The sequence below is a fragment of the Lactuca saligna genome, chromosome 8 (genome assembly GCF_052625555.1).
Source record: "Lactuca saligna cultivar CGN05327 chromosome 8, ASM5262555v1, whole genome shotgun sequence".
NCBI classification, from domain to species: Eukaryota; Viridiplantae; Streptophyta; class Magnoliopsida; order Asterales; family Asteraceae; genus Lactuca; species Lactuca saligna.
Window position 1 is genome coordinate 178,454,759 of NC_136424.1, and position 72,089 is coordinate 178,526,847.

The window sequence follows — 72,089 nt, forward strand, 5'->3', positions numbered from 1 at the left end:
GTAGAAGGCTTTGATTTGGATGATGTTCAAGGAGGAGAAGCCGACCTAGATCCATATTCTCTACAATATGATCACGGGTCAAATACTGATAGTAATTGGGCTAATGACGATGAGCACACAAGTTCCCCATTGGGTTCCCAAGGAAGCCCACATAGCCCAACTCCCATAAGTCAGTCGGATACGCAAAGCTCACCCACTTCACCAATCACACTCGATTCAACGACGGCATCTCCCACCACCGCCTCTAGCTCCACAGGTGGCGGTGCACCACGATGATATCGTCTTCTCACAGATCTGTATGATAATACGGATGAAATTCATATTCCCATGGAAGAGCTTATGATGATTCAGAATGAAGATGAGCCCAGTACGTACCAGGAAGCGAAAAACAAAATCGAATGGATCACTGCGATGAAAGAAGAAATGTCATCAATCGAGAAGAATAAGACCTGGACCCTAGTTGAACTCCCAAAAGGCCGGAAAGCAATTGGGTTAAAATGGGTTTACAAGGTAAAGAGGGGTCCAGATGGAGGAATCTCAAAATATAAAGCAAGAGTTGTGGCGAAAGGGTACGTGCAAAAACAAGGGATCGACTATGAGGAAGTTTTCGCTCCGGTGGCAAGGATTGAAACCGTTCGTGTAATTCTAGCTCTTGCAAGGTCAAGTGGATGGAGGGTGCACCATCTTGATGTAAAAACAGCCTTTCTGAATGGAAGACTGGAAGAGGAAGTATACGTCTCACAACCCGAAGGATTCGAGAAGCAAAATGCAGCTGGGAAGGTCTAAAAACTATCCAAGGCCCTGTATGGATTGAAGTAGGCACCCAGGGCCTGGAACACGTGTCTTGACAAATACCTAAAGAGTTTGGGATTCGCGAGATGTCATCACGAATATTCTGTGTACACAAGAAAGAAAGAAGGAAGAATCCTAATAGTAGGTGTCTATGTCGATGACCTGTTGGTCACTGGTAACTGTCCAAAGGATGTAAGCGATTTCAAGATGGAGATGAAGGCCAAGTTCGAAATGAGTGATCTTGGTCTGCTAACCTACTATTTGGGAATCGAAGTCAGCCAACAAGATACTGGAATAACTCTAAAACAAGAATCATATGCCAAGAACATCCTAAACAAGAATCATATGCCAAGAACATCCTAAACAAGACACATATGATGAATTGCAATGCCACAAGAATCCCAATGGAACACAAACTAAGGCTGACAAAAGATGAAGATGGAGAACCCGTGGACCCCACTGAATACAGGAGTATCGTTGGATCACTCAAGTACCTTACACACACACGCCCTGATCTCTCATACGTAGTTGGTGCTGTCAGTCGTTATATGGAAAAACCAACTGTGAAACATCTTCAAGCTAGTGAAGGGGATACTCAGATACATAAAGGGTACTCTAAACTATGGCCTGTCATATGCAAAAGGAGATTATAAAGTCAACCTCACAGGGTATTCTGATAGTGACTTTGGTAAAGATTTGGAAGATGGGAAGAGCACAGGGGGGATAGCATTCTACATGAATGGGAATCTGGTAACTTGGACCTCACAGAAGCAAAGAAGCGTAGCCCTGTCATCATGTGAAGCTGAATTCATGGCTGCCACTATAGCAGCTTGTCAAGGAATTTGGCTTCGTCGGTTGCTCACAGAAATAACTAGGCAAAAGGTGCCACCAGTAACATTACTTGTTGACAATAGATCAGCCCTTGACCTGATGAAAAACCCAGTCTTCCATGGGCGTAGTAAGCACATTAATGTAAGGTACCACTTTATTAGAGAGTGTGTTTAAACAGGGGAGATTGTAGTAAGTCATGTGTGTGGCACGAGGCAGAAGGCAGATATCCTCACAAAGTCAATGTCAAGAGTAAAACATGAAGAAATGCGAGAACTAATTGGAATGAAGCCAATTCAGAATTAAGGGGAGAATGTTGAAGTAATTCAGAAGTTGTTAAGCACGTTTTTTTTGGAAGAATAAATCAAGGCCACGTTAGAATGTCTTACCTGGTCTCTAGCTAGTAGTTAGTATTCCCTATTTTTCTGCATTTCCATTGGTTTAAATACCTAGGCATTGTGTACGTTGTAATCATCTCCTCCACTTGAAATAATACATTACAAAACCTTTGCCTAAACTACCCCTCTGTAAAACTTTCTTTTTGTCCCCTGTTACTTCTCTTCTGCAGGAACCTTGTGAAGAGCCTGTCAACACCAACAGAAGAAGGATGAGCCTTCAAAAGTATATAGATTATCCAAGGCGCTTTATGGTCTTTGCCAGGCCCTAAGAGCATGGAACACTCATGTGGACAAGAGTTTAAAAACTCTTGGTTTTACCCTTTGTCCTCAGGAACATGCAATATACTTAAAGCACACAGGTGATGAAACGTTAATTATTGGAGTCTACATGGATGACTTGATAATCACAGGTACAAACATGGGGGTGATCTGTGAATTTAAGAAGCAAATGCAACAACAGTTCGAGATGAGCGATCTGAGTCCACTTTCTTGCTATTTAGGCATCGAAGTAAAGCAAAGGAAAGACTGTATCATGCCAAGTGGGTTACGCGAAAAAGATTCTTGACAAAACGGGAATGACAAATTGCAATCCCACCAAAATCCCGATGGAGCCAAAGTTGTAGATTAGCAAAACCGGTGAAGGAGAACATGTAAACCATAGCGAGTATAAAAGCATTGTTGGAAGCCTACAGTATCTTCTCCACACTCGATCCGATATAGCTCATTATGTTGGAATTGTTAGCAGGTATATGGAGCAACCAACGACTCAACATTACAAAGCCGTAAAGCAAATTCAACGATACATAAAGGGGACTCTCAATTTTGGGCTAGTTTATACCAAGCAGGATACAGTGGAGACCTTGGCGGGGTTTACCAATAGTAATTTACAAGGAGACATTGACGACAGAAGGAGAACGACTGGAATGGCGTTTTATTCCAACAACAACTTGGTCTCCTGGTGTTCACAAAAATAGAAAAGTGTTGCACTTTCTTCATGTGAAGCGGAGTTTATCGCAGCTACGAGTGCAGCATGTTAGGGTGTTTGGTTACGAGCTCTACTTAGCCATCTAACCACACGTCAACTTGATCCCGTTGTTTTCTATGTAGACAACAAGTCTGCAATTTCTTTGATGAAAAACCCCGTTTTTCACGGGAGAAGCAAAGATATAGATAGCCGGTTGCACTTCATACGTGACCGTGTAGAGAAAGTAGAGATTGTGGTCAAATATATACGAAGCAAAGAACAACGAGCAGATGTCTTAACGAAATCATTGGCAAGAGTCAAGTTCAATGGAATGAGGGAGCTTCTAGGAGTCAAAGATGTCGAACATGCAACCTTGGATTAGGGGAGCATGTTGGAAGTTAATCCAAAGTTGCAGCTAAGACTTGGTCATTTTTGCTTTCCTGTTTTGTTGGACATATTTGAATGTGTTTTCAGTATTTTTAGGAGTCAAAATAAGTAGTGGTTAGTTGCAACAAAGTGGTAGATAATGGTCCTAGTTTTATGGAGTTTTTTAGTATTTTATTTGCTCTTGTATTCCGTTTTTTAAGTCAAGAAATACAGCAGAAAATTTGGCCCAAAGTATCCTTGCAGTTGATCCCTGTTCTACTCTGTTCTAGTTTTTCTTCTTCACAGAAATCACAGCACCTGTTTGCTTTCACGTTATAGGTTACGATGGAGGGTTTGCCAAACATGGCTATCTCTAAATTGTAATCTTGAACTGTGTAATTGTTGTGTTTTTTTCCTCGGCTTTTGCTACTTTAATTGCTAGCCTTTAATTATTGTTGTTCAAACAAAAACCCTAGCTAATGGTACATCTCAAGCTGACTTTTTTTTTGTCGAACTGAGGGAGTAAGTTTTCAGAACCTTTATTCCCCGAACAATGCTTGTTACGTAACATTTGTTTTAAATTAAAGCTCATAGAATCCTACTTCGTGGTAGATATATGTTGTTGAATCACGATAAAATTTAGGCTCTGAAATAGCTGTTAAGTGTTAAGCTACTTCTTCAGATCCTATATTCTATAAGAGAGATCCTTGCCCTCTTAGTTTCTTTATTTAGCTATCTATCAATCTACCTCTCGATCTATCTGTCTGTCCATGCCTCTCTTTCATAGATGGCTTTCAGCATCTTCCATTGAACTTGAGTTTATATTGCTTATGCTTACACCTGAACTCTAGGGAAAAAAATTCAGAAAAAGGAAGAATTGAAATCTATGTTAGTACGGATATTGTATCAACATCCTGAACATTGAACCACATTGCCACTACCAACAACGATTGATTCTTGTTTTGCCAACTTCTCTCCTCATTCCAAAAATAAACGTGATTTTTTGGTGCAAGTTGTAAAATGAATCCCTATGTAATATGACATTAATTAAGCAAAAGGCAATATATTTCTGAATCATTGGAACAGCTTATTAATTCCTTGTTAACTATGGTTTGGAAAGTGTCTTCTCTACATGGGATTGTGAGACCACCCATACGATGATCAAAACCATACTCTTCTTCTGCCAGCATTAGCAAGTTCAAAAACGAAGGATGCTTCAGGTATGACAATGGGACAATGAAACGCTTCTTTTTCTTATCTTCACCAACATAAATGACAAAACACCCTTTTGGTACATCGGCCTTGTGAGTCGAACTTGAAAGCATACGTCTGAAAATCTTCTTAGCTTGAATAATTCTAGTTAATCTAAAAATACGGTAAATACCCATATGTAGTTGGAGTTGATCTTTTTAGAAAATCTGAAGAGTAATGTAGAGTTTGCAAGGATGTTTGAGAAGTTACGAATAGGTCATTTTAGCAATTACACATATGGTATATATACATGGATCTATATAATATATGGAGAACTTTTCAATATGATTCAATAGCGATCCCTACAAGGAAAAGTGTAGATCTTGTAATAGTACTTCGATAATTACGGTCTTGTAAAGATGCCAGTGAGATAAAAAAATTAAAAATTAAAAATTTTAAAAAATGTCGAAGTATCATCCGTTGTAAGTAGGAGATACGTATCTGTACGAAAATCTGTTTATAGTTATATCAAACTTCGTATACTTCTTTGATATATGGATACTTTGTACTCCTACAGTACTACGTACGTACCTCAGCAATAGCCTTTTTTCAAACAATGACTGAAACTTCGTACATAGTTGATGTAACCGAACAAGCAATGCTTAGTTGGTACTTGGCATTAACGACTTCTAAATCTATGTTAGGAGACAACAATGATCTCACCGCCAAGTTAAAATAAAATAAAGTAAATTACTGAAGTGGTCACTTGTCACTATGGTTTGGTCGTAATAATAGGATACAACTTTTGAAAAATTAATAGATCATGTCCATATGTCCATATAGTTTCAAAACATTACAACACTAGTCGTTTGTGTATATAAAATGATTGTTTTACCTTTTTAAATACATTTTTCTTCTTTTCCTTAATTATAGTTTTAAATAAAAAAAATTTAAAAGAAGGCCCATTTCTCCACTCCCTCTTAAAGATAAGCTTTTTAACTGAAAATCCTAAACCAGAACAGTCTGGAAACGATTAATTGTATTCGGTCCGGTTTTCATTTTCTCAAATTCATTATTTTTGGTTTTTAATTATTTCAGTTTTGTTAGGGTTAGGTTTGGGTCAGTTCCATTTCCGAATACCTTCTTAGATAGGACACTTCCTAGTAGAACCGTACTTAAACCAAAACCGAACCGAAACTGGTTAGTGGTGTTATGTCCGATTCTCGGCTCTCCGCTCACTCGTTAATCGATCTTCTGTTATCGATTCATCTAGTTCCAGAATCGGTTACACCCCTACTCCCTCCCCCTCTTGTCCTCAAGAATTTCATCAATTACCATATCTGTTAACCATCTTTGGGTACTCTAGAGAGAGTGAAACAATAGAAACACAGAGAGAAGTCAATAAGAGAGGAACAGAAAGAGACAGAGATCAACGTTAGAGAGAGAGAGAGAGAGAGAGAGAGAGAGAGAGAGAGAGAGAGAGAGAGAGAGAGAGAACCTTCAGTAGTGACCATCTCATTGTCGCGATCAAAACGGTGTGCATCGTCCTTTTAAAATTGATTTTTTCTTACCATTCTTTCTCAATTATCTTATATCGTAAACGTCATTAATTTCTCTCTTCTTCTATCCAATTGTCGACAAAAAAACCATCGTAGCCAAGTACGATTAATATCGAAAATAGTAGAAACACCCTTAATATTGGAATTTACGTGCGGAAAACAAAGACATAAATTTTGTTAATATTAGTGTATGAATCAATGCAATCACATATTTAAGAGTATACAAAGAATAAATAAATAATAATATGAATACTATCGGTACAAGAAAAAGACCCTATGCCGACGACAAAAATCGTCGCTACAAATTAAGCTATGCAGACGACTTGTTGTTGGTATATAGTTGACCAGAAATTTTTGACCTTGGTATCTATGCCGACGACTTGTCATCGCCATAGTTTAGGTGGGAAACGAAAAGGGTTTACGCGGTTTTCTAAAAATTTATCCCGACGACATGTCGTCGATATAGGTTACAAAAATATATTAATTTTCTATTTATTTATAATTCATGTTGCATAAAAAGGAAAGCGACGTCGTTTCTTAAAAGCAATCCAGATGACATGTCGTTGGCATAGAGTTTTATGTATAATAAGAAATAGATATGTCTCTCATTTGCAGCACCACACAATACCCGATTCTCTCAAGTCACAGGCTATTTCAGCCACCATTTTAACTGTTATGCCACCCTTTTCACTGCCGGTCTTTGGTAAATAGTTTTCTCACTAGTACAAAAATGAGTTATGGTCACACCAAAAAATTGTGACCATATGCCTATAGTCACACTTTTTTTTTCATTGAAAGTGTCACCGAAGGCCGTGCCATTTTAGACACCATACGACCACTTTTAAGTTTAGTGGCTATATCATATGAAAAACTATGACCATAGCATAAAAGTGTGGCTATAGGGTGAAGTTTTTTGTTGTTGTAATCTATCATTTTATCCAATATTGTGACTATAAACCCTTTATAGACACACCTTCTAGTTATTTTAGTGACGATCTTTCATGGAATGGTCACATGAAGTTTTTTTTCACTGTGGCGTATTGATAATAATTCGTCACACAAAATAATGTTCATTATGACTATTGACTATCGTTTAGAGACACAAAATTAAGCGAAACATGACCATATTCAACAAATGGCAACATGAATTTATTTGCACTATGACGTTTTGCTAATAATTTGTCACACACAAAAAAAATATGACTATTAACAATCTTTTAGACACGCTCATAATAAAATAAATCATGACCATGTTCCCAAATTGGTCACATAAATTTATAATTTCAATGACCAAAAGTATTTTAAAGACACATACTATTTTTTAACTATGTTCATCCAATAACTTTCAGCCACATATGTATAATTTATCATGACCATTGCTATGATTCAAACATATAAAAAAGTTGTAGTGTGGCTATTTTATATCTTTTCTACATAGAAAATCAATTAAACATGACTGTAATTGATTTATAGACACAAAAGTATATATAACAGTGGCGAATATTCATCTTATGAACATAACAATTTGTTTGAAGTCACTACAAGAAAAAAGCCCTTTAATGACGCGCAAACAATGACACTCGCTAATAGAGGACGCGCATTTGTAAGTGCCCTAAAAAATACTGTCAGTTTTGCAAAATTTGAAGAATAGAGGGCACGCATTTGTGCGCGCCCTAAAATTAGTGTTAGAAAAGAAAAATAAATAAATGCGGAGGGCGCCTTTCATAAATTGTGCGTCATGTAAGTGTGTCGCTTTAGAATTTTTAAGTGAAACACGCGTTTTAGGCGGGAAATGAAATCGACTAAAATTATTGGCGCCTATTGTATCCCAAAAATTAATCCCCCGCCTCTTCTACTTAGCAAGAAAAAGCCCTAGGTCCTTCATCTTCATCTTCAGCGGTGGGAATACCTAGGTCGATTATTCAGGGTTCAACAACAGATTTGTAAACAACAATCGTATACGATTCTGGATCTCGGCATGATTATGGCGCTTTGGAGCCGACGACGTGAACATCATTCATGAGAAAAGTTCATACAAAATTCAAGAATTTCAATGGTTTCGATTATTGAGTGGGGTACAGGGAGGTGTAATCGTTTTGGAATCTTTACTAATTGAGTTGAAATTGAACCCGAAAAACTCAATCCACACTTCGAACATCTCTGATTCTTTCTTCTTTCGCTCCCCAATCTCCTTGGCGGCGCTCTTTCCATTTCCATTTCCAACCTCAAACCACTGTTAAATGGAACCCAACAATTCAATCAATCAAATCGGCAATCACATCGATGATGATGGTGATCAGAACTCATTTCCAAGCCACCGTTATCAGATCATCACCTATTCAAGAAAGAGAAAACACTCTCAATCTCAGGTAATCACACTAATCGATTCAACACAAGTAAACCCTCTTTCGGAATCATCAGCTCTAGGGCTTGTTCTCCTTGCTCATACGTTCTCATATGATATTCAAAACCTCACTAAGTCTCTCCTTCTCGAAATCCTCGCAAGATTGCCCCTGAAATCAATTTTTAGGTTCAAATGTGTTTGCAAACACTAGCTAGATTTAATTTCTCAGCCTTCATTTTCCTGTTTCTATTGCTCGCATATGCTCACAGCCAGCGCATCGTCATCATCCTTACCTCAAAATTCTCGATCCTTTGCTCTTTCAAAAAAAGTAAGTAGGTATTTTTGTATGTTCTTGTGGACTCTTTACTTTCTGCTTGTATTGATAATATTGAACATATGTTTTGAGAATAGAATATTAAACCCTAGATTCTGGAAACTTGCAGAAAAGGAGGGAGATGAGCTATGCACTCCAAGTGTTTGAAGAAATGCTTAAAAGAAGAATCTTACCTAATTCATACCTTATAACATTACCTGATGTACACAAGACCAAGTGATATGGTACCTAATCACACCTTGCACTCGAATGCATACAGTGCAAGCCTGTATTTATTCTTTTTCTTAATTTGTTGGAGATGGTAACTAAGGATCGTTCTTGTGAACATTCCTTCTTTTCAGGCTGTAGATTATCACAACTAAGAAATAGTTAAACTAAATTTTGTTAGGTGAAACTAGGTATGTAAATATTTTCTTCTCTTGTTTCAATTTCAGTGGAGAATTAATATCATATGTTTGTTGGGGTTACATTGAGCAAAACAGTAGGCGGTAGGCTAATCGCATCCACCCTAGTCCAAGTATCTTTACCACACACACACACACACACCCTAAACTTTAAAGATGACTAGAATTAATATTTCATGTAGATGACTTTTTTTTGTTAAATTTCCTTTTCTCAGGAAAGATCCCATCTCTCCAACGGATCAATGGATGACCACAATCATGGTTCGGGGCAGGTTGTGCTTTTTACTTGTTTTTTTGGAAAGTTGATTACCCTTTCTATTTTTTCATTAATTTTCTGCTTTTGTTTTCTGTTGCTTGCAGATGATGGATGGAACCCAGATCAATATAGATGTAACTGCAGTTGGGGCTATAATTGCTTTGGGTCTAATGTACTTAAAGGTAACTCTTTGGCAGGAAGGATGACTATATATATTTGTTTATGATTTTATGTCAGCTCTGTTCTCAAGATTTACAACTTTGAAAAAATATTCTAATGACAGACTAAATTGAAAGCGATTCTATCCAGGCTTTGTATCCCATAAACACATTTCGAATTGCAATATTTGAGGCCCCACTTCATAATGCTCCATGTCATTTCCAGTAATTTAATAATGTGGAGCAGGTACTGCTATTTAAAATTCATATGCTACATTAATATTCATGTTGGCTATATGTAAAGAGTAAGAGATCTCTTTAAACACCTTGCATGTGTTTTTAGGATTCATCCATCAGAAGATTAGATTCAGGGTTAGATACCCAAAGTAGTCTTGAATGGCATCAAAGGATTCATCCATCAGAAGATTGTGAGTACATCTCATCAAGAGACTAGTGATTACTTTTCTGATGAATCAAGACGTATACATTGCACAAAATGTGACCTAATGCATATATGGAAGTTGAAAAGCTGCTGACTATGGCATACACTGTTGGCCTCCTTGGAATTGTAAAGCTGCTAACTGTGGCATAGACTGCTGAACACTTAGACTTTTAAAAGCTGACTGGTGGTCACATGGAAGTTGAAAAGCTGACTGTGGCAACTACTACTACTGCTGCACACCTGGAAGTTGAGAAGCTGATTGTGGCATAGATTGGTGTCCACCTAGAAGTTGAAAAGCTAACTGTGGCATAGGTTGCTGCTGCTGGACACCTTGAGGTGGAAAAGCTAACTGTGGCATAGGCTGCTTCTGCTGAAAGACTAGATGCTTGACCATTTTGAGAAGGAAAAGCAATTTGCGAGGGTCCAGGTGGAGGCAATATATCAGCTAAAAATGTCAACAGTTGAATCAAAATCAAAAGTATCCCCAAATCCCCCTGACCCTGACATTGGGTCAACTGAAAATGATGGTGGTTCAGCAACAGTTGTAGTGAAGGGTGATGTTGGTGGTTAAGCCGGAAATCCATCAGTAGAAGGAACAGCTTTGAAAGGACCATCACCAAACGGATCATCAAATGCCTGCAATCAATGCATAAAGAGTGTAAATTTACAACATAAACAAACTATCAATATGTGTGTGTAGAATCCAGCTTTTAAGACACTCACGCACACGACTTGTCGATGAGGTATCGAAGGTGAGATAAGGATTAGTATTTGCTGGAGGATGAACTTCAGTGGTTATAGATGAAGTAGATGTTACAACAGCCAAAGCATTTGAAGAAGAGAAAGACTCTGATAGAGAACCAAACAAATCCTCCATCTCTCCACCACCTGATCCTTGCAGGGCAAACGCAAAGGCAGGAGCAGGAATAACACCATGGGGATCAAAAAAGTCAAACCCATCGTTTTCATTATTGACCGTCACTGCAGGTGGTGGCGGCGTAGTGGTAACTGGAGGTGGTGGCGGCGTAGTGGTAACTGGAGGTGGTGTGGCGGCGGCAGCTGGTGGTGGTGGAGCAGTTGCTGCCGGAATTTCTTGATGGTTAATGTTCACCAGTCCTTAAAATGCTTACAAGTTAGACTAGATTTCATTACTTTATATATATATATTACAATTTACAAGTAAATAAATCTTTTGACTTATTAATTAATTAATTTACCTCTTGGTATCAACAGGGCTATGACCGTCACTCACAGCATCTTAATAACTAGGAGGCCCACCAACATTTTGTCCAGATGACCTTGGTTCAAGCCCCCTGCCCTCACCACTAAAAAAGAAAATTTTAGTTCAATGTATTGTGTGTATATATATATATATATATATATATATATATATATATATATATATATATATATATATAACGAGGGTATTTTGGTCTTTTAATCAAAAAGCAGATTCCTTCGACCCTCTAAATTACCTTCCATCTGGAGAAGCATCCTTCAACTGTAGCACCCAGATAACCATTTCTTGCTATAACAGTAGCATAGTTATGATTCAATTCACAAGAATTTAATCTAATTAAACTTTTATCAGATCAGAAGTTCCTGTAAGTTCAGGAGTGTAATGCAAACAATTGTCACACTTGGAAATGCTTTGAACCAAGGAACAACAAGAGGTCAATATTTTCATTTGTTTATTTTATGTTATTAAATATAATAATATTTTGTTATAGTTGATTTTGACTTAGACTTTGACTTTGATTAATTTGGTGTCATTTTAGGCGCTGCTATTTGGTTCAGATTTGATTAATATGTTGTATGGAAAATAATTAAATTTTAAAATAACAAGATAATGTTGTGGATAATTAATTAATTTTTGGTGCGTGTTGACAAACTACCTGAACTCCTTGATTTCTCCAAGGATCTTGACAGTTTGGAACCTACATCAAGGGTGGTGATCACAATTAATCTTATTCAAATATTTAGAAATTTAAAACATGTGTAAATGTAATTAAGAATTTATTGATTATTTATTATTTTTCAGGTACAATTAAAATATTTGGCAGAGGAAATGCAAGCTATTAGCAAAGGACTTGAAAAAGTTGTCCAGGAATTGTCAATGGCTAAAAATGATGGACTTGTCTTTGAAAAATTTCTCAAATTAAGAGTTATCAGTACACAACCGTTTATGTAGGCAACCTTAGCCCTGAAGAAGTACTTTTTCTACAAATATTGCTTAAGGTAGTGGAGGGCCTTTATGTAATGTGATGGATCAACCTCTTTTAAAGTTTCATCTACATCTAGTTTTATTCTTCTGACATGCTTTTTGTATTTGGTTTAACAGCTGAGGATCATAATCAAACAAAAGCCTTGTGTCGGTGTAGGGCCTTTATGTAATTCACAACAGGTTTCCATGATGGCATGAAAGTGGTATTAAGTATTTGCATTTTTATTATATTATACCCCTCACATTTTCCCGAATTACCCCTTCCTCTACAATGTTTTTTTTTTGTTTCTATGTATTTTGTGCATTAGGTAAAGTTGATAGAAGAAAGGAATATGAAGCCACTTGATTTAAATCTTGCAGCATTATCAGCAAGATGCAGTAAAGACTTGGAGTTGAATTTGGCTAAGTCATTATTGAGTGAGATGGGCTAATGTACAATTGCATATCCATATAATCAGCTGTTTGGAACATTACTTTTAAAGAATTATGAAAGGCAAGATGCAACTTTACTTAGTTGGAACTTGATGCACATAGTAGATTAGATGCAAATTTATATATTGTAAGAAATAGAATTATATGACATTAAATTTATGCAATGGATTCTATTTTTTCTATATGATATTTTATTTTCTATTATGAAACATTAAATAAAAATTTAATTTGAAAATAATTAAATCTATAAATAATATTTTTTTTAAACATTTAAAATTATGATACGCAAAAATGTGTGTCATCTTCATTTATGACATGGCCTTTCTTGATAGGGGCTTTCTTGATACGCATTGCATGTCATTAACACGCGCGTCGTAAGGTTATGACACGCGAATGCGTGTCGTCTTCCTTTATGACAGGGCCTTCCTTGATACGCATTGCGTGTCGTAAATGCGTGTCGTAATTGCACGTCATAAATGCGCGTCGTAAATGCGCGTCGTCTTTCTTTATGACAGGGCCTTCCATGACGCGCATTTGCGCGTCGTCTGAGCCTTTTACGACGCGCAATGAGCATCGTAAAAGGCTGTTTTTCTAGTAGTGAGTATGACCAGTTTTATCATTTAGACATTAAAAATTTTCAGAGTGTGACGATTGTTTTTATTATAGTCACATATACATACTTAAACCATAGTTGCAAATGTCGTATAGTTACATAATGTTTTTATAACTATGACTATTATAGAACATACAGCCACATGAATGTAGAAATAAGTGACATATGTTAAGATTTTGACACACATATATCTACATTGACAATACTATTTAGTTTTTAGTCATGTATACTAAATTGAAGCATGACTATAAAATCATTGTAGATACACAACTAATGTTTATTGTCCTTATTGTTTAGTGTTTAGCCACACAAATTTTTCATAACCATAACATTTGTTATCCTTTAGACACACCTATAGTTTTCAGTGTGGCTATTGATCATAATTTAGATATCGCGAATCAATACAATCGTAACCATTAGTGTTGTATCGACATTCAAATTCATTCACCGTGACTACATTTACCCTATTGTGATATTACTTATAGTCACATGATTATTAAATAGAGTGACATGTGTATCTTTTCCGAGACACAAAAATTTTCAATGTTGTATTTCTTTTACTTTTAGTCACACATGTTTAATTAAAAGTGACTATAAAACACTTGTAGACACATATTGAGTTTCTATCATGACTATTGTTAACCCTTTAGTCACACGACACATTTTTTTGTAAAGTAACAATTCTATACATTTTAGTGATAAAATATAATAAAACATGATGGTAAAATAATTATAGACACATGGAATAAAAAACAATGTTAAATAAATGTAACCATAAATGGACAATGTGAAACGATAAAAAAAAGATCAATATTAATAATAATTCAAATGAAAATTCTCATATATAATTTCCCTAGTTAAAAGGTAAAAATTCTTGTAATCAAAACAAGTTTACTTAAATATGCTAAAGAAAGGAAAAAAGGCATAAACCAAAAACTAGATTTGTTTAGTCTTGTTGAAAGTGCTCCTTGTATGCTTGCCAAGGCTCTCTCTTGTTATAAAACTTTTTTTTTGCTTCTTGGAGCTTTTACATTCATCATCTTGAGTTGATCTCATTCGTGGTATCTGTAGCAACATTGAACCAAACTTGAATAACTAATAATTTAAAAAACTAATTTCCAAAAGAAAAAAGTTTAATGCATAATGTAGTTAATAGAAGAAACAAACTTTTTTGTCACATTTGACAAGGTATTTGGGCCATGCAACAAAAGTTTTATGTGCCTCCTCAACTGTTTTGATATCACCGTTTTGATATGGTAAAAATGCAGCTCCCTTTATCACTTCATCAATTGATACTTTATAGCAGTCGTCTTGAAGTGGAACTCCATGAATGGCTTGTCTTTCTGAAGAAATGTAAACTGTACCATAAGCAACGTTGCTTCTATTATCTGGATATTGTAGAATGCACTTCGTTGTCTTCATTGTCTACAATGATTGCACATATTTAGATAAAAAAGGAATACACACATATTTATATTTGCATTTTAAAATACATACCTGTGGGAGTTTTGGTGAATGAGTATCTTTTGTTTTTGGACGTGAATTTGTAGTCACACTCTTAGATTCAACGGTTATTTTGCCGGTTTTTGTTATTACCTAGAAAACAATAATTCAATAATATATGGAAATCAGAAAATACTACAAAAAATATTAAAATCAATGAATTTTTCAAATAATTACTTACAAAGTACTACAAAAAATATTAAAATCAATGAACTTATCAAATAATTACTTACTCGTGTAACTGGTTCATTTGTCAATGCTTTATCTGTGATAGGTGTTTTCTCTATGATAGTATTAGTAACAGGAGTACCATGAGATTCAACATTCTTGTCCACTGAAAAGACCTACAAAATTGAAGGAAAAGGGTCAATTTATGAAATAAATGCATTTTGCAAAAACAATAACAATTCACTTACTTGTGTTGGAGACTGATTCGGATGAGATGTTAGATTTGGTATCATTGTTCCTTGTGATTCAAGATGAGCTAAAACTAGCTTTAGTGTTTTATCTTGTTCTCTCACCTTTGTTGACAACGCTTTAAGTTCTTCATCTTTTTTCTGGAGCTCAAGTCTCTCATTCTGTAGTTCAAACTTTAGGTCCGCAATTTGTTCTTTTGAAGATCCTTTGGTTCTAGGAATATTGAAATATCTACTAGCAGTCACACCTGTGCCAACCCCTTTTAAGAATCCACCATTATCCTTGCCAAAGACTAATGACATGGCATCCATCCCAGGATCAAGCTTCACATCTCCATCTTTAATTTGTTTTTCATGTTCCACCTGTACACAAAAAGATATCAAAATAACATCGTCAATATTTATTTAACAAGTCACATTTGTTATAGTAATCAAATAACCAAGGAGAAAGTTTCAATAACTTACTAGTTTTTCTGCCATGAGTTTTACATTAGCATCTTCTATTTCGCCTGCTTTGTTTTCACGTCCTTTACACCACATTAATGACCGGGGTGGTATTTCATCTTTGGCAAGTACTTTATTATTTACCTAGTAATCATAGTTGTCAACTCGTAAAAGTCACGATATATATATATATATATATATATATATATATATATATATATATATATATATATATATATATATATATATATATATATATTACTCCTATTTATACTAAACATGAAAGAAACATAGTTAAATACATCCAATGGAAAAACAAAACTTAAACAAATAGCAAGACTTAAAATAATGAAACTTTTCCCAAAATACCCCTGGCATTAAAATTATCCCAGTTTTTAATTAATCCAACAGTGGTGGCATATTAAATTCACTTTTTAGTATAGAATGTACTTCAAAACTTGAAAGTATAATGCTCTAATTGGTAGTTCCACTTTCACAATTTTAACTAACAAACACATGAGACATACATAATTGAATAAAATATAGAACTTACCAATTTCTCTCTTAAACTCGTATATCCTCCCCGTCCCATCCGGTGATTATAATTCGACTTAGAACGCGCTTCTATCGTCTTTGTCGACATATCCTTCCAAAAAATAAATTCACGGATCTTATAAGTATTTTTTATTTTAAGAAACTATAAAATAAAAGTGATAATGAAAAAAAAGGAATTTAACCTTGAATTGTTCAGACTGTGTGTTCAACGAACTTGTCCCAATGATCTTGGCTAAGGATTATTGTACGATATCGTTTAGGAATTCTTTTAAGCTTGGTGGTATTCCCTAAGTTGGGCTTTATGTACTTTGCGTACAATTTTCTTCTAAAATTCCGTAGAAGGATACCAAGCTGATTCATTATATATTTTCTTCGACTATCTTCAATTTCATAAAAACGCTAAAATACGAATCACTAATATGTTAGGCATTGAATCATGAATGAAATTGCAATGGAGAAAAACAATAACATATGGGCTACATATAAAAAAAACATTATTTACCGTTATCTCTTCCCATAGTTTTTCCTTGACTTCTTTTGTTACCTTCTTCCAGTTGAAAACACTAACTCCTACCCTTTCCCGTACTAGGTCTCCCAGATAACTAAGTAGTTGTGATCTATACTTCCCTGCAAACCTTCCAAATTCATCAAACTTTACACGTTTTTTTCTTCCACCAGAATTTGTATGTTCGGTCCGTAACTTTGGCAATCGAGTCAATCCCCTCTTCCTTGTTTTATTTGTAGTCTCTGTGTTGCTATCGGAATCACTGTTGCTATCGGAATCACTGGAAGTGTAATCAGATTTGCCTTCATGTTCTGAATCATCTAGATCAGATCCATCATATTGGTCCTCCTCCTCCATTTCCAATATAGGTACATCTTCAATCAATGTGTTTTCTCCTTCCATAATGCTTAATTAAACATGAAAAAATAACATACAAGGTATATTAGTATGTCATTAAGGAATAAGACACCATACAATGATATTTAATATAATTTTTTGATTTAGGCTTTTCATCAAACAATTGGTGTACAACAAGCACACTGCAGGGGCAATATGGTCCAAAATTGTGAAATTCCATAATATTTTGCAATAAAAACATATTGCAGGTTCCAGTATTAACCAAAACTGTAAAAATTAAATTTTTTTATTATAAAAATACTACAGGGGCAATATGGTCATAATTTTTTGCTGTAAAAACAGTTTCCAGGATCCGGTATTAAGCAAAACTGTAAAAAATTAATTTTTTTTTATTATAAAAACACTGCAGGGGCAATATGGTCCAAAATTGTGAAATTCCATAATATTTTGCAATAAAAACAGTTTGCAGGTTCCGGTATTAACCAAAACTGTAAAAGTTAAATTTTTTTATTATAAAAATACTGAGGGGCAATATGGTCATAATTTTTTGCTGTAAAAACAGTTTCCAGGATCCGGTATTAACCAAAACTGTAAAAATTAATTTTTTTTATTATAAAAACACTGCAGGGGCAATATGCTCCAAAATTGTGAAATTCCATAATTTTTTGGAATAAAAACAGTTTGCAGGTTCCGATATTAACCACAACTGTAAAAATTAAATTTTTTATTATAAAAATACTGCAGTGGCAATATGGTCATAATTTTTTGCTGTAAAAACAGTATACTAGATATATGGGTTGTAATAAATGTTTATTACCAATGATATATTGAGCAACGATACTTGATTGTTTTGCAAATATGACTAACAGCAACTAAAGGTTCAATTTTGCAGCAATTATTCTGTAATGAAAAACCTTAAATACACCTCTATAGTAAAATTGTCAAAAGTCGATAACCCATTTCATCAAAGGTATAATAATGAAACGAAATAAAATCAAATCAAAAACCAAATTATAAAACTTACAAATTGCAACAGTAGAAAACGTTTATCAGTGGCAAACAGAGAACCAATAAAGATGTGGAGTCATCTAAACGAGTACCCTAACAATGATTTTGGCGATCGATTGAGATGAGGTAGGGGATAACGAAAATCCAGAAAAGTATAAGGGTGTGAGCAATCGGAGTGGTAGTCGGGATGATGAGGTAGAGTCGTCGGTTAAATCACAAGAGAAGGGTTTGATGTAACAGTATGGTGGTCAAATCGTCGGTTGTTGTGGTGAATTAGAATGGGAGGGGTAATTAAGGAGTGAAAATGTATTGTGGGGTTTTGACTGTATCTCAAAATTTGTGGCGGGCTATAAAATTTCCATGGCGGGATATCCAAAAAATATGTTGGCTGATTATTTATTATTGTTATTATTATTATTGTACAATATATACTTCACTCCCTTAAGTAATCAAAATTTTCAAGTTAGTCCATAGAAATTGCAATTGATATCTTTTGCTTATTAAACTCCTAGTATACATCATTATAAATATAATTTATTAATTTGACAAAAAATCATGTAATTTTTTTTTTTGAACGGGAACTTCCCTAATGAAGATTCAAGATCAACTTTCACACACCGATCCTCCGCTGCAAACATGAAGCTATACTTCAAAAAAAGTAATATTTTTTAATTTTAAAACTTGTTTATTTATACATTCATTCGTCTCGAACTGGTCGAATGAGAAGTGAAGAATTGGGAACTGAACCATGGATTAAAATCTTGGTCGAATCTGATGTGGTATGGTATAGGGTCGGTTCGGTGGGTCCAAATAATGTTCATTCCTAATATATAATAAATATGAGTTTTGATCGTTTAGTCGTAAACCAAACTAAATTTCAATTTTGGTCGAATCTAACGTCGGTATGGTATAAGGCCCACACGTGGTGTTGCTTTGAATCACGATTGATTTGTCCTGACTTGGCCACAGAGTGGCCAAGAGTTCACCACGATGTCTATTAACTTCGTTGACCGTTGACTTTTGGCCGGTTGGCCTTCGGTAATAATTGAAGGAGTTAGGTTGTTTTTTGAAGTGTGGCCTTTGTTTTATGATAGAGTGTTCGTGGGTATAATCGGTACAAGGAGTGAGGGTGTATATGTGATTATTAGGTTCTACTGGGTCTTCTCACTATACCACATGTGACATCGTATATCCTTTGTATGGTAAGGTAGAGGGATTATTAGAGTACGAGTATGTTATCTGACTAGGATATCCCCTTGCTATGTATGTGAAGTGTAGGGCACTTAGTGTCATGCTATGCTGGACAGTTTTTGTGACTTTAACATGAAAGACTATGGTTGAATCACAACTGTAACACCCAATGCAATGTACTTTTCATTTTGACCCTTGGTATGTAAATACCTTGTAGATTTGGTCCCTAGGGGGCAGTTTTGCCATTTTGGAAAACTTGTAGTATGTTGGGCGTACTTCTCATACACGGGTTGTATGCACGTAGGGGACAAACCCTAAAATTTAGGGTTTTGACCTTGTTTAAACAGCATTGTGAACCTTTATCCTCTCATTTCTCAGCCTCCATAGCCCTTTGAATCCCATTTCGAAACCCTAGACCCTCTTGAAGAGATTTGACCCTCTTGTGTGTGTGTTTTTAGTGTGTGTTGGTGAGATTTGAAGAAAAATAGTTTGGAAGAAGGAGCCTTGATCAAGTAGAATTTGTAGATCCATATTTCACACATCATTTCCAGCTTCATTGAGGTATAAAGATTGGAACTTGCTCCTTGTATTATTAAATCCAATCTTTATGGAGTTTTTGTCCCTTCTTAGTCTTATGATGAGATCTAGTGGTTTTCTTCCACTCCAGGGGTTAGGAGTTGTTTTTGTTGATGTTTCTGAGGTCCCTAGTCCATAAATTTAGTATCTTGATGATTGTGGATTAACTATGCAAGTGTCTAGGTCCATTTGGTGAAAGTATCATGCTAAAGTAAGGTTTGGGTTCTTTTGACCCATGCAAAGGCTCCAAGTTCATGAACTTATGGATTAAGACGTTCCTATAGATTTGGGTCTGGAATTTGGATGTTAGAATCGAGAGGGGTTGTTATAGGGAGAGATAAATACGCATAGGAGAGATCGAGATTATAGTAAACATTGGTTCCAAATGATGTTTGACCAATAGATTTTGCAAGTAAATCCATTTAGTGTTTATAGCATGAACTTATGTGAGAAACATAGATAAAAGAGAAAGAATTAAAGTATAATGCTAAAATACAAGAAATAAATAAAAAGAAAGTATAGTGTTACTTTTGCATTTAACCCAGTAGTAAATCAGGAATATACCTTGCATCCCATTTGATCATTCCATTTTAACCATTTACAAAATAATCAAATGCGAGTGATTTATTTCGGAAATTAGTTTCTAAAAACGATTAATGTTGTTACGTAGGTGGGAGGGTGGTTGTTGGTTGTTTAGGGTTAAAAATAAAACTACATTTTTTGGGATTAAAAAAATTAGTTTTTTGGCAATATATATTAGGAGTATGTTGTTGTTTTTGCTTAAAAAATATAATATTTTTAGGTTTAGTATTTAAAATAAGTTGCCAATTTGAAGTAAAAATTAAAATTCATTTATATTTTTGGTTAAATATAAAACTAATTATGTCTGTAACGTGACATGTTTGGTTAAATATAGTTTAGTTTGATTTAAGGTACTAAACTTATAACCCCTGTTTTTTTTTATTGCACTCAACATTGTTCTGTATTTTTATATAAAAAATAAAATGAAGGATGTTATAATAAGAAAATCTATAAAATTATGTTGCTATTTCTTGTTATAATAAAAGAAGTTATTTTACTAAATTCAAAAAAAAAAAAAAAAAAAAAAAAAAAAAAAAAAAAAAACACTAAGTTATACAAATACCCTCTTTATTGCTTATAGAAACATCCTTACATTAAAGACACAAGTTATTAGCTTTCAATGATTATCTGTAGTAATCAAATAACCATAAACCTAAATGGCCCATAAAAAAAAGTCATTAGCCTTAAGTTGTATGTCATAATCCCGTATGCCCTAAATACAGAATCCATTAGCTTTAAATGATTATTTATAGTAATCCAATAGCAACCAATTACTTGTTATTGAAATTAATGTTTGTTATGTATAATCAAAAGGATGATTATATTTTGCAATATGGTCCAAAATTGTGAAAATCCATTTTTTGCTATAAAAACAATTTGCAAGTTCCGGTATTAACCAACTGTAAAATATAAATTTTTTTTATTATAAAAACACTGCAACAGCAATATGGTCCAAAATTGTAAAAATCCATAATTTTTTGCTATAAAAACAGTTTGCAGGTTCCGGTATTAACCAAAACTGTAAAAATTAAATTTTTTCATTATAAAAACTCTGCAGGGGCAATATGGTCCAAAATTGTGAAAATCCATAATTTTTTGCTATAAAACAGTTTGCAGATTCTGGTATTAACAAAAACTATAAAAATTAATTTTTTTTATTATAAAAACACTGCAGGGGCAATATGGTCCAAAATTGTGAAAATCCATATTTTTTTTTGCTATAAAAACAGTTTGTAGGTTCCGGTATTAACCAAAACTGTAAAAATTAAATTTTTATTATAAAAACTCTGCAGGGGCAATATGGTCAAAAAATGTGAAAATCCATAATTTTTTGCAATAAAAAAAAGTTTGCAGGTTCCGGTATTAACCAAAACTAGAAAAACTAAAAAAATTTTATTATAAAAACACTGCAGGGGCGATACGGTCCAAAATTGTGAAAATCCATAATTTTTTGCTATAAAAACAATTTGTAGAATCCGGCAATAACCAAAACTTTAAAAATTGAACTTGTTTTATTATAAAAACACTACAGGGGCAATATGGTCTAAAATTATGAAATCCATAATTTTTTGATATAAAGTGTGCAGGATCCAGTTTGAACCAAAATGTAAAAATTGATTTTTTTTTATTATACCAAAACTGCTCAGGGGCAATATGGTACAAAAATGTGAAAATCCTTAATTTTTTTGCTATAAAAACAGTTTGAAAGGTCCGATATTGACTAAAACTACCATAAAAACACTGTGCAGCGCAATAGCGTCCAAAAATGTGAAAATCAATAAAGGATTTTATATATGTAAATAAATAATTCAGTTGATATTGAGGCCCAGTAAAAACGTAATGGGTTTCATATATGTAAATTGGGATAAATAATAAAATTGCTTTTGGACTTAATCGACTAATACCAATTTTTACATTTCAATATTTCCTTCTGCCTTTGACGTTACCTAGTTACCTTCCAGCAAGTTACTGATCGCAAATAAACAGCCTACCCCTCAGAGTTGGTCAAGAAACATCTAAGAAGCGATGGGCTTTTAGGTAATTGAATTCTTCCCGTGACCTCACTTTATTGATATCAAATTTTAATTAGAAACGTTGTCACACGATTCCTTCAATTTGTATAAATGTCAATCAATGGTTTTAATTTGATCCAAGTTTTGTACTGTTTTAAAGTGTTATTATTCAAGAACTGGGCGATTGAAGAAGTTTACCATGTTAAATCCTATGCACATAAGGTGTTTGATGATTTTTTTTAATTTGTTTATTTCAGTTATGATACATGACCACTTCGCACTTGCAAAACGAAATTCTTAGCAATGTTGGAAGTGATTAGGAGCCTGGGGTAGTCTCGTCCAACATCACAAAGTTGGTCAAGAAACATCCAAAGAGCAGTGTCTGTGCAGGTAATTGAATTTCTTCCTTTGATCTCATTTCTGTGAAACATCCAGGTGACCTCTTTGATCAATTCACAGTTCATAATCCACCACAGTTCAATTTAGTTATTATTCTTAGTAATTTTCTGTAGAAACACGGTTTACAATATTTATTTGGCTGAATAATTATCATAATGGTTTCTAGGATGATGCACTTCATGAAAACAGTAATAGTAATCTTTTATGTTAAGTTTGTTTCTATGATATCATTTTACTTGAAGAATGGAAACTTCATAGTGGACAAAATAACGAACAGGGGAGGAACACTAGACTAATATTGACCCATATTTTTTTAAATTATCGAACAAATTGCTCCTATTTAATGTAGTCCAATTTGTAGTGATTTCACTTTTCATACCATACTGAATGTTCAATGTCGTATCAAATTTTACATGTTGGGATGAATATCTTTTACAACAGATCCTTACAAAAAGATGGACAAGTCTTGGATGGGAACTGATAGACACACAAAGCCTTACATCGATGGAGTTGCAACATTTTTGGATTATGCAGTCCGCAATTTGAAGATCTCGATGAATATGGACCCACTAGATTCCAAAATAAAAATAAAAATTCGATGTCCGTGTATTAATTGTGTAAACCACATAAGTCTTCATGTGTCAGAAGTAGATCATCACTTATTCAGATATGGAATTGATCAAAACTATACAAAATGGATTAAGCATGGAGAAGAAGAGGACCAACCAAGAAATGTTTCGTTTAATGACAACTACTCAATGAACACAACATATGTCGATGAATCCATGAGCTTCACAATAGGAATTCCAACGGATGCTGAAGATACAGTAGACATGGTTAAAGCCACAGAAGAAACTTTCATAAGAGATCATGTCAAATTTCAAAAACTAATTGAAGATGCTGAGAAACCACTATACAAAGGGTGTCGTAACTTCACAAAGTTGTCTGCAGTTATGCAACTCCTAAACTTGAAGAGTAAGTATGGAGTTTCAGATAAGTGCTTTATTGAAACATTAGTTTTGATAAAGAAGATGTTACCCGAAGGTAACGAAATGTTGAGTAGTACCTATGAGGCTAAGAAAGCAATGAAAGCAATGGGTTCAGGGTATACAAAGATACATGCATGTATCAATGACTGCATTCTTTACAGGAACGAGTGCAAAGATGTGAAAGTATGTCCCACTTGTGGGAAATCAAGATGGAAGGTCGATGAGAAAGAAAAAATTATATATGAAAATATCCCGGCAAAAGTGTTATGGTATTTTCCTATTATCCCGAGAATGAAACGACTATTTCAATCAAATACAATAGCACAAAATTTAAAATGGCATGCCACCGATAGAATACATGACGATGTTTTACGTCACCCAGCAGATACACCAGCATGGGCTGCCATAGATAAACGATATCCTGAATTTGCTAATGATCCAAGAAATCTACGACTAGGCATTTCGGCTGACGGGGTCGACGTGAATAGAGGAAATAGGAATCATAGTGTATGGCCTATTTTGACTGTCATTTACAACCTTCCACCATGGTTGTGTATGAAAAGAAAGTTTATCATGCTCTCGTTATTGATCTCAGGAACACCAGGAAATGATATTGATGTTTTTTTAGCACCTTTGATCGATGATTTGCAACTCTTATTCGATGTTGGAGTCGAAACATATGATGCATCTTCAAAGGAGATGTTTACTCTACGTGCAGTTGTGTTATGGACGATAAATGATTACCCCGCTCTTGGTACATTATGTGGTTGTCCTTACAGCGGATACAAAGGTTGTGTAGTGTGTGGGGAACAAACGCATTCTATCAGACTTCCTAAATCAAAGAAGCAGAGTTATGCTGGTCACAGACGATATCTACCATATAAGCATCCTTTTAGAAGTCAAAGGCATGCGTTCAATGGAGAACAAGAGTTCACAACTGCTCCAGAACCTTTGAGTGGTGAAGAAATATTTAACAATGTCAAATATGTTATAAATAAATGGGGAAAGGGAGCTAATAATAAGGAATCAGACATCCAAAAAACTTCGACAGGAAGAGGTGGGAAGATAAAAAGAAAAAAAAGAACATCAAAAGAAGTGTGTTATTCAGATGTTAGCAACAAAGAAAACACATATTGGAAGAAATATAATATATGGTATCGACGTCTTAGGTATTGGCAGCATAATCTTGTCCATCATTATATAGATTTTATGCATGTCGAAAAGAATGTAGGTGAGAGTCTAGTTGGAACAATGCTCAACATTCCTGGCAAAACAAAAGATGGATTGCAGGCTCGATTGGATTTGGCACATTTTGGGTTAAAGCCAGAGTTACAAGTTCATATTGAAGGCAACAAAACCACACTTCCGGCAGCAAGTTACACATTAACAACAGAGGAAAAAACCATGTTTTGTGAAACATTATACAATTTAAGGGTTCCACAAGGGTATTGTTCTAATTTTTCTAGTTTGGTGAGTCTAAAGGATAGGAAGCTTATCGGACTTAAATCACATGACTATCACATGCTCATGCAACAATTTTTGCCCATCGCAATACGGTCTATTATGCCGAAATCCACAAGGGATGCTATTACAAGATTTTGTTTCATTTTCAAATCAATATGTAGCAAAGAAATAAAAGTTAAGGAGCTCGATAAGTTGCAAGAAGAATTATGTGTCACATTGTGCCTGCTTGAGAAATATTTTCCTTTATCATTTTTTGATGTTATGGTTCATTTAACTGTGCATCTAATAAGTGAAGTAAAATTATGTGGTCCAGTATGCTTTCGATGGATGTATCCATTCGAAAGGTGTATGACGGTTATTAAGGGGCACGTGCGGAATAAAAATAAACCAGAAGGTTGCATTGCAGAAGAGAATATTGCAAAAGAGAATATTGCAGAAGAGACAATTGAGTTTTTAAGTGAATTCCAAAAAAATATGAATACTGTTGGTATTCCACTTGAGAAGCATAACAACTTTGGTAATCATATTGATGACTATAGTATTTCTCTTAGGGATGGCACTCCAGTATCAGCATGTCGATCGGTTCAAGTTTCTCCGGACCTCTTCATCAAAGCACATTTCTATGTAATGCAAAATACAACTGAAGTTGTACCATATATTAAGTAAGTATTATTTACATGTATGTATTTATTTTAACATTTTATAATATCGTGTATCTAATATAATAATAATCAATGTATTTACAGTCGACACAAGGCATTTCTAAGAAACCAACACCCTTTTAAACGAAATGCATGGCTAGAGAATGAGCACAGTAAATTGTTTGGTCAATGGTTACGAGAGGAGGTACATTATTTTCATATTGAAATTATTTTTTTCTTTGTTGTATATGAGTTGAAGCTAATCCTTCTAATATGATTTAGGTTGAAAAAGAGTTATTGATCTCAAAAGAAAGTGTATCAGAGACCGTTAGGTGGATTTCACATGGACCAAACACCAATGTACTGAAATACGATGCGTATGACATCAATGGATATACATTTCGTACAAAATGTCGTGAAGGTAAAGTTCATCAGAACAACGGGATTAGTGTAGTGGCAACTGACGCGCATATTTCTAATGAAGTTGTAACCTATGATCAAAACTCTTATTATGGGGTTGTAAAAGAGATATGGGTAATAGATTATCATTTTAAAAAAATTCCTCTTTTGATGTGTGACTGGGTTGACAATAAAAACGGAGTCAAGAAGGATCCGGTTGGGTACACCTTGGTTGAACTTGGTAGGTTAGGCCACAAAGATGATCCATTCATATTAGCCTCACAAGTACGGCAAGTGTTCTACGTTACAGACCAACTGAATAAAAAATGGTCAATTGTCTTTATGACACCTCCCAAAAATTATAGAGATACGTATGACGATGTCGATGAGAAATTTAGTACTGTACTTTTTCCTCACAATGACAATATATTGCCACGTGTAGATCCACTTGACTTGCGTAAAGAATCACGGAATGATTATTTTCGGACTGACTGCCGGGTATAGTCATACATAAGGTATAAATTTCTCATTCACATTAATTCTTGCATTTGTTTTATTTCAACTGTGAACATCCCCTGATTTACATGTTTATAAGTAATATTTTTGCTACATTTTTCTGAGTCTAATGATTTCATTTGTTTGTATCAGGCACATGAGAATCCTTGATCCTGGTGTTATTAATTTTACGTTTTGTTGTCTGGTGCTCGATACCCCAAAGTTGGTTGTCTGAAAGAGAAAAAAAAAGTTTCTTTGAAACTTGCTCGAATGAGTGCATGCTTGTTGGCAGTTGCTACTAGGTCTCCCTGAAAAAATTGTCAATTGCTTGATGTATATTAATTAGAATTAAAACTCCTTTGTCTCATTTATGTTTTAACCCAAAATTGACAATAATACCCTTATTGCTAAACTATTTGTTTTTAACAAAATTGTCGATTAATGATCGAGAACTCTAATTATAAGAGTGTACTTTGTTTTTCTCTCGTTGTAATTATACTATTCCAAGTTCTGTGTTAGCAATTTAATTTAATATAATTTAGTTTCTATTCAAATTCTATGAATTTATAATATTTTATTTCATCAATGATCAATTAAATCATCATTATATTTACTTTGACTATTTTTGCAAAAGATGTTTAGAGTTCAACTATTAAACATTGGCAAAAGAATAATTGTGGTCACATGTTTTCTTTTTGTGTTACATAACAAAATATTCACTTTTCGACACCCCATATAGTAGAACATGGCGGTATAATAATACTTATACGCAAATGTTTTAATTTCTTTTATCATGAAAATTCTTCATTTTCGACACACATTAGAATTAAACGGTAACCATGAAATACTAATAGTGATATGTTCTTTTTTCACAACAACTGTTTACTTTTAGTCGCACGTAAAAATTAAACCGTAATCACACAACACTTCTAGTTCAAGGTTCTTCTTTCATTAAATCGTAACCATATAATACTTATAGTACTTGTTTTTTTTCCTTTAAAACATGGTTGTAGAATACTAAAAGTCACATGTTTTTTGTAAGATTATTAATATTTTTTACTTGTAATCACACATATGAAATAAATAAATGTCCACAAAGTACTAACAGTCATATATTTTTTTTTTCTTGTATCATGACTATTGTTAACTTTTAAACAAGCATAAGATATTAAATCATGACTATGTGTTCTAAAAATTGGTAATAAAATACTCACAGTCATATGTTTTGTATTTAACAAAAGATTATTATTTTTTTTTTTTTTGCTTTTACACACCTAATAATTTAATCAGTGACAATTAAATATTTATAATCAATTTTTTACTTTAATAATGACTATATTTTACTTTTATACACACACCAAATTGTAAAAAGTAACAATAAATTATTTATAGTTACAAGTATTTTATTTTTTCACGAACATGATTTACCTTTTAGCCACACATAACATGTTTCACTGTGACTATAACATACTTATAGTTATACATTTTTTTATCTTTTATCATGACAAATGTTTATTTTTAGACACACATAATACACTAAACATGACCATAAAGTACTTATAGTTACTTGTTTGGTTGCTCTTAATCAGTGTGTAATAAATGTTATAGTAGGGACACACAAATAATTAATGTGACCATATATTGCCTTTTAGTTATGTTGCATTCAAATGTCAAAATTTGCTCCATGATACAGCCACATACACATTTGTTTCATGTGACCATATAATAATATATTGTCTCTTAAAAAAACCATCACAAAGTTTTTCCATATATCTGACAAACATGTGGCGGATAGTGACATTTGGCCTCATTTTTCCGGTGTGGCTAATAATTGTCACATTTGTTATGTTTAAACGTGTCTAAATGTTTCAACTATATTACTAATGGTCATGAAATACAACTTAAAATGTCACTACAACAATGACAAAATTTTAGCAATAACCTTTAGACACAGTTTTAGTCAAAAGTGTGGCTGGGCAGTTTTGGCAAAAGTGTGACCATAGGTCATTTTTGTACTAGTGTCTCTGGTTTATTTTGTTTTTTGGTGCGGTTTTCTCGGTTGATTTGGTTAAGTTTTTTTTTTTATATTTTCAATTATAGGTTGCAAAGGAAGAGGGTGAGAAATGGAAGTATGTGACAGAAGAAGTGAGCAGCAAATTCCATACATTCTTTTTCTTTCTTGTCTAATTAGCTCTTTTGTTGAAACATATCCAATGAGGTTTTGTTTTCCAAATCTTGATTATGTTTTTTCAGGAAAAGTAAACCTTTTACTACAAGGGTTACTGAACTTACAGAAGAATACCAAAAGGTTTTGGAGACCCCAAATGATGCTGAAAATGAAAATGAAAATGAAAAAACTGTATGTACTTCATGGGGGTTTTTGGTTTTGTGTATTCATGATTTCTAGTGATTATAAATGGATAATATGATCTGTACTTTATGATCTACTGTAAGTACTTCATGGTGTTTTTGGCTTTGTGTATTCATGAATTGTAGTGATTATAAATGGATAATCTTATGTGTACTTTATGATTTACAGGAAGCAGAAACATTTGAAGACAATGAGGATGAGAATGAGAATGAATCATCTCCAGAAAAAAAAATGAAGTGATTGTTGATGATGACTAGAATAGTACATATTTTGATTTTGGCTATTAAATGTTTATGAATCTTGTATGATGATGGTTAATATTGAATAAAATAGAATATGATTTTGGGTATCTTCATGCTAATCCTAGGTTGTTTCTATACTAAATCTTTTGTTGTTTTGACCGAATTATACATAGATTTAATGGTGTGATAAACCTTCAATTGCTAATCAGATTTTAATAGATACTACCCTTGTCCCGACGACATGTCATCGGTACAAGTAAATAATAAAACTTTATTTTTTTTTTCGAAAATCAATCTTGATGAAGCTTGTGCAGATGATATGTCGTCAGTATAGGGGGTAGCTATCCAGACGACATCTATGTTGATGACTTTTTTCCAACTATACCGACGGGGCTATTCTGACGATTCTGTACTAACGACTTGTCATGTCAGTATAAGTTATCCCGACGACTTGTCGTCGACATAGGATTAAAAAAAGTCTTCGGCCCTAGGGTAGATTCGTGTAGTGTATATTAAATATTAACTAGTAAAAAAAGATGTGCTACAATGTGGGTTTGAATGAAATTTGGTTCATTGTACCAAAGTTTGAGTAGATGTGCTGACAGCTCGTTTGGGTAGACCAACAGTCTGGCTACCAAGAAAATGAACCATTCCAACATACATACACATAATAATATATTTCACAAATTGTTATCATATGACCTTCATGTTGAATACAATATTAAAAATAATAATAATATAAAAATTATAAAAATATAAAAATCCTACAAGATTTGTGAAGAAATTACTGAGAATATGGATACGATTTTTGGTGAAAGGGGGAATAACATGAAGAGTACAAAATGATGATCGTGTTTGGTGGTAGCTTTAATGGATTGTGTGGCTGGTAAGAGAGGTTGTTACCTCTTAATCCTTTTATGGTTGTATTTAAGATTTCATATACATGCAAAATGATCCTTGTATTTTATTACCTATTGGTAGACTTCTTTAAAGGAATTCTATTTTGTCTTCTTTCCATCTCCATCAACTCCAACCTCCCAAGAAAATTCAAAATATTCAAACTTTGTAACTTCTTAATCCTTCTATTGTTGTTTTAGAAACCACAATTTTGAATAAATTCTAACAACTGGTGTCATAGCCGTCTGTACATGCATGTTTATATTTTTAGATTATTTAAGAAATCTTTGTTTTATGAAAACATTGATGATTTTATTTTTAAAAAAAATAATCATACATATTTTCTATGGAAACTTTCAAAAGTTTAGAATTGTTATTTTTATAATTAAAAGTTCACATGCATTTTTTAAGTCATAAAAATTGTCTTAGGAAAATAAAGAGTTGTTGTTATATATGTGTATATTTGTAGTGTATGAACAAATCATGGACCCCTTGTGATGTTGGTTTTGTTGTTTTTTATAAAATAGTTGCAATATTTATTTATTCATATGGTATGCAATAATTAAATAGTTACTTTTTATCTTGTTTATTTTTGTAAATAATATATTAGTATTAGACTAGTTTATTTTATGTAAAATATAACAAGGTTGATGAATATGACACTTTTGGTGCAAGCCATGGCAACCCATGTTTTTATGGGATTTTTCAATACGCCGGTGTTTGATTAGGAGACTAAGGTCATTAATTAATTGGGAATATTTCTAATAATATTATGGTCATTTTAGGTTTCCCTCATAACCCAATTTAGGAATAAGGAATTAGGAGAAAATAAGTTGTTAATTTATTATGAATTAATAAATTAGATGGAAATTATTTTTGAATTAATTAAATGAGTAGAATATTAATTATCTCATTAGTAATTAATTGAAATATTCTAGAACCTTCAAGAATTTAGAAAGTATTGATTTTATCTAGTGATAAAAAGGGATAGACCGATTCAAATAAAGATAATGATTATCCTTGGAGACTTGAATTAATTGAAATATTCTAGAACCTTCTAGAAATTAGAAGGTATTGATTTTATCTAGTGATAAAGAGATAGACCGATTCGAATAAAGGTAACGATTATCTTTGGAAATTTGAATTAAACTGATGACTATAAATAGACTGATAGCGTCAAACCATGATATTCTTTTTAATCTTTGAAAAATCATCCAACCCTCCCTCTCTCTATATACAAAATCTATAACCCTCCTAGGGTTATTGAGATTTTCCATTATATCTTCATTCATTAAGATATTTGTGCTGGTTGGTGTTTTAGGCGTGATTCCACTAAAGGAATTCGTGGTTTAGGCCCTTGTATTCTTTGCAATTCTGTTTGTGATGAGATCTAAGTTGAGAAATCAAGATCAATTAAAGGATAGAAATTTCTTATTTAAAGTAAATTGTTATTATAGTAAAAACATAGATCCTTAGAATGCATGTACATATAGGGTTTAAATATATTATTCAACTGTGAAATTCATACATTAAACTAACTCCGAGTGAACTCTCACGATGTGACCAAGGGCTGGTCACGATGTGAGTTTATATTATAGGTTGTTGACTTTGACTTTTACTATTGACTTTTGGTCAAATTCTATTTTTAGAAAGTAGACTTAGGGTTTACCTTGTATGGATTGATAGGAGGTATTAGGCACCAATAATTTTGCAGGAAAGCAATTAGTTGTGATTGATGGTTGTGAGCTACGTGTTACTTCGCTTTGTGATTCAGGTGAGTCTACTCAAAGTGCTTGTGGGACAAAGGAACCAATGTTGACCATTAGATTATATTATAGTATGCTAGCTGTTTTTGTGACTCTTGCATGTATTATATGTATTTGTACGTATACCGGGTGGGGCCCAATAGTGCTCGGGGCCTATTATTGTGTGGTATGTGGTATTTTGGGGAACTCACTATGCTTTGTGCTTACGGTTTTATGTTTAGGGTTTCACGTATTTCCAATACAAAAGGGACGGGCCAGCTTTACTACACAACATCCCCAAAGTTTTATGCATTAACAATTTTCAATATTTACTTTGATGTTTAAATAGTATATTCACTTTAATTGGCTTTGGAACAACCCGTTTGTATGAATTATTGTTTTTTTAAATCTATTAAAGATCAAATTTAATATATAAATCTTAGTTATCATTGTACAACGAATGAGTAGGTAAACGAGCAACAAGTTGCACCGCTAAGCCTTTTTGTATGGTAAACCCAATTCTTATGAAGACTATATCTATAGATTTAGTGGATATAATATTGGTATGCATGATCCGTTGTACTTTATTAAGAAGATTCACCACATCCGGCGCAAAGAAACCAAACGTATCAAATGCAAATTGTATGAACATGTGTCGATTTTCCATGCATAATTTCTCATGTTTGGTGACCTTACATGTAGCATCTTGTAATGCAGTCTATCCCGCTGTGAAACCCTTAGCCCTCAAGCCTACGAGAAGGGATACCCATGTAAGGTCCACACAAACATGTTTCCCTCCAACCCATCCAAAAATATAAGGGTTGACTTTCCTTCTGTCGGGTCAGTCAAGAAAATTCACAGGAGCTTTTTTCTTGGTGGAATATTTATTAAGATATAAATTTATGATCTACAACATCCTTGTCATAGAAATGAAAAAAGCACAGTCTGAGATTAACATGCCATTGACTCTAGTCAATGAATCTCATTAGATATAAGAGTTTCATAGAGAATAAAATTGGAAGAGGTTTTGCCTACCTAAATAACCTTGTGGTGTGTTTATGACATCCATTTACATATAACAAAGCCAAAAATGGATCCTAGCCTTAATGAATAATTATTTTAGTTGAATTATTTTAAGGATAAAATAAAAGTAAATAAATTCACTTTTTGTAGATGTCAATCCAAAACAACAATAAAAATAATAATTTTGAATACACATCAGATGTGGTTCACTTTATCATTTTATGATCCAAAAATGCCGCCATTCTAACTGCTCCATAATCTGCACCCCTAATACTATAAATAAAAAATATATTTACCTAAAAACAAATCAAAACACAACAAAATATCATGTTTGACAGAGTATTAAATACACACACACACACACATACACACACACACACACACATATATATATATATATATATATATATATATATATATATATATATATATGTCACACCTCCAAGCCGGAACGGCGGAAACGTCCGGGGGTAGATGTACATGTCTACTGATCAAATTACAACAACCATTGTATTAACAAAGTTGTAAGTTATACATCTGTGTTCAAAACATTGTATATTGACACAATAAAGTACAGGTTAAAAGACATTAGTCTATAGAGCTTCGTTTTCTCAAACACCATTAATGTACCTGTCTACTAATTCGCTGAGAATACAAGTACTTTTGAAAAGGTGTCAACAATTAAGTTGGTGAGTTCATATATATGTTTGTAATTGAAATCTGTTTTCTTGTTCTTTGATAATGTAAAAATGTTTTTCCCAGAAAATCCTATATTTTTGTTATAGTATGTTGTAAGAAAAACGTGTGAATGTTAGTGTACTCTGATGTTGTAAAATGTAGTTTAGTTCACATATGTAACACTTGATTCCCGGTATGTATATAATTCACGGTTTATTGTATTTGTTCTGGGAATCGATGAGTTGATGGCCCAACTCGTCGAGTAAAGTCATGACCGCGGGAGAGTTTAAGTGGACTAGACGACGAGTCAGGAGCCTGACTCGGTGAGTAGGTACTGTTTGGGTGAAACCCTAAATCTGAGGGTTTGCACCCTATTTAAACAACTTATCCCGACCTCCTTCATCCTTATGACTCCTAGAAGACAGTATATTGAAATCATTGCCTTGTTTGTGTACTCTAAGGCCATTTTGGTGTATTTTCGTGGGTTGTGAAGCTTGAGAAGAGGAAAGGATCTTAGGAGTGCAAGTTGGGGCTTACATATCCAGGAGATTTGTTCCATTTCCAGTTCATTCAAGGTAAAAATCTCTTGTATTGGTCATCTATGTGATTATACATCTTTGGAGTTGGGATTTTGGGGGCTTTCTAAGCCATTTCGGATTATGAAGGGATTGAATGGGGTTTCACTTCAGATATGGGCCTTAGGAGGGGTCTCATGTCATAAAGGTGCCAACTTCATGGCCATGAGAGCCCCATGCCTCTTGTAGGTCACTTTTTATGACTTTTTGAGCCAAAAACCCCTTACATGTGCATCAACTTCGGGACTTTACGTGTAAAATAGGCATTAGGAGGCCAGATCTATGGTTTTGGTGTGTTAAGACCCCTTTAGATCGACTGTATAGTGATTGTCAAGAGTGAACTCGGCGAGTCATTCTTGGGACTCGACAAGTTGGAGCATAATAACCATCAAATCCTTCTGTCAAAGGACTAGATGAGTGCAAGGAAGGTCCCTTAGTTGTTCAATCTCATTAGAGGGCCTGGGTGTCATGGGACTCGACGAGTGCTTGGAGCAGGCTCGGCGAGTCCTAGGGAATCTCCTAAAGACTCGACGAGTTGTTCATACAACTCGTCAAGTCAAAGACTGGACGTGTTCATAAGAGGGAGGTGGGCTTTAAAATTTCAAGGTGAACTCGGTGAGTCAGATGAAGTTGGCCCTAAGGGTAAGATCGAAGAAGAACCCATCGAGTTCTTGCCAGACTCGACGAGTGGAGACGGGGATTTGCATCAAGATGAGGGGTATAGACTCGACGAGTTGGTAGACTAACTCGGCGAGTCAGGTAAACTGGAAGTTGACTTTGACCAATGTTGACTTTAACTAGATTGGTATGACCCTGGTTAGGGTTGCATACTCAAATGAATAACTTTGAAGTATTGTCATGTAGGGATCGAGGGGTCGTGGGTAGTCGACTTGTACAACAAAGATATTTTAGACACTGCATGACATCGAGGTGAGTTACCTTCCAGTAGGGATGGGTCTAAGGCCACAATGTCGGCCCACCATCAGGGGTATTTGGTGGATAATTATCTCTGTGATAATTGTTTTGGTATGTTTATGTGATATGGTCATGAGATATGCTTGTATGATATGCAATGTGTATGTTAGTGGTAGTAGTAGGGAATAGTTTTTCCCTAACATCGGTCGTTAGGATCAAAGGGTAGGTCAGTACCTGTAACGCCCCAAAAATACGAGCCAAAAATTTCATTTTTGAAAACATACACTTAGCAAAACATTCGAATTAAAACATTTACTGATCATAACATTTTATAAAGATATCACATGTCTGGAAAATATTTCATCAAACATAATAATGTCAGAGTACAAATCCCCAGGAAGATCTCATAGTGCGGAATACAAAGTGTGTATGTGATGTGCTGCTACCGTGCGAGCTCCTTCCCCTCGAAGAAGAGGTACCTGAAACCAAAACTGAACACTGTAAGCACGAAGCTTAGTGAGTTCCCCCATCATACCGCATACCATACAATCACATATCATACATATTGCCAGGCATTTCTGGGGTGCCCGACCTACCCGGTACGACCATTCTAGGGTGCCGACCTACCCGTGTCAAGCCATTCTGGGGTGCTGACTACCCATCCCAAGCCATTCTGGGGTGCTGACTACCCTTCGGTCCTGTCGACCGAACCTCGAGAACTATTTCACCCCCTACTGCTACTATCACATATATTATACATAACATATTATCAAACATATCTGGGGTGCCTAAACTACCCTTCGGTCCTAGCAACCGAACTCGGGGATTGGTCCCCTCTTACTACCTCTATCGCATAAAACATAACAAGCTAGCATGCAAACATATAATCACATACTGTCAGACGTATCTGGGGTGTCTGACTACCCTTCAGTCCTAACAACCTAACTCTACTACTAACACATATAATATATCATGCTAGCATATAACATATCAGGTAGTAGCAAACCTAGATGATATCACAAAGACAATCATCTAACATACATCTCCTACTGGTGGGCCTGCATTGTGGCCTTAGACCCACCGCTACTGGAAGGTAACTCACCTGAAAGTAGCTGCTGAACTGATCGGAAACTGACTGTCTGCTGTTGCTGCTGCTCCAGACGTCCTCCGGCTATAAACCCCCACAAAACGATCAGTCAAACACTACTAGATGTTCTTAGGGTAAAATGACCCTTTTACTCTCGACCAGGTTGAAACCCAAGTCAAAGTCAACTTCCAGTTGACTGGACTCGCCGAGTTGTTCATCCAACTCGCCGAGTCTAAGACCATCTTCATAGAACTCGCCGAGAACCACCTTGGGACTCGCCGAGTTCCTCGACCTATTTCCCAAATAGGCCATATCTGAGACATAGAATGCTTCAAAACCACAGATCTATGGTCCTGGGGCATGTTTACCATGTAAAGTTGCAAACTTTACGTGCATGCATGGCCCAATGAGATCAATCATGCAATTCCAAGCTCTTTAAGAGGTTCTACACTCAATAGGGACCTCAATCACCTCAACCACATAGACTTTATGCTACTAGGATGTCTTAAAGGTCCAAATCTGAAGTCCTTGCAAAACATTAACATAAACACATAGAGATTTAGGTTCTTAGGGCTTAAAACCTCTTATTAGGGACAAGAAAGGGGGTTCCATGAACTAAAGGTCAAGGTAGGAACTTTTCTACCTGAATAGAAGCCCTTCACAGAGTATATTCTAGATCTTCTTCCCGTCTTGCACTCTTCAACCTTCTCCTTCTTCTCCCAAGCTCCAAACCACCTTCAAAATGCTAAATAAATCACCCACAAGGACACAAAGGGGGGATAGGGTTTCGTTCTACAGATCTCAGGGAGTGCTAGAGGTTGTGGAGGCTAGGTTAGATCGTTTAAATAGGGTGAAAACACTCGGGTTAGGGTTTTAGTCCATACAAGGTCTACTCGCCGAGTCCCACGACCCTACTCACCGAGTAGCCAGAGTTGAACCCGAGTCTAGACCTGCTTCTACTCGACGAGTTAGTCCTTCAACTCGCCGAGTCCAAGGGTTAAAATGTAATACATAAGGAGAGTTGATAATCAAGAATACATACCAGGAACCAGGTGCTACAAATCTCCCCCACTTATTTTAGACTTCGTCCTCGAAGTCTATTGCTCGATCCTGAAACAGTTCGGGGTAATGCTCCATCATTTCTTCCACCGGCTCCCAAGTCCACTCGGACCCCTTTCGGTGCTGCCACTGCACCTTCACTAACTCCACCCTCTTGTTCCTCAGATCCTTCGACTTCCAGTCAAGGATTGCGACTGGGCAATTAATGTAATTCAGGCTGTCATCAACCTGTATATCCTCTAATGGTACCACTGCTGAATCATCCACGAGACACTTTCGCAGCTGGGGGACATGGAAGGCGTTGTGGATCTGGCTGAGCTCGGTAGGCAAATCCAGCCTATATGCCACCTTGCCCTCCCGGGCTACAACCCTGAACGGACCAATGAATCTCGGGCCCAACTTGCCCCGCTTCCTGAATCGAATGACGCCTTTCCAAGGCGACACCTTTAGGAGAACCATATCCCCGATTTGAAATTCCAAGTCTGAACGACGCTTGTCGGCGTAACTTTTCTGCCGACTCTGAGCACTCTGAAGCCTGCTCCGGACCTACTGAATCTTCTCCGTCGTCTGGAGCACCACTTCAGTGCTTCCTATAACCCTCTGGCCAACCTCTCCGCAACATATCGGGGTCCTGCACCTCCATCCGTACAACATCTCGAATGGAGGGCGGTCGATACTCGCATGGTAGTTGTTGTTGTACGAGAACTCAACCAAGGGAAGATAGGTATCCCAACTACCACCGAAATCCAGCATGCATGCCTGCAACATATCCTCAAGTGTCTGGATGGTCCGCTCACTCTGGCCATCCGTCTGCGGGTGAAAGGTAGTGCAAAAATGCAGACGAGTGCCCAACTCATCATGAAACTTCTTCCAAAACCAAGAAGTAAAACGCACATCTCTGTCTGAAATCACTGATACTGGCACCCCATGCCGCACCACTATCTCCCTGATATAGATATCAGCTAACTTCTCGGCCGAGTTGCTCTCCTGAATCGGAATGAAATGGGCGCTCTTGGTCAATCGATCCACGATGACCCATATTGAATCTACTCCACGCGCGGTCCTGGGAAGCTTCGTGATAAAATCCATCGTAATATCTTCCCATTTCCACAACGGAATATCCAACGGTTGCATCTTTCCATGCAGTCTCTGATACTCGGCCTTGACCTTCCTGCAGGTCAAACACCGCTCAACGTACCACGCCACATCCCGCTTCATGCAGGGCCACCAATAGTCCAGGGGAAGATCCCGATACAACTTCGCCGCCCTGGATGAATAGAGAATCGGGATTTGTGCGCCTCCTCCATCAAGATCTGGCGCACGCCTCCATGATACGGCACCCACACCATACGGTGTAGTGTCAATAATCCCCGGCTATCATAATCGAAGGAGGTGACTTGACCCACTATCCGCTCACTCTTCCGATGCTCCTCCTTCATAGCCTCCTGTTGAGCCTCTCGAATCTGCTCCAACAGAGGAGTCACCATGGTCATCCTCATGTAAACATCCCTGATCGGTGCCGCCTTGCAGCTAAGCACATCGGCTACCACATTGGCCTTCCCCGAGTGGTAAAGGATCTCGCAATCATAATCCTTCACCACGTCCAACCACCGACGCTGCCTCATGTTCAGATTCAGCTGATCCATGAGGTACCTCAAACTCTTGTGGTCCGTGTAGATGGTACAACGGACTCCATAGAGGTAATGCCGCCAAATATTGAGGGTGAAGACGACTGCCCCTAACTCCAAATCATGCGTCGGGTAATTTGCCTCGTGAGGCTTGAGCTGCCTCGAAGTGTAGGCAATGACATGCCCCCTTTTCATCAGTACTGCATCCAACCCTGAAATGGACGCGTCACAGTAAACCACAAAATCTTCTACGCCCTCTGGCAGGGCTAAGATTGGCGCCTCGCACAATCTCTGCCTCAGCGTCTCGAACGCTGCCTGCTACTCAGGCCCCCATCGAAAGACCACGAATTTCCTAATCAACCATGTCAGGGGTACGACTATCTTGGAGAAATCCTGAATGAACCTCCGATAGTAGCATGCTAATCCTAGGAAACTCCGAATCTCGGATGGAGACTTCGGAACCTCCTATCTCATCACGGCCTCCACCTTGGCCGGGTCTACTGAAATCCCATTCTGGTTGACGAGGTGCCCAAGAAACTGCACCTCGCGCAACCAAAACTCACATTTGGAGAACTTGGCATACAAGCTCTCCCTCCTCAGGGTCTCCAAAACCTCCCTTAGATGCTCTTCATGCTCCTCCTGATTCTTGGAGTAAACCAAGATGTCATCAATGAAAACTATCACAGACCGATCCAACATCGGTTTACACATGCGGTTCATGAGGTCCATGAACGTGGCAGGAGCATTGGTGAGCCCAAATGGCATCACCACGAACTCATAATGGCCATAACGCACCTGAAACGCGGTCTTCTGTATATCCTCCTCTCTAACCCTCATCTGATGATAGCCTGAACGCAAATCAATCTTGGAGAACCAAGATGCTCCCTGTAACTGATCAAAGAGGTCATCAATCCTCGGGAGTGGGTAACGGTTCTTCACCGTCACTTTATTCAGCTCCCGGTAATCTATACACATCCTGTGCGACCCATCCTTCTTCTTCACAAACAGGATCGGGGCTCCCCAAGGTGAACTGCTCGGACGAATAAATCCCTTGTCTAGCAGCTCCTGCAGCTGCGTAGACAACTCCTGCATCTCGGTAGGAGCCAACCGATAGGGTGCCTTGGCTATCGGAGCCGCACCAGGAACTAGGTCGATCCTGAACTCTACCTGACGCTCCGGAGGTATTCGAGGAAGCTCCTCCGGGAACACATCAGTGTAGTCTCGCACCACTGGAATCTCGCTCACTGTTGCCTTACCCGACTCCCGGGTATCCATAACGTACGCGACATACCCCCCGCATCCCTGCTGAAGGTAGCGCCTAGCTCTCGCTGCTGAACATGCTATAGGTCCATGTTGTGGCCTCTCACCGTGGATCACCAACTCTCCCCCACTTAGGGTCCTGACCCGCACTAGCTGTTGTGCGTAATCTATCACTGCCCCATTAGGGTTCAACCAATCCATGCCTATAATCACCTTGTTCCCCCGAAACGGTATGGGAACCAAATCCACCAGATATCGTTCCTCAAATAACCTCAAAACACAATCCCTAAACACTGCTGATGCCCGCACCGATCGATCATCGGCAATCTCTACCTCTAAGCGCAAGGGAAACAAACGATCGGGTAGCACCCGAGTCGAACAACACCTGGACTGGGATACCGTTCACATGGAATGATCCTAACACATATAGATACATAAAACGAGCACATATCAATATCATAACATCATAAAAATAATGAGAAGGAAAGAATCATACCCATCACCACATCGGGTGCAGCGAGTGCCTCCTCGGTGGTCAGCTGAAATGCCCGGCTCGTCACCACTGGAGCCTCTGCCTTGCCCTGCCGGTCATCCGTGATCCGCAGGGTCGCTGGAGCTGGCGCCTTTACCGGCGCTGGAACTATCAACTGGGGGAAATTGGCCTTCTTGTGGCCCCTCTGGTTGCAGTGGAAACACAGCAACTCCGATGTCTGAATAACAGGTGCAGGGGCGGTACAATCCCTGCTGAAGTGCCCTGCCTTGCTGCACTTATAGCAGCCCGATGATCCCAATCTACATGCCCCCTCATGAGGCCTACCACATTTCCTGCAGCGGCTCGGTCCTAACTGGCCTTTCGGCCTACCATTTGATCCCTTGGGCTTCTTCCCCGAAGCTAGCACTGAAGCTCGACAGCTAGCACGAACTCCGTCGTCTGTCTCATGTCCAAAAACTCTCTGGCCAGCTACTGAAGCTCGACAGCTAGCACGAACTCCGCCCTGAACCTGGTCGCAAATTCCGACCATGACATAGCCTCGACAGCCGAGGCTCTCAACGAGTCGCTCACGGACTCCCACCAATACCTAGCTCGATCACGCAAGCACCCTGCTGCAAACCTCACCTTCGACCCCTCAGGGCAGAAGCTAATCATCTATGCAGACTCAATGTCGGCAATCCATCGCCTGGCAGCTATGGGCTCCTTCGCCCCATGAAAATCCGGTGCACCACTGCCTTGAAAGTCCTTGAAGGACAACGTGCGAGATCCCGACTGGCCGGATGCCATGTCACTCCTGAATGCTCGGAGGCGATCCTCCATCATCTCCAATATATCCTCCTTGATCGAACCGAAGATAATGGGGATCGACTCAAGGATACCTCTGGTGATCTTAGACGCGATGAACTCGCGCAGCCTCTCATCTACTGGCTCGGAACCTGATCCCGAGCCTGATCCCTCTCCTCAACTACCAACTGTTGGCCTCGGGCGTAGTACCACCATTCTTAAATGCAAAAGAAATAACCACAGTTAGTGATACTGATACCCCTGAAGGAATCACACCCACTACAGGTTCCCTATTCTTATCTTAGCCTTCCTCGGTTCGGGTACGGATCCTCTGCTTTCAGTAGTACGGGCCCATACTACCTTCCACATCTATCCGTACCTTCCCCAAAGACCGCCTTGACTCAACCAGGTCCCTTCCACTACCGCTGATCATTGCTACTCTTTATCCTAGGCTTACCCTAGGAAACCTCCGACTCCACCCAACCCAGTCCTCAGCTTCTGAAGGCCTCTTGGTGATGCCAATTAACTATTACCTGAATACAATCACATGTGATGAGGCTCGGATAATCCTTCGAGTAAGGGACTCATCTCAACAATGGTTAGGACTCAAACAAGAGCTACGCAATAGAGTCAAATCCAATAATCTAAGATTATTCAACCCTGATCACATGTGACTTTAACGTATTCACCTATCAATTAACTCCCATCACTTCAAAGCCCACATAGCACAAAGCAAACAGCATTTGGACATAAGGAAAACAATTGTCAAGCAACTCTATCCTCATAGAGAGAACTGAACTAGCATACAATGCCAAACTCGTACTATCAGGAATAACCTAAACAGGCTACCCTACTGCTGTCTACTCAAATCTAGCATGCAACTCTTTCATATACTGAAGCACATAAAGTAGGCACATAAGGCATCACTCCTAGATCCTTAGTCCTATTCTAGCATGCTGTTCTACAGAAACTGATAAACATCAATAAAATTGTATGGGTACATTGGGGAATACTTACTTGAGCTCGGCCGGTCGCGCACATCACACACTTTGTTCTTTCTTAAAACCCCTTTACTTAGCTTTTTAGAAAACATTTTCTCTTTCCAAAATCTTTTAATCCCTCGATTTGAGTTCAAACACCCCCGAAGGTGTGTCCGAATCCCTCAAACCAGGGCTCTGATACCAACTTGTAACGCCCCAAAATACGAGCCAAAAATTTCATTTTTGAAAACATACACTTAGCAAAACATTCAAATTAAAACATTTACTGATCATAACATTTTATAAATATATCACATGTCTGGAAAACATTTCATAAAACATAATAATGTCAAAGTACAAATCCCCAGGAAGATCTCATAGTGCGGAATAAAAAGCGTGTGTGTGATGTGTTGCTACCACGTGAGCTCCTTCCCTTTCGAAGAAGAGGTACCTGAAAACAAAACTGAACACTGTAAGCACGAATCTTAGTGAGTTCCCCCATCATACTGCATACCATACAATCACATATCATACATATTGCGAGGCATTTATGTGGTGCCCGACGTACCCAGTACAGCCATTCTGGGGTGCCGACCTACCCGTGTCAAGCTATTCTGGGGTGCTGACTACCCTTCGGTCCTGTCGACCGAACCTCGGGAACTATTTCACCCCCTACTGCTACTATCACATATATCATACATAACATATTATCAGACATATCTGGGGTGCCTAAACTACCCTTCGGTCCTAGCAACCAAACTCGGGGATTGGTCCCCTCTTACTACCTCTATCGCATATAACATAACAAGCTAGCATGCAAACATATAATCACATACTGTCAGACGTATCTGGGGTGTTTTACTACCCTTTCGGTCCTAACAACCGAACTCTACTACTAACACATATAACATATCATGCTAGCATATAACATATCAGATAGTAGCAAACCTAGATGATATCACAAAGACAATCATCTAACATACATCTCCTACTGGTGGGCCGGCATTGTGGCCTTAGACCCATCGCTACTGGAAGGTAACTCACCTCAAAGTAGCTGCTGAACTGATCGGAAACTGACTGTCTACTACTGCTGCTGCTCTGGACGTCCTCCGGCTATAAACCCCCACAAAACGATCAGTCAAACACTACTAGATGTTCTTAGTGTAAAATGACCCTTTTACCCTCGACCAGGTTAAAACCCAAGTCAAAGTCAACTTCCAGTTGACTGGACTCGCCGAGTCCACGAGCAACTTGCCGAGTCCTTCCCTTACTAATCCGGTTCCACTCGCCAAGTCCCTCTCCCCACTCACTGAGTCACCCTTGACTCACCACTCGGGACTATGGGGCCGACTTGAGTACCGACTCGCCAAATTTGAAGAACAATGCGGCGAGCTCCAGGCAATCTTCATAGGACTCATCGAGTTATTCATCCAACTCATCGAGTCTAAGACCATCTTCATAGAACTCGCCGAGTACCACCTTGGGACTCGCCGAGTTCCTCGACCCATGTCCCAAATAGGCCAGATCTGAGACATGCAATGTTTCAAAACCACAGATCTATGGTCCTAGGGCATGTTTACCACGTAAAGTTGCAAACTTACGTGCATGCATGGCCCAATGAGCTCAAACATGCAATTCCAAGCTCTTTAAGAGGTCCTACACTCAATAGGGACCTCAATCACCTCAACCACAGAGACTTTATGCTACTAGGATGTCTTAAAGGTCCAAATCTGAAGTCCTTGCAGAACATTAACCATAATCACATAGAGATTTAGGTTCTTAGGGCTTAAAACCTCTTTTTAGGGACAAGAAAGGGGGTTCCATGAACTAAAGGTCAAGGTATGAACTTTTCTACCTGAATAGAAACCCTTCACAGAGTATATTCCGGATCTTCTTCCCTTCATGCACTCTTCAACCTTCTCCTTCTTCTCCCAAGCTCCAAACCACCTTCAAAATGCAAAAAAATCACCCACAAGGACACAAAGGGGGGGCTAGGGTTTCATTCTACAGATCTCTGGGAGTGCTAGGGGTTGTGGAGGCTAGGTTAGATCATTTAAATAGGGTGCAAACACCCGGGTTAGGGTTTTAGTCCATACAAGGTCTACTCGCCGAGTCCCACGACCCTACTCGCCGAGTAGCCAGAGTTGAACCCGAGTCTAGACCTGCTTCTACTCGGCGAGTTAGTCCTTCAACTTACCGAGTCCAAGGGTTAAAATGCAATACATAAGGAGAGTTAATAATCAAGAATACATACCAGGAACCAGGTGCTACAGTACTGCAAATATGTCTGACTATATGATTATATCTTGATATTGTATGATAGAAATAGGGGTGAAATAGTCCGCGGTTACCGGTTGAAAGATATCTATAGCAGGTACCAGTTGAAAGATACTGATGGCGTTTACCGGTCAAAAGATACCGATGGCAGATACCGGTTGAAAGATACCGATGGCAGTTACTGGTTGAAAGATACCAATGATATGATATTGTACGTGGTATGATAAGGGAACCCATTAAGCTTTGTGCTTACAGTTTTGGTTTTGGGTTCAGGTACCTCTTCGTCGAAGGGGTAGGAGCCAGCTGTGTAGAAGCGCATCACACACACACATGGTTTCCGCATTGGATTTCTGGGATTGTACTATGATTTTCATTACTTTTGATGTCATGGGTTGGGATACAACATTATGATTTTGTAATGTGTTGTTTTATTGATAATGTTTTGGTAAAATGTTTTATAGAATATTAATTCAAAAATGAAATTTTTGGTCTTGAAATTTGGGATGTTACAAGTTGGTATCAGAGCCCTGATTAGGGATTCGGACACACCCTCGAGGGTGTATGGACTCAAACCGAGGGACTAAAAGGTTTTTTTTTCACAAAGAAAACAGATTCTAAAAATTTAAGTTAAAGAATTTTGAGAAAGGACAAGGTGTATGATGCGTGCGACCGGCCGAGCTCAAGTAAGTTTTCCCCAACATACCCATACTTGTTATGTTATGTTATTCGAGTTATGATTATGAGAACTGCATGCTAGATTAGGGCTAAGGATCTAGGAGTATGCCTTGAATGCTTGTTGTGTGAGCTGCATGCTAGGACAGTCTAGTCAGCAGTAGGATAGCCTGATTAGGTTATGACGGATGTGGTTACTCAATGCACGAATGTTGCTTGCTTTGTGCTATAAGGGTCCTAGGTAACTTTAACTAGCTAGTGAGCGTATATGTAAAAGTATTTGCAAGCTAGTTAGGGAAAGGAAGTAGGGACTCCTAGTGCAACTGATGGCGGAGAGTAGGTCGAAAGGTACCCTAGGAAAGCTTAGGGCGAGATTAGTGGAAACGGGTATCGGCAAAGGGACTTGTTGAAGTCGAAGCAATCCTTAAGGAAAGTACGGATAGATGTGGAAGGTAGTATGGGCCAGTACTACTAGAAGCACAAGATCCGTACTCGAGTCAAGGAGGGCCGAGATGGAACCAAGAAACTTGGATGATGTGTAAGACCTCTTGGGGATATGTATGATCTTGACGTTTATGTGTTTATTTTAAGTATGGTGACCACACGACATGGAGTAGGAGGATCATGATCAAGCACGAGGGCAGGATCTGAGCAGGTTGATTATGGGCTACGCGAATTCATCGCGTCTGAGATACGAGAGGTATCCTTGAGTCGACCCTAGTCATTTTCGTGTCGATCAAGGAGAGGATTATCGAGCTTGTGAAGGATCGTCTCTAATCATTCAGGAGTGATTTGGCATCTAGCCAGACGGGTACACGCACACTGTCCTTCAAGGATTTCAGGGGGAGTGGTGCACTGGACTTACATGGGGTAAAGGACCCTATTGCTACTAGGAGATGGATCGAAGACATCAAGTCTGCTCAGTTGATGAGCTTCTGCCTGGAAGGGTCGAAGGTCCATTTTGATGCACGGTGTTTGAGGGATTGAGCCAGAGATTGGTGGGAATTAATTGGTGATTCCTTCGGAGCCCCAGCCATCGAGGCTATGACTTGGTCAGATTTCGTGACCCGATTCAGGGCTGAGTTTGCACCAGCTGTGGAGCTTCAGTAGGTGGCCATAGATTTTTTTGGATATAAGATAGACTACGGAGACTATGGTGGAGATCACCGCCAAATTCTGGGAGAGGGATTTGTTGGTACCCCACTATGCGGGGGATGAGGAGATGTAGAAGACCCGCTATCAATATATGTTGAGAGCCGACATTCGGCAACATGTCAGCTATTCGGTCTGTCTAACCCTGGATTCCATGATTTCCAGGGTGCGGGAGAGGGAGATTGATTTGGAGCACCTCGGGAAGAGGAATTTAGAGAATGCGCAGATTGCAGGGGTTTCGGGGAAGAAACCCAAGGGATTCGATGCGAGGTTGAAGGGCCAGCAGGGGCGGGACCGCTACGGGAAGTGGGGTAAGTCACATGAGGGAGTTTGCCGCACTAGGTCGGGTTTTGGTTACTATAAGTGCGGCAAGACTGTGTATTTTGGCTGGGACTGTATTGGATTTGCTCCCATGGTTCAGATATCAGACCTCATTTGCTTTCATTGTAATCAGAGGGGCCATAAAAAGTCCAACTGCCCTAGATTGAAAGCAGCGACAGCAACAACGCCAACGGTGGCGTCGACTCCAACGACAGCACGAGTTGCGGATGGCCGAAAGGTCAAGGCAGAGGCACCGATGGTGTGGAGCCGAGAATTTCAGTTGACAACTGAGGAGGCATGCGTTGCACCCGATGTGGTGACGGGTATGATTTCTTATCTTTACTCTTTATGTTATGTCATTGTGATTTTGATATATGTATGCTTGGTTTAGGTTCATTCCATGTGAACAGTATCCCAATTCAGGTATTGTTTGACTCGAGTACTACCCAATCGTTTGTCTGTCTTATGCTTAGCAAGAATTTTCTTGAGTCTCCAGGCATGTTGGATTGACCTCTAGAGGTCGAGATTTAGGACGACCAGTCAGTGCGAGCATCAGAGGTCAACTGAGATTGTCTTTTGAGGCTGTTCGAGGAGAGTTACCTGGTAGACTTGGTTCTCATACCTTTATGGGGGAACAAGGTTATTATTGGTATAGATTGGCTAAGCCCTAATGAGGCAGTGATCGATTGTGCGCAACAGTTGATACGGATCAGGACCCCAAGTGGGGGAGAGCTGGTGATTCAGGGCGAGAGGCCACAGCAATGACCAGCCTTATGCTCGGCAGCGAGAGCTAGGTGCTACTATTAGCAGGGTTGCACAAGATTTTTCGCCAATGTTATGGATACCCGGGAGGCGGTTAAGGTGACGGTGGGCGATGTGCCAGTGGTACAAGAGTTTGTGGATGTATTCCCTGAGGAGTTGCCTAGGATACCTCCGGAGAGGCAGGTAGAGTTTAGGATCGACCTAGTCCAATGTGCGGCTCTAATAGCCAAGGAACCATATCGGTTGGCTCCTCCTGAGACGCAGGAGTTGTATATGCAGCTATAGGAGCTGTTAGACAAGGGATTCATTAGACCGAGCAGTTCACCCTGGGGAGCCCCGATTATATTCATGAAAAAAGAAGGATGGGTCGCATCGGATGTGTATAGACTATAGGGAACTGAATAAGGTAACGGTGAAGAACCGTTACCCACTCCCGAGTATTGATGACCTCTTTGACCAGCTACAGGGAGCATCTTGATTCTCCAAGATTGATCTGCGTCCAGGATATCATCATATGAGGTTTAGAGAGGAGGATATGTAGAAGACTACGTTTCAGACGCGTTATGGCCACTATGAGTTCGTGGTGATGCCCTTCAGACTCACTAATGCTCCTGCCGCGTTCATGGACCTCATGAACCACGTATGCAGACCGTTTTTGGATCGGTTTGTGATAGTTTTCATCGATTACATCTTGGTTTATTCCAAGGCACGGGAGTAGCATGAGGAGCACTTGTGAGAGGTGTTGGATACTTTTAGGAGGGAGAGCTTGTATGCTAATTTCTCCAAGTGTAAGTTCTAGTTACGCGAGGTGCAGTTTCTTGGGCACCTTGTCAACCAGGATGGGATTTCGGTTGATCTGGCCAAGGTGGAGTCCATGATGAGATGGGAGGTTCCAAGGTCTCCATCCAAGATTTGGAGCTTTCTGGTACTGGTGGGCTACTATCGGAGATTCATTCAGGACTTCCCCAAGATAGTTGTGCCCCTGACTCGGTTGACAACGAAAATCATGGTCTTTCATTGGGGGCCTAAGAAGTAGGCCACATTTGAGATGTTGAGGCAGAGATTGTGCGAGGCGCCAATCTTAGCCCTGCCGGAGGGTATGGAAGACTTTGTGGTATATTGTGATGCGTCCATCTTAGGCTTAGGCATAGTATTAATGCAGAGGGGGCATGTTATTGCTTATGCATCGATGCAGCTGAAGCCTCACAAGATGAATTATCTGACACGTGATTTGGAGCTGGCGGCTATTGTTTTTGCCCTCAAGATTTGGCACCATTACCTCTATAGGGTTCATTGTACCATTTACACGGACTACAGGAGCCTGAGGTATCTCATGGACCATCCAAATCTAAATATGAGGCAGCGTCAGTGGCTTGATGTGGTAAAGGATTACGATTCTGAGATCCTCTACCATCTGGGGAAGGCCAATTTCGTGGTCGACACGCTTAGCCGCAAGGTAGCGCCGATCAGGGATACATGTATGAGGATGACAGTTGTGACTCCGTTGTTGGAGCAAATTCAGGAGCCCAGCAAGAGGCCATGAAGGAGAAACATCAGAAGAGCGAACGAATCGTGGGTCAGGTTTCCTCCTTCGACTATGATAGCCGAGGATTGTTGACCCTTCACCGTAGGGTGTAAGTGATGGGTTTTGGTCATACGAACATCCTATGTGCTCATACAAACCCTAATGCATGGATCTAGGTTTCTCTATTGTACATGCAAGTTATCCAAGACTATAAACCCTAATTCTAGCATACAAATAATCATATTAACATAAGAATGGGTTTAAGACATTATCTTTATTGTTATGTAGCAATAACAATCCAATTCCTCCTTGTATTGACTTTAGAAAGCTTAGAGTCACAAATGTCACTCCTCTAATGGGTCACAAACACCAAGAGCAAGAGGATGAAGAGGAGAGAGGATGGAGGCTACCCTAAAATGTGTGAAACCCTAGAAGGATGCTTAGCCACGTTTTTGGGTCATAAGGGATGTATATATAGTTACGCTATTAGGGTTATCTAACAAGGAAACCCTAATTTGGATGCCTAAGCCCTAAGCAACCCATAGATTCCTTTCCTTAAGGCCTTGGATGATTTCCTCATGGGCTTTCCCATAGAAATCGTCCACTCCTTAATATAAGGCAATCCATAGCCCAAATTACGATTATCTTATAAATACAATTCAAGTCCCTTAAGTTTAATTAATCTCTTTTAGTTACAAAACTAATTACCAATTAATTCTTGACTAATATTAATTAAACAATACGATTTCTCCTTTAATACATTATTCTCATAATATATTAATAAATCATATTTAATCCTTTCTCTCCATAATTTATCCTATCAAGTTGCTTTGGTGAAGGCAACCCAAAAGGACCATGCACCATCGGCTCAAGTACATACCAAAATAGTTATGGACTTAGACACTAATCCAACAGTCTCCCACTTAGATAAGTCTAATAACTATTATGCGTATGACTTCAGATCCTGATCTGCAATCGTAGCTTTCCAAAGTCGATGTCAACTCTGATCCTATCAGATACGCGTGTCCTTTAGATAAGGGATCATATATTCCTCCATTCTAGATATCGTATGAGATATGATTTCAAATCATTCTCTTTGTACTATTTCTTGACTTCTGATTTATGATGACTGACTAACTAAACAAATCAAATTAGCCCTATCCCGGCCGAGCATTTGCATTTGTCATCATTAAACCATCAAGGGGCCCAAATATATCGCTTTTATCATACTTGGGATAAAAGGAACGGATAAACTTTGATTCAATGCTCGCTTGCACTTACTCACCGAATCACACACAACAATATGTTTTATGACACCAAGTTACTGGTGCGTTTACATATTATCAATGTGCAACCGAATAGCCAGATACAACTCACACATCTCGGTTTTAAGAATATAAGATGTTATCGTCTTGCCAATCACTTGTGATACAATCCATGGAGTGATCCAAGTGAGCGTGGATTTGATCCAATGCTCAAATTCATATTCATAAGCACTCATGAACGTTGCAGCAAACATTTGCTTATGTCTTATACTCTTTTAGACAATCCACACACCAATTCACGACAGTCTTCATTCATACCTACTTCCAACATATGAATGACTGTGGCCCGTTCGAATAACTTGACAATTCTTAATCAATTAAGTTATTCAGGAATTCAAAACATGCAAAGTGAAACACAAGGATAATACTAATCCCATATGGCCTCAAACCTTTGAGTATAAATAAAACGCCTTTTATTTCTCACCATATTGATTACTCATTATTTGTTGTTTCGGGTAATCAACTTTTTACTTGAATTATTACAACACTTGTCCCATGCTCTTAGCATGCACACAATGTTTACCTATGAATCTTACTTTGTGAAATAGATCATATGAATACATTTCCAATCATACTCATTTCACAATTCCAAATCCTTTTTCATAAGTGAAAGAATATCAAATTCTTACTACTTATAGAATATGCTAGATTCTAACATTTTATGCAATGATCCTTTCGTAATATCATTACACCAATGTCACAAAGACTATTGCCAATTAAATTACAAAGTCTTTTATCGGAGATTGTTACAAGCCAACTCCTTAGATATGATGTCTCTCATTCAAAGTACATTCCTTTGAACATCCTTTTGTTGGGTTTTGAGCAATCTAACACTTCCTAAGTGTGCATGCAACCCTAATAAAGCTTGGATCTATGTTTGTCTAAATACATGCAAAATAATAAATTTTCCAAGGTTTATAACCTATCTAACATGGCATGGGGAACATTTCAACATAAAAGAGTTAGAAGAGATTACATACCTTTTGGTGAGTTTGGTTCTAAGGAGTTTGAGGGCCAAGCACCAATAGTGTGAATGCCTCAAATGGAATCACAAAACACCACAAACTCTTGGAAAACTTTGAGAGAGTATACACACTTGTATAGAATCGGCCACACACAAGCACACACACACACTAGTTCACTAGTTTCCTCTTAGGCTCCATTTCATGCTCCATAAGCATGCTTATATAGTGTGCATAGTTAGGGTGAAACCGTAATAACCCATGTCTTTTCCTTTCCAAGGATCCATGGGTTAAAAGCTCCATGGATCATCCATGGACTTCCACATAAGCCTAGCCCATTAACAAATGAGTATTAGCCCACACTATATAAAACAAATAGCCCATAATCTAATTAGTCTTCCTTTTAATCTCTAAATTAATTCATAATTAATTTAAGACTAAAACTAATTAAATAACGTAACTTCATATTAATATATTATAACTCATAATATATTAATAAACATATGTGTATAACTCTGATAAAATTATCCATAATAGTTTGGATGAGATGCAACCCAAATGGACCATGCCGGTCGGGTCAAGTATATACCAAATAAGTTATGGACTTAGACACCTTATCCAACAGACTCCCACTTGGATAAGTCTAATAACTGTATTTGCCTATAACTTCAGGAACCAACCAGCAATCATAGCTCTCGAAAACTCCCTCGAACTATGAAGACTCTGTTGAACTATGAAGCGCCATTTTAGATAAGTGATCACATAATCCTCTGTTCTCATGATATCAGTCGGACGAACACATGGAACTATGTCTTGCTTATTATCTAGCAGTTGTTTCTCGATTTTCCGATTTGTTTGACGAAGAACTTCACTGAACACATCGGTTTAGTTCTGACCAGGCCTGGTACATGGGTCAACACAAAATCATTGAGGGGCCTAGATATCGCTTCTATTTCTAGAAGGAACAGATAAACTTCGACTGATATGCTTGTTCTACTACATATTGAATTGTACACAAAGGCACGTTTTATAACATCAAGTTACTGATGCGTTTACATGCAATCAATGCACAACCAACTTATAGGTAACAACTCATATCTCTAGGTTTGAAGATTTATATGATATTATCGTCTCATGATCACTCGAGATAAATTCCATGAAGTGATACAAGTGAGCGTGGGTTTATACCAATACTCATAACTAATGAGTACTCATGAATGTTGCAGCAACCATTGCCATGTCTAAACACCTTTAAGGCATCTACAAACCCAATTCATGACAATCTTGATTCATACCTACTTCCGACGTATGATCGATTGTGGAGGTTTGAATAAATTAATTATTCTGGAAGTCAAAACATGCAAAACTGAAACAATAGTAAATAATTGACAATGATAGTAACACTTTACTCATAAATAAATCACAAATTTTATTCATCATCAAACGTCGATTACATTTTACAAGTTTCAGGAAAACTATCTAATATGTAAACCTAATATTGTCCCTCAGTCTGATGCGTCTCGCATGCTGAAAATGCTTAACCCTCGTCAGTCCCTTCGTAAGGGGATCTGCAGGATTCTCATCCGACGATATCCTCCTTGCCACGAGGAGTCCTTCTTCAATCTTGTGTCTTATGAAGTGATATTTTCTGTCAATGTGTTGAGATCTTCCATGATCTCTTGGTTCCTTGGTTAAGGTAACCGCACTATTGTTGTCACGGAAAATCTCTATAGGTTCCTTAATAGATGGTACAACTCCAAGGTCTCCGATGAAGTTCTTTAGCCATATCGCCTCCTTTGCTGCTTCACTCGCTGCTATATACTCTGATTCACAAGTCGAATCAGCCACCGTGTCCTGCTTGGAACTCTTCCAAGAAATTGCCCCTCTATTTAAGGTAAAGATCCAGCCTGACTGAGAGCGGAAATTATCCCTATCAGTCTGAAAACTAGCATCACTATACCCTAATACTCTCAAGTCATCACTCCCACCAAGGATAAGGACCCAATCCTTAGTCCTCCGCAGGTACTTGAGAATGTTCTTTACCGCTGTCCAATGAGTCTTGCAAGGGTTCCCCTAATACCTGCTGACCATGCTCAAAGCAGATGCCACATCAGGACGGGTACAAGTCATAGCATACATGATCGAGCCAACTGCGGAAGCATACGGTAATTGGCTCATCTCAGCTATCTCTGCCTCTGTACTCGGACTCTGAGTCTTACTCAGTTTGGTATTGCTTTGGATCGGTAAATCTCCTTTCTTGGACTTCTCCATGTTGAACCTTTTCAACACCTTATCCAAGTAGATACTCTGACTAAGTCCAATTAGTCTTCTACTCCTTTCTCTTAATATCCTTATCCCTAGGATATAGGTAGCCTCCCCTAGGTCCTTCATACCAAAGCACTTCCCAAGCCAGGACTTAACCTCCTGTAAGGTTGGGATGTCATTTCCTATGAGTAGTATGTCATCCACATACAGTACCAAGAAGCTAACTATACTCCCACTAGCTCTGACATACACGCAAGTCTCATCTTCGTTTCTCAAGAAGCCAAACTCTTTTACCTTCTCATCAAAACAAAGATTCTAGCAACGAGATGCTTGTTTTAATCCATAAATGGATTTCTCAAGCTTGCATACTCTATTGGGGTACTCTGCACTGACAAAACCCTCTGGCTGATTCATGTACACATCCTCAGCCAACTTTCCGTTAAGGAAAGCGGTTTTGACATCCATTTGCCATATTTCATAATCATGAAATGCTGCAATGGCTAACATAACCCTAATAGACTTAATCTTTGCTACCGGCGAGAATGTTTCATCATAATCAATACCTTGAGTTTAAGTAAAACCCTTCGCAACCAGTCGAGCCTTATAAGTATGCACTTTTCCTTCCATGTCTGTCTTCTTCTTGAAGATCCATTTGTACCCGACTGTTTTACGGCCTGGTACATTGCCAACCAAGTTCCAAACTTGATTGTCATACATGGACTGTATCTCGCTGTCCATATCCTCCTTCCATTTAGCAGACTTTGGGCCTACCATGGCTTCCTTAACACTGCTAGGTTCATCCAAATTTACCAGTGTACTATCACTGATGAACGTATCACCTTCCGTAGTAATATGAAAACCATAATAAAACGAAGGTGTGTTCCTAACCCATGTAGAACGCCTTGGAGGTACAGACTCGTCAGCTGGATCAACAGGAGTTTTCTCCTCAGGTTGATTGCTAGTGTCTGAGGTTCCTTCACCAATTGATTCTTGAATTTCTTCAAGATCAATCTGCCTCCCACTGTCTCCTTGGCTTATAAATTCTTTCTCGCGAAAGATCCTTCTTCGTGCTACAAAGACCACATTCTCACTGGGTCTGTAGAAGAGGTAATCGAAGGATTTATGTGGGTAGCCGATAAAAGTACACCTTTCACTTCGGGGTTCAAGCTTATCATGAGTTTCACGCCTCACAAAAGCTTCGCAACCCCAAATTTTGATGTGGTCCAAATTGGGAACCTTCCCAGTCCACATCTCATGAGGTGTTTTGGTAACCTTCTTTGTAGGGACTAGATTAAGGATATGGGCGGCAGTCTCTAAGGCATACCCCCAAAAATAGATTGGTAACGAAACTCAACTCATCATAGAGCGAACCATGTCCAACAAAGTTCGATTACGCCTCTCAGCTACACCATTCAGTTGTGGTGTCCTGGGAGGAGTCAATTGTGAGACAATCCCACACTCCTTAAGATAGTCAAGGAACTCGGTGCTAAGATACTCACCACCTCGATCGGATCGAAGCATCTTAATGTTCCTGCCCAATTGATCTTTTACTTCCTGTTTGAATTCCTTAAACCTTTCAAAGGTTTCGGACTTATCCCATATCTACTAAAATCATCAATAAAAGTCACATAATACCAATTAGCATCCCTTGTGGCGGTTTTGAATAGCCCACATACATCAGTATGTATTAGGTCCAACAAACCCTCACCCCTCTCACAAGTTCCAGTGAAGGGTGATTTTGTCATCTTTCCAAGTAGACAAGATTCACAATTATCATCCGATTTAAGGTCAAATGATTCCAAGACTCCTCTCTTTTGGAGTTGGCCTATGTGTTTCTTGTTTACATGTCCAAGACGACAATGCCACAATGATGCTTTATCTAGGCTAGTAGAAGAATCAATATACAACACGTTATTTCCTAAGTTGTCTACAATCGACACAGTTTCATACACACCATCACAAGGTAATGCTTTAAAATAAAACACATTATTAAAGAAAGCATTAATACCACCACATTCATTATCAAACGAAAAGGTAAAACCTTGTTTGTACAAAGCATGAAAAGAAATAATATTCCTCGCCATTTCAGACGAGTACACACATTTATTCAAATCTAATTTTAACCCATTATTAAGCAACAAAGTATAAACTCCAATCTTGGAAACAAGTGAAGCCTTCCTATTCCCCATGATTAAGTTTATCATCCCGTGCTCCACATCCTCACTACTTCTTAGGCCCTGCAAATCAGAACATATGTGAATACCACATCCCGTATCAAGCACCCAAGAGTTTGAATATGTTGAGTAATTAGACAATATAGTGTAAATACCTGCATGGGTGGGTTTCACTTTCCCATCCTTTAGATCCTGCAAGTACTTAGGGCAGTTTCGCTTCCAGTGTGCCTTTTCATGGCAATAAAAGCATTCAGCATCCTTGGGAATGGCAGAAGGAGTGACAGAACCGCTCTTGGTCTTTGATGAGGAGCCTTCAAGAGACTTTCCCTTGGTACCCTTCGAAGGATGCTTCCTCTTCTTCCCTTTTCCTTGCCCAATAGCTAAAACAGGGGTAGATGTTGGAGTAGGAGTAGTATAGGTAACAGCCGCCTTACCCTTAAGACCGGATTCTGCGGTCTTCAAGAGTCCTTGAAGCTTGCTGAGGGTAACTTCCTCCTTGTTCATATGATATGTCATTCGAAAATGATCATAACAAGAAGGCAAGGAGTGCAAAATGATGTCAATTGCCAACTCCTCAGGGATGTTAACATTCAGCTTCAGCAAACGGTCCACATACCTTTGCATCTTTTGCATGTGGCCCGTTACGGATTCACCGTCCTTCATGCGGGTAGTTATTATGGAGGAGATTATTTCATACCGCTCCTGACGAGCACTCTGATGGTACCTTTCCATCAGGTCTTGGTGCATCTCAAAAGAGTAGAAATCTTCATATGACTTTTGGAGCTCAGCTGTCATCGTGGCCATCATGATACATGCCACCTTAGTAACATCTCTCTCATGAGTCCTGAATTCAACGATCTCCTCAGGAGTAGCAGTAGACTTATCAAGTTCTTTTAACTCCTTATCGAGGACATATTCCTTGTCCTCATAACGAGTAACCATCCTGATGTTCCTAATCCAATCCATGAAGTTGGAACCATCAAAGATGACCCTCCCACAAAGATTCATGAGAGAGAAAGAACCAGTTGGGTTAGAGCCTGAAGCATTAGTGTTGGAAGACATCTGAAAGAAGAGAGTAAGTTTAGATTAGATATTTAGGATCCTTAATAAGACACCCAAATGTAATATTAAGGCTAGGATCCAATCACAATATATTACACTTAGAAGAGGGATGCCGTAATCTAAGTAATAATATATTTGAAAGGTAGGTGAATGACGATTCACCAATTTCCACCACGAAAACAAAATGATTTATTAGGTTTAATTGGATTTGAAATTCCTAGATTCTTTTGAGATTCATTGAACTTTTCAATGACATGTTTCAATCTCGATTGTCCCCTTCAAGTTTTGTGACTGGGATGCCGAGGATCACAAAACAAGGTGTGAATAACCATGCTAATTCACTTGGTACCCTTAATATTATCACCTAATCAATGTGCCGGTTAACCACACACGCTCCATTGATCTATGACAAACATTAAGTCACCCTTCGTGATCCTTACTAGTCCTAGTTACTGTGCCGGTTAACCACACGCGCTCCACCAACGACTTGGTAAGGTACAAAGTGTGAATTCCATGGACTAGCACCATGTTCACATTTTTCCTAAAATAACTAAGATTGGGAATTAAAATAGTTTAGTTACTTTATAATATTCATTATACTTTTAATGAGGATTTAAAGTCATTGTTCTACCCGTTCGGCGAACGACCCTCAACCGATCAAGCAAGCGGTGGGTGAGAGTATACACCCATTAAGTCGTCATTTTATAGGCAACAACCTTATACCCACCTTATATACCGGCTTCGTGAATGAGGCCTACTAACGGTAAAATGACTTATTCTTATACATATATATAATAATTAACCATTAATGTTATAAATAGTATAAGGGTTGAATTTTAACTATTAAAACTCTAAGGGTTGGAATTAAAGTTTATTAAAGTGTGTGAAACTTTACAAATTCCAAAACTTGAGGGCAAGTTTTGTAACTTTGCAAAACACTTCATTTCATAACTTATGAATTAAAGGTTCATAAAAATGAAGACTCTTCATTTTCATGTAACTTATGTGTTTTAGTGTGTGTTAAATAAGAGTGACCTTTGGAAATCCATAACTTGAGGACAAATTATGAACTCCATTAAAACACATAAATGATCAAGAATTAATCCTAAACAATTCAGCAAATAATTCCTATCATTTTCTAAATTCATAAGAACATGAACATGATCATCAAAAATTCAAGAATTATATGAACACATAAAGTCATGGAATTTTGATATATGCTATTGCAAATGGATTAGAACAACCATTACACCAACTAAAATAAGTTTTATAACACCAAAACAGGTTAGGGTAATGTTCCTAGTCCATTTCCAGCAGCAAAAGTCGGAAAACTGCACTCTTTCGATCCTACTCGTCGAGTGCATGAACTTACTCGACGAGTAGGTTGAAGTTTGCCTTGGACTCGTCGAGTCCCCCCAATGGACTCGGCGATTCCACCATGCAGACAGCAACGATTTCGACTTTTTTCACTATTTTGCATCAAGTATCAAACAAGCAAGCCTAGGCTCTGATACCACTGTTGGGTTTTGAGCAATCTAACACTTCCTAAGTGTGCATGCAACCCTAATAAACCTTGGATCTATGTTTGTCTAAATACATGCAAAATAATAAATTTTCCAAGGTTTATAACCTATCTAACATGGCATGGGGAACATTTCAACATAAAAGAGTTAGAAGAGATTACATACCTTTTGGTGAGTTTGGTTCTAAGGAGTTTGAGGGCCAAGCACCAATAGTGTGAATGCCTCAAATGGAATCACAAAACACCACAAACTCTTGGAAAACATTGAGAGAGTATACACACTTGTATAGAATCGGCCACACACAAGCACACACACACTAGTTCACTAGTTTCCTCTTAGGCTCCATTTCATGCTCCATAAGCATGCTTATATAGTGTGCATGGTTAAGGTGAAACCGTAATAACCCATGTCTTTTCCTTTCCAAGGATCCATGGGTTAAAAGCTCCATGGATCATCCATGGACTTCCACATAAGCCTAGCCCATTAACAAATGAGTATTAGCCCACACTATATAAAACAAATAGCCCATAATCTCTAAATTAATTCATAATTAATTTAAGACTAAAACTAATTAAATAACGTAACTTCATATTAATATATTATAACTCATAATATATTAATAAACATATGTGTATAACTCTCATAAAATTATCCATAATAGTTTGGATGAGATGCAACCCAAATGGACCATGCCGGTCGGGTCAAGTATATACCAAATAAGTTATGGACTTAGACACCTTATCCAACACCTTTTGCATAAAAGTTTCTAATCTAGATATAGATTTTCAATATTCAATTCCCAATATGGACACGTTTCCATAATTTTTCATATGACAACTCATTCTTAATAGAATCTTTTTCTATTTAAAATAATGTCGATATGGTCCATCTAATATGGAAACATTTCCATATTTTCCAATACTATACTACTAACTACTCACATGCGATCAATCCTCAGTGAACTTCGGATTGTCCTTTGATAGTTGTTTAATTATTTTGGTCAAAAACCGATTCTAGTCTTTTTTCCCTCTAAATGCGCTAAACATTTGGAAAATTTTAGAATGGTCAAATATTATAGCACTTGCAATAGATCCTGTACTCGAAGCGTATGGGACACGATGCAAAATGTCTTACATAAAGATTTGATACTTTATCAATCTTTTTCCATAATGTTTTATTTGCTATGTTTTCAAATTTCAAATTGTGAAGAGGAATGCCGTAATCATAATCGAAATTTTAAGAACACACTATGTACTTTTGATTAAATTTATTAATATTCCACAACCTAAGCCTTTAGATTTAAAATGAAGCATAATATTCTCTCCCTTAATTATAGGAAAACAACTATTCAATCCTTATAACTTTGCAAAGAATGATTCTTGTTTTCTATAATTAATATTGCCAACTTGCAATACTTTACTTAATAGTCATACAATCATAACATTTATGCTCCCACTATCATGATGATTATTATAAAACGTAACACTTATGCTCCCACTAGCTTCCACATGTATTCATAAACACTTTAACTTTCAGAAAAACAATACCTATTGAATTTCTTAAGGCCATGTTTCTAATACTTAGTACTTTGATAATCTTTTATCAAATCTTCTTGAACTTATACACTTTTGCCTTAGATAGTTCATATGTGTGTGTAAACAATTGAGACTAATTGCCAAACCTCACAACTCAAATCATGGAAAGGGATACCGTAACCATAATCGAATTTGAGAATGCAATTTTACAATCACTATCTTTTAAAATCTTTCTTAGTGAAAGCATTTCCTCACAATCATTTTCACGAAGGAGGAAATCTTATGACACTTAGATTTAAATGGTGTATGTGTTTCTATCCAAGTGAATTTGTTAAAACCAAAGTTTACGACAAATTCAAACTCATATGGACCGAACTTTCTTAATCTTGATTTCTTGCCTTATGGTAGCACAGCTGCCCACCATGTCTTCCAAGTAGTTAAGCACTTCACCTTTGCCTATCAAAATACTTTCCATTGATCAAAGTCCTTGCCTTTTATGCATTCAAACGAGAACTCACAGGACTCATATGCACAATTAACTCAATTGAAATGGCATAGAAAACAAAATAATGTCAACACGATAGGTTATAAACCTCAAATCGTGTGTTAGTGATGATCGATAAGGTTTATTTGATTTGTTCTTGAAACCTTTCAAGACCATTAAGACTCCCACTGACTCCTTGACATATAAGATTCTCTTGTCAATAAACATTTCTTGACAACCAAATATTCAAGAGTTAGTGTAGTTTTTATCATAACACTTCATAAAATGGTCCTAGTTGGTCTTTGTCTTATCCAAGACATCACAACTTTCCACATTTGATGAATGTTAAAAACCTTCTTAATACTTGTCACTTATTGCCACAATCTTAACTTTAAGACTTGTTATTAGAATGAAGTATGATTGACTTTTTGATTTAACCATTTCTTCAATTCTTGATTCCTCTTCTTAGACATACAATTGTACTAAGACTCACTTAGAGGATCAATTGAGATATGGTTCTTAATCATTAAGACCTATCATAAAGCATAAAAGGTACTCTCCCTTCTTCTTAGAATGGAGAAACTTTTATCTTTCTGCCTACTTGATTCTTCTTATTCGTTTTGCCATTGATTTAAACTTTTTCAATCAATTCAGAATTACACTTAATCTTATGAGTATAATCATATTTACTAAACTTTTAGTAAACCATGACGAATATCTTGTTACTCTTATGGTGGACTTTGACCAACACACAACTTTCTGTACTCGATCTCCTAGTCCCTCACTTAACACTTTGTCAATGAATTAGTCTAATTTCCAAATATGAAATTTCTCATTCTTCGTGCAACCAAGTTGCATGATTCCAAATTTCTATCCAATTGAAACTTGGGCGATGAGAAACTCTCCCTATTTGGTAAATTCTCGACTTTTCCATAAACACCATAAATAAGAATCATATCCATTTGTTGTAGAAATATGCAAACACCAATTTTCATAACGATTTCATTGCAAGGGAATAAACAAATAAATAAATAAGTCAAACCAATATTTATTTTATTTATAAAAGCGGCGGAAAACATTTGTCCTTACAATGCAAAATCCATTGAAAACTATGTATTTCAAAAGGAAAATTTCTAACAAATCTATCATAACTATCTATGCTCAAAATCTAATCTTCAAGTCCATGCGATCAAGATCCATTCTTTGGGATTAGATTCATCATGCTTTTTCACCAAGCTTCCTTTCTTTTCACCGATCCTGCATAACATTCCAATGCAATCTTATCACATCATGTATTAAGAATCAATGAATAGGAACTTAACGGAGTTAGATAGTGGATTTTACCTGAAGCGCAGCCATACTCTTTGACTCTCCCATCTTCCGAACTCTTCAGACTCTTTGGGCAGACTTGTATCCAACGCCCTTTCTCTTAGCAGCAAACACAGGTCGCTTCTCTTAGAACGTCCTCAGAAGCATGGTCGGTTGACTCTCCCAACAAATACGCTCCATTGCTTCGCCAAATCATTTCTGATTCAGCAGCAATGAGCATGTAAGTTAGGTCAATGAGGTTATCGTCATGATCCATCATATAATACTTTCTTTTGAACTCATTATATGATTCAGTGAGTGACTGCAGAACCCAGTTCACAGCCAACTCATCGGGAAATGATAGACCCAACATAATCAACCTATCGATGTGTGATTTCATTCCCAGAATGTGGGCACACACAAATTTACCATCTTCATGTTTCATTTCCAATAGGGCCTTAGTGATATTGAACCTTTCAATTCTTCGATCTTGTGGGTTAGGGAGAACATCTGGAGGAGGTGGAGGAAGTGAAGCATGATTTCTTGTTCCTCGATCGAATTGTGGAATACCATCTTCATGTGGAATGCTTGTTCCACGGGATTTGGGAAGACCATAGTTGTCGAACTTTGACATCTACAACACGGGAGAAAACAAATTCAAGTTAGTTGATTGATTGAGTCCTTAGTAAATCATCCAAATGAGATACTAAGGCTAGGACCCAACACAATATTCTACAACTCGGGAGAGGGATGTCGTAAACCAAATTGCAGAACATTTGAAGGTAAGTGAATGACGATTCAATAATTTCCACCATGAAAAACCGAAAAAAGAAATTTAAGTTTTAAACCTATGAAAACTCCTAGATCCTTTGAGATTCATTGAACATTTCAATGGCATGTTTAAATCTCGATATGCCCCTCTTGTTTGTGACTGGGATGCCGAGGATCACAAAGCGGGTGTGAATAACCATGCAAACTTACATGGTGCCCTCACATATTACAGACACCTATTCGATGTGTCGGTAAACCACACACGCTCCACCGAACTATGACAAACATTGAGTCACCCTTTGCTACCTTTGCTTAGAACCATTTAGTGTGTCGGTAAACCACACACGCTCCACTAACATCTTCGCAAGGGCACAAAGTGTAATTTCATGGAATTGCATCAATTCACTTTTCCTAAGTAACTAAGATTGGGAATTTGTAAAAACATTTAGTTACTTTTGTATTTCATTATACTTATAATGGAAGGTTTCGTCCTATCCTACCCGTTCGGCTAACGACCCTCCACTAGTCAAGAGTGCGGTGGGTAAAAGTGAATACCCATTCAATCGACATTTTATAGGCAATTTCCTTAAACACCCCTTATAGACCAGCTTCGTGAATGAGGCCTACTAACGGTAAGACTGACTTTTACTCATACATATATATAATGTTAGACTTTTAATGTTATATATAGTATAGGGTGTGTTTTACACTTTTAAAATACTAGGTGGTCAAATTTAATAATTATACCTTTAATTTAGTTAAATTGTAAACCAAAACTATTATGGATTTATTAAACCTCTTTTAATTATACTCCTTAATTAATTAATAAAACCATGAGGGTGTGATTTGAAATTTTCAAAACATTACTAGGGTTTTAGAATTTAACATTCCTAATTAAACCTTTTAATCAACTTTTAAATTCCAAAACTTGAGGGCAAGTTTTGAAACATTTCAAAACATTAGGGTTTATAATTTAAATATACATCAAAATTAAACTATTAATCAAAATTTAAATTCCAAAACTTGAGGGCAAGTTTTGAAACCTTTTTCAAAACATTAGGGTTTTAACTATTTAAATTTCAAAACAACAAAACTTTTGAGTTCAAATTTAAACTATAAAACCTAAAGGGGAAAATATGAAACTTTTCATAACACAAGGATCAAATAACAAATAATCTTAATTAACATTTAATCACATAATTATCCATAATTGATTTATTTAATGATTTCTTGCAAAACAATTTACCAATTTAATCAAAATAATTAATCAATTATCACATAAGGAAACAAATATTTTATTAATTGATAAATATCCTTAATTAGATCAAGAATATAGTCAAATATATCATAAAATCGGATTTATATTGATCTAATATGATAAGGCAACTATCCTTAAGCAAAAACAGCAAGAAATCCCGGTTTTCCCTCCATCTGACCAGCCGACTCGCCGAGTTAGGTATGGACTCGTCGAGTCAGCATGAACTCGGCAAGTTCATCTATGGACTCGGTGAGTCCAGCCCCCATAAACACAATAATCGAATTTTTTTTTATCATACAAAGCATCAATACAATAGAAACCAAACCTAGCTCTGATACCACTAATGGGTTTTGTTCATAAGAACATCCTATGTGCTCATACAAACCCTAATGCTTGGATCTAGGTTTCTCTATTGTACACGCAAGTTATCCAAGACTATAAACCCTAATTCTAGCATACAAGTAATCATATTAACATAAGAATGGGTTTAAGACATTACCTTGATTGTTATGTAGCAATAACAATCCAATTCCTCCTTGTAATGACTTTAGAAAGCTTAGAGTCACAAATGTCACTCCTCTAATGGTTCACAAACCCCAAGAGCAAGAGGATGAAGAGGAGAGAGGATGGAGGCTGCCCTAAAATGTGTGAAACCCTAGAAGGATGCTTATCCACGTTTTTGGGTCATATGGGATCTATATATATAGGAGGCTATTAGGGTTATCTAACAAGGAAACCCTAAATTGGATGCTTAAGCCCTAAGCAACCCATAGATTCCTTTCCTTAAGGCCTTGGACGATATCCTCATGGGCTTTCCCATAGAATTCGTCCACTCCTTAATATAAGGCAATCCGTAGCCCAAATTGCAATTATCTTATAATTACAATTCCAGTCCCTTAAGTTTAATTAATCTCTTTTAGTCACAAAACTAATTACTAATTAATTCTTAACTAATATTAATTAAACAATATGATTTCTCCTTTAATATATTATTCTCATAATATATTAATAAATCATATTTAATCCTTTCTCTCCATAATTCATCCGATCAAGTTGCTTTGGTGAAGGCAACCCAAAAGGACCATGCACCATCACGTGAAGTACATACCAAAATAGTTATGGACTTAGACACTAATCCAACAGATTTTTCAGGTGAATTTTCAGCGATCGTATACTCATTACAGATGATTTTTCTCTCTCCTGGCAATGGTATAAAATAGGATTATCACACCTCTTATGCATCACTACCTTCTTGATACAACATGCGATTGTTACTGTTCATCTTCTTCTTAACATCAACAATGTCGGAATCTTCATCTCTTCAAGATCAAACTGCATCATCGTCATTGCTTGCCATCAAACCTAATACAAATATGATCATTAAACTAAATCCATTCATATATGATTCCTATATGTTACATGTCATTGAATGTTTCAAGTACTCCCCACTAGTAATCGCTCTTACGCAGGTGGAATCCGTTCCCATGTCCCTGCTATCTCAAGTGTATTCTACTGCGACGTACGAGAAGAACATGGAGAGGATCTACTTTCAAATTTTTAATCACAAGGCATCAATCTCAAAAGGCCGATTATGCTCGCTTGTTGTCGATGCTTCAGTTATCTCTCCGGATTTCATCACAACGACTCAGTTGTTTACAATGTTCTATGAAATGGGTTATACTGAGGTCCTTACCACTTTCACAAAGTTCAAGAAATCCTGTTTACCTCCACAATGGAATGGGTTACTTACTATTCTTCACAAGGGGCTCTCTGAACGGGTCGGTGGGTCTGATGGATCAAACAAGTATTTCATGACTATTTTGTATGGTCTCTACAATGGAATCAACTTGGATTATGGTTCCTTGATCTGGTCTCAACTGATGCAAAGTTTGAAATCCTCGACCAAACACTTTGAAGTTTCTTGTGGTCGTTTCTGGACCCTTGTCACTCGCAGGGCAATTAACTCTCTCCAGATCGCTGTCATGAAGGATGTCGTGCTTTCTTCTATAGCAACCTTTCACACCAAGAAGATTATTATTGTTGATCTAACAAAATTTCCTCACAATGGTTCAATTCCTGAAACAATGTATCAATGTCTCTCTACAGAAAGTAAAGTGATGGCTGAGTACCGATTGCTTCCTCCCAAGAATCCATGACTACTGACTCCTAAAATGCAAGCTACTCTGGATGATGTTGAGAAGCTAGCAAAATGAGGAAAGAAAGAAGATTCCAAGAAGGTGGCAACCGACGGACCTTCTTCCAAGCCAGTTAAATTGAAGAAGCGAAAAGCTGAAAAAGTTACTTCCTCGGCTTCTAAGAAAGTTAAGAAGATGGCCCAAAGTCCAAAGGCTCTTTCACCTTCCAGCTCTGGTAATGATGATGAGTAGAATGCTAATGAGGAAGAGGGAGATCAGCATGAAGGTTCTCCTAGGGGTAATACACCACCTCAGTATCCAACTCCAGAAGGCACTCTTAATGATTCTGTTCCCACTCCTCCACCATCACCACTGAAGACTATTGTTCAAGTTTCAGTTGCCCCAAGTCCTCCATCTCCTACAACTCAAACTACAACACAATACCCTTATCTACAACCCCATTACCAACTCCCATTTTTTCCCAAGCAACTATCACCTCTCCACCGGTCATCACATCCACAACCGAATCTCCAGTACAAGTCAACACATCTGATGTGGGGGCAAAGACTGAAGATAATCCTAAAGTTACAACCGAGACTATCTCCCCAACTCATTCTAGTGATTCTGGTCCAGTTCTTGGAGGCACTGATTTTGAGTTCGATTCAACCTACTACAGTCCATACAGAATTCCAAGTGATGAAGATGAGGCTGCTCCGGTGACCAAGCAACTGAATAGTGTTCATGAAAATCTCGATACGCTGATTGTCTCACCAAAGAAGTATAATGATGTTGTTTTGAAAGCGTTCATGGATACAACCCTGCAACAATATCATGAGTCCATTGATAAATCCACGCCTGCTATGGATGACTCTACTTCTTTATGCAAAAGAGCAACATTTGATATCAAAGAACTTATTCAAGATTCCAAGATTTTCTTAGACTCTCTCAAAGGCCATTCCGATACAAATGTTGCCTAGGTGAATTCCTCAATTGATTCTCTTTCTCAGTCACTTCAAAGGGAGCAAGTCAAGCTTGAGATGGTTAGTTATGATATTCTAACCGATAATAAGACTTTTCTGTCGATGGTTGATTCTCGGTTAGATAAACTTCAAGCTAATTTGGCATTGGAACACAAACTCCGAGAAGATCTTGATGAACAGACCACTACCATTGAACTACAAAATTCTGAACGTGCTAGAGCAGAACGGGGGATTGCTTTGTTGAAAACCAAGCATGCGGTTTTTTGCAGCTGTGTTGGTGATGTTCTCAATATGCTGAACAATGTGGTTCATGCTCATGATCCAATTCTTACTCTTACCATCAGGAATCACCTCACCTCCAAGCTCCTTCCGACGATTGAACTTTTACGTGAGATGAAGGGTGTTTCGGGGAAGATTGTTCCTCCACAACAAGGGGGAGAAGGTAGGTCCCAAGCTCCTCCTGTTCACCCTACTTTTAAACTGGTGATTGTTAAAATCAAACTCAAGGATAATGTAGCTTCGGGTTCTGGTAGTCGAGAGAAGAAGAAAGGTGTCACTGATGAAAATGATGACAGTGATGAAGACAAAGAGACTATTGTTGATGCCCTGAAATGCAAGAAAAGGGATAAGGAAATAGATGAAAATCTTTAGGTTGTAAGGGAAGAGGTAGAAAGGGTACGATAGAAGAAAGAAGAGTTTGATTCTCTTTCTTGTAAAAAGGCTTTGCTTCCTCCATAGACTAGCGAGGGTCTGATCAAAGAAGCAATTGAGTTTCCAAGCATGTATTGGCTGGAACCCATTGTCTCTTTTGATTGTGACAAACACGAAGGACTCTCAATTCGATATGCCTATAACCAGAAAGGCGTTTTTTTCACTGTTTTGATTCTACGGTTAAAGTACCCTCTCCTCATCCTTAGGTTGATCGTGATCTTATTGACTACTATCTCAAGTTCGGTCAATCTCAATATCTGACGTGGAGTGCCCAGAAGATAACCATTGTCAAGGTGATGAAAACCCTCACCTGCAGGAAAATTTGTGAATGTTCAATTTCGAATAACCAGGGGTTCGGCCAACTCGGTCGATACAATTTCCTTAGCAGATATTCCCAACCTAAATCCTCATGATTGGATTTTATTGTTTAACATTTTGCTCACAAGTTTAAAGGACTGTGAGTCGATTCTTAATCATATTAAGAGGATGTTGGCCTCTTATATCCTTGAAGTTACAAAAATGGATCAAGAGGTGGCTCTTGTTATGAGAGAAAGGCCAACTATGAAGCCTACTGGAAAACCTAGTGATGTACACAACATGAAGTTGGGTCAAATCGACTCCACTAATCTTACTGTCATGTTTACAAGAGTCGAAGGTGAAAAGTTCTTGTTCGCTCTTATTGATAAGCATTTGTTCTTTATAGCCTGCTTGGAGCATATTCATGATATCATTCACCGGTGTAAGCAGAACAGAGAGTCAGATTGGAAGAATTTCACAGACATGATTCAGTGGTATATCACTTTCCGTTAAACTCTGTTGGCCATTATACCGAATGTATTCAAGACTGTCCAGAAATCTTCAGTTGCTCAACAGAACTAAGCTCTCAGCTCTATTGACGCAAAGGGGGGGGGGGGGGTTGTTGGGTATTTAGTGTTGCGTCATGGGCTAGTTTTTGTATATCCGGATCGGGCCTTTCCATCCGTGATTATAGATTAAGGTTACGTTATTTATAGTGCATGCATGTATGCCTTATACACGACGGTCATTATTATTATCATTATTGCTTTGTAACCCTAAACACCGCTACAGTCGAAGTTCTTAATCGATCTCTTCTGAGGTGTTAAAGTTTAATCATTCGACACCAGTTAAACCATTCATGTATTCTTTATTGCGTTATCTATTACGTTGTCATTTATTATTCTGCTTGAATCTATTGATCATTAAGGAATATCATTCCAACAAACCCATTCTTAAATTTCGATAAAATAATATTCGTAAAGTTCCCTCTTTTATCTTTTTAGAAATAAAAAGATCTCGTTCTAATGATTTTTTCTTGATTTTATATTAAATCTACAAGTTAGTAACTTTGAGTTGTCACGTTCTGGACCGCTCAACACTATTGGAGTAAACTATACCAATCTACTAAGAATTACATCAGACCCTTTATATGTGGGAAACTATACATCCGTATGTAACTATAGGCTTTAGAATTTTGGCATTTGGAGTTCAGATGAATTTATTATGATTTTTTGAAGAGAATGCATGAAATCTGTGATAACATGGACCAAACTGACAAGATTGCCAATTTTACCCCTCAAGGATTTGGAATTTCGAAATGTGATTCAAAGTTTGAAGAAACTAGACACAATAATATTTCCATAAAAATAAGTCTCTTGATTTTTAGATTTTCCTACTAACTTGCACGAATTTTAGGAGTTGGTGGACAGATTTGGGAAAATTGATCATAATAGCTTTTAAATCACTTTTGGTGTTCTATTAAGTACTTAATGGTTAAGCCTTAAGTTGATTACTTTTAACATGATTGTTGGTTACTCATTAGGATATTGAGATGTGAAATTCAATTTAACCTAAGGAACTTGATGTTTGGCTTAATGAGGGTTCAAAGTTAAGGATTTTCACATAAAATGTGACTTTTACACTTATTAGGTTCTTTCAGACAATATGACAAACACCTTGTGTGCATGAAATCCTACATTGATCATCAACTCTCTAATAGACTCTAATCCAGACCCTAGAGCTTACTATTTTCATTTATCATTGACACCAACAAGTAGCATAAAGAAGAAACGATTCATGATTATAATTGGAACAATGTCAGATTTTACAATATCATGAATCTGATTCATAATTCGATCAGATCCATTGTTTTCCTGATCAGAGTAAAATCAAACTAGAATGTGCTAATGTGTGTGTGTGTGAGAGAGAGAGAGAGAGAGTAGTGATAGTACCTTCGGAAGATCAGATTGTTGAGTTTGAGCATTTAATTTCTGGAACAACTATCGTGCATAGATGCAGGGCCGGTTCTGAGGATTCAAATGCCCAGGACGAGATGGATAAAAAAGGCCCTTAGGCCTTAACATGTAACAAATTAACTTACATAAACTAATATTTTTATTAAAATGACGATAAACCTTATAGCAATAAACAAAGCAAAATCATAGTATTTTAAAGACTAATTAAATATCCTAACAGCTAACCGACGATCCGTGAAGCTCTCTTAGCATTCTTGATTGCAAATTGGTTAATCAACTCTTCATAGTCTACACTCTCTAAGATTTCGTTCTCGATAGATATTATTTCCAAACCGCTAAGTCTTTCTTGTGTCATTGTGGAGCGTAAGTAAGATTTCACAGACTTTAATTTAGAAAAACTCCTTTCTGCAGATGCAACCGTTACTGGAATAGTCAACAATATTCTATATGCAATGCTTGCATTTGGGAAATAATCAAGTTCTTTCAAAAACTTCAAAACATCTATAGGGTTGCTAAATTCATTGGTTTCCAATGTCTCAAATGATTTCAACTCCGTATAAAGTTCCCCGGCATCAATATCCGATCTTTCTTCAAACTTGAGTGCTTTTTCAAGACGATGACAATACGACTTGAGATCTTTATCTTCAATTCCCCTTAAATTATGTGGAAATAAAAAACCAAATACTTTGTCATACTCTTTGAATTGTTCAAATCTTGTCTCAAGAGAAGAAATAGCTTGATCAACAATGAATAAGAAATAATTGACTCTAAAATTCTCTTCAGGTGTAAATGAAACTTCTTCGCTAGTTGAACTCTCATCAAACATTCTTTTCCTTTCAATCAAACGCTTTTGTGGAAATATTGGATCAATACCCATTTCAATAGCAATCTCCTTAGCTTCAACAATCGCTTTTGAAAAAACAGTTTCTCTATAACTCTTGAAGTACCCAATCAATTTGTTTATTTCTGTAATAGCATTATCAAGATGCATATCCTTTGATTGTAACTTCTTACTCACAATATTCACATGGTTTAGTACTTCATACCAAAAATTCAAAGTCACCAAGTTCTTTTTCTGCTAGTGAAGTTGCTTCACTTGCAATTGCAGCATCATTATCTTTTTCTCCAACTTGAAGTAAAGCTTCCCGTACATCCACAAGTTGAAGTTTAATAGCCTTTACACTCTCAACCCGGCTTTCCCAACGAGTTTGACACAATGACTTAAGACTCAAAGCTTTAACATTATCTTTCAAAATTTCTCACCTCTTAGTAGAATTCGCAAAGATAGTATAAATGCGTTGAATGAATCCAAAAAAGTTCTTTCCTTTAACACACTTATTAGCCATATCACATAATGTAAGATTTAGAGAATGGTAACCACAAGGAGTGTAAAATGCTCTAGGATTTATATCTAAAAATCTCTTTTGCACTCCTTGGTGTTTTCCTTTCATGTTTGCTCCATTATCATAGCCTTGACCACGCATATCATCAATTTCAAGACCAAGAGACTTTAACTCCTCAAGTGTAATATCAAATAGTCCTTTTCCAGAAGTATCATCAACATTCAAAAAACCTAAAAAGGACTCCTCGATAGTAACAGAATTATATGATAATGTTAAATACCTCACTATTATAGTCATTTGTTCCTAGTGACTTGAATCGGGAGTACAATCAAGTATGATTGAGTAGTACTTTGCTTTCTTTATCTTCTTGATAAGTTCTTTTTTAATTTCTTGAGCTAGCAAAGATATTAGTTCGTTTTGGATTAAGTGGCCAAGATAATGCACATGAAGCCCATCACTTGTGATCTGCCGCACATGCTCTTTAATAACCGGGTCAAACTCTTCCAACATTTCAATGACACCCAAAAAATTTCCGTTACCTATTACATACAATTAACAAATAAGAAGTGAAATCAGTCATAATAATTAACAAAAAGGTATTTGGTAGAATTAGAACAAAAAAAGTACAATTTATAGTTACCTTTTTTATACAACTTTTCATTGGATCCATGAAATGCTAAATTATGTTTAGCAA

At 37.4% G+C, this 72,089-nt stretch overlaps 2 protein-coding genes across 2 annotated transcripts in view; one reads left to right on the forward strand and one right to left on the reverse strand.

Annotated features, from left to right (window-relative positions):
• The first annotated feature begins 23,308 nt into the window (after positions 1-23,308).
• On the forward strand, positions 23,309-29,452 carry LOC145010343 (uncharacterized). Its single transcript, XM_078968900.1, has 6 exons — positions 23,309-25,968; positions 26,053-26,152; positions 26,230-26,844; positions 28,942-28,970; positions 29,095-29,200; positions 29,381-29,452. Exons 1-6 carry the CDS (start codon positions 23,309-23,311, stop codon positions 29,450-29,452), a joined length of 3,582 nt encoding a protein of 1,193 aa, XP_078825026.1.
• A 40,820-nt stretch (positions 29,453-70,272) lies between these two features.
• The window catches only part of LOC145010344 (uncharacterized), a 3,453-nt gene continuing 1,636 nt past the window's right edge, over positions 70,273-72,089 (reverse strand). The window contains exons 3-7 of the mRNA XM_078968901.1: positions 72,036-72,089; positions 71,722-71,934; positions 71,316-71,625; positions 71,099-71,246; positions 70,273-71,046 (exon numbers count right to left, since the gene is read on the reverse strand). The exon at positions 72,036-72,089 is cut by the window's right edge and continues 249 nt beyond it. Of these exons, the coding sequence (XP_078825027.1) occupies positions 70,273-71,046; positions 71,099-71,246; positions 71,316-71,625; positions 71,722-71,934; positions 72,036-72,089 (1,499 nt within the window). The remainder of the gene's footprint in view (positions 71,047-71,098; positions 71,247-71,315; positions 71,626-71,721; positions 71,935-72,035) is intronic.

Excerpts from the sequence above, each read along its gene's own strand:
- LOC145010343 (XM_078968900.1), top strand. The coding sequence starts at position 23,309 with ATGGACAAGTCTTGGATGGGAACTGATAGACACACAAAGCCTTACATC. Across the intron at positions 25,969-26,052 it reads GAAGTTGTACCATATATTAA|TCGACACAAGGCATTTCTAA; the intron begins GTAAGTATTATT and ends ATGTATTTACAG. Across the intron at positions 29,201-29,380 it reads AAAATGAAAATGAAAAAACT|GAAGCAGAAACATTTGAAGA; the intron begins GTATGTACTTCA and ends TATGATTTACAG.